Raw genomic sequence first — 60,948 nt, forward strand, 5'->3', positions numbered from 1 at the left:
CCCATAACTTAGACATTACCTGGATGCATTTTAGTGAGTCTAGAACTAAGGCCCAGCACAGAATTCCTCAGGCTGATGACAGCTCTGGCCACTTAGGGTTAACCTTCCTGCATCCTTTGGGTGGGTGGGAAGGTATGAGAGGCTCTGCTTGTGAGTGAATTACTTTTCTTAAAATTTTACACTGTGAAGAATATATGCCAAAAATGTTAACAGTAGTTAGTTATCACTGAGTGGATTACGGGTGGTTTGAATTTTCTTTGTGGTTTTTGGTTTTTTTTTCAAATTTTATACCATGAAAATATTTTTCATATATAAACATTGAAATCTCCTTTCTCTTAAAAATTATATTACTAAAAAAATCCTTACATGACAAAATAAAGGATAAAAAAAATCTTTATTTGGCAAAATAAAAAGTAGTTCATCATTAGGTAACTTTCTAAAAGTTTTTTGATTGTAGTGATCCATGGGAACTACTCAAACTAGTTCCTCCATTTATCCCTGCTTATATAAAATTTAAGTTGTTTGTATGACTGATTATTACTTGTTCTGTATTGTATTAGAATATGTGTACAAATAATATCAATATTTCTCTTTAAGGTGCTTAAAGTAGTTTCTAGTCAGTATGTTAGAGTACTCCATGGATTGCATAGCATTTAAAAATAGTTTCAAATTATAGTGGTGTTGAAAAACAGCCCTTAAATTGAGCCTGCTTTATTTCTCATGTAAGACTCACTTTGCGTTCCCAAGAGCAATGAGATAATAAAGTTGAGCCTGTGTAGTCTGCCTCATTCATGCCAACAAAAATAAGGCCCAAAATGTTAACAAATGTAACTTGGAAGTAGCTAGCTATGTGCTATTGAGTGGGCTTACAGGTAATTGCTGTTGTCAGCTTTATGATGAATGGAAAGTAGGAAGGAAAACTCATACGAATCATTACCAAATCAGTCTGCCATGGCACAAAGGAAACCCTTCTCACATTACTAAATCATGGTCTTAAAACCATCTTGATGTACTTGGGAAGGTCTGCCACCATCCTAATAAAATGGTTTCTGCTGCCTTTGAGGTATGTGGGAATCGATGGTTCTCTGGCATGTCAGGGCCTTAGTGCCTCAGGAAACAGTTACCTAGTTTGTGGGTCTCTAGGCCTCTCTCTTCCTTCTCTGCTAGCCACCCAAATCCTCTGTTAAACAGTGGCAAGAAGATGCACAAGCAGGTAAAATGCAGATCTGTCCAATCTGTTTATTCCTGGCTCCGATTTGCTGGGGTTGGAGGTTGAAATAAAGTTTCAAGATTCACTCTGCATTTTATGAAGTCATGATCTGTGCCCTTCCTTGGCAAACTGTATGGGTGTAACAAGTGTCAGTAAATAGTCTTCCTCTCTATGAGATTTTTTTTTTAAACCAAATCATCTAGAACTATTGTTAATATTTTTCAGTAGCAATCATTACCCAAGTTAACTTGGTGTTTGAAAGTATAGCACCAGTGTTCTCACATATTAGTATCTAGTTCCACTGTCATGAGCACCCTATGAGGTAAGCACCCTGTGAGGTAAGCACGTTCATCACAGCCTGAAGATCCGTCATGGCACAGGGCATGGCCCTCAGTACATGCAGACCAACGCGGCCTATTGCAGGGGAGCTTAAGTACGGTACCAGATAGGAAGTGTTCACGGTGTGTGTGGTTTCTGTTGTCAGAATACCAGAACACTGCATGTGTGAAATAAACGGAATGATTGTATTTCAGGTTATATGCGCCATGGCGATGACCAGTATCCGATTGCCCTCCAGTGCTTTAAGAAAGGACGCCTGGATTGGCCTCTGGGGAGTGCTGCGAGGGACACCTTCACACAAGCTCTGTGCTTCTTGGAATCGGTGCCTGTATTTTTCTAGTACCAAATTCAATGCATCAGGTTATAAAACACTTTTCCATAACGTTTTCTCACTGAGACTCCCAGGGCTTTTAATATCTCCAGAATATATTTTCCCCTTTTCCATAAGACTCAAAAGTAATATAAGTTCTAAAAAATCCACTAAAAAGACTCTTCAAAAAGTCGATGATGCAGAGGACTCTGATGAAGAGAGAGAGGACAGGGCGATGGGAGAGCAGGAGGAGGAGCTGGAGGACGACCCCACTGCGGTCAGGGACTACAAAGATCTGGAAAAGGTGGTGCAGTCTTTCCGGTATGACATCATCCTGAAGACCGGCCTCGATGTGGGAAGAAAGTAAGTAGGACGTATGTTTTATTACAGAATCGCTTGTCTGCTTGTGGGTTATTGTAACGCAGCATTACCAGTCACACGGCCCATATCACGGTGAAGAGTAACCGTTGATATGAAAGGGGCTTATGGGAAACCTCTTTCAATTATTTCATTCTATCGACAAGAAAAATGACTCCCAAAGAAGTCAAGTGACTGCCTGCAAGTCCCACGTGCCATATTTCCTTGATTCTAGAACTCAAAGTAAGACTGTAAGATGAACCATTGATTTAGTAACAGTTTTGAGGCGAAAAGGAATCACCATGTTAGATGTGTGTAGCAAATATAAAATGCACCTGGGTTTCACAGATACCACAGCATGAAAAGATCCCTCTTAGAACCAACGGAAGCAGTGTAACGTGGCGGCTCTGCAGCCAGACTCCTGCGGTTTCGATCCTGGTTCTATGTATGACCTTGGGCAAGTTACTTAAATTCTCTGTGTTTCATTTCCTTATCTGTCAAATGGGGATAATAGAAGATAGTTGGTAGGATTAAATGAGTATTTCTCTATACATTTAAAGCATTTATAGCAGTGCCTGGCACATAGTGGGTACTCAATATGTTAGGGATGATAATGAGAATACCAGTATGTGTGTTCATACATAGTACCTAGGGATATTAAGTGTAACTTTCAAGGTTTCTTTAATATTTTCCTTCTCTCTCTACTAGACTAATTGTATAAGACTAGTGACTTGTTCATTCATTTTTGGGGCACTCATGTGCATACTGCGTGCAATGTAAGAATTATGATATGAATGATAAATTCAGAAAGATTTCCTTGTGTAACTTGTATGACCTAATTTAATGACCCAATTTAGTGGCATAGTTTAATTTTTTAATCTGTGACGCTTAAGGACTCATAAAGGTGCCTCTGAGCCCACAGGCACCCTGATGGGGATTTGTGAGTCTTCTCCCTCGCCCAGAGTGGTGGCTGCTGCTGCTGTTACTAAGCAGAACCCCAGGTGTCAATCACCAGGAGTCAGAGCGGTGAAGGGAAAGGGCACTGATTTTTGTCTGCATCCTCCCCTGGTCCCGTTGCCCCAGTGACTAAATTCAGAGTTTGGCAGCTGCTGGATTGGAGTTCCCCCAACCTCAGCGCAGACTAGTAGAGGATTATTTAAAGGCCTCCCCATATGTGTGGTGCCTGGTTTTCCTGTCAGAGCACAGAACAGGTATGTGAGGGGGAGGGAGTGCTCACTTGTCTATGTGAAGCGCAGGAGCTACCACCTTGCAGGGGCTGCTGCACAGGGAGTGAGGTGGAGAAGCCCAGGCCCTGTCCCTGCTGACCTGACCCCTCAGGGAAGCCCCGCTAGAGCACTCATCACCTGCCCGATAGTAGTGGCACATCTGGGCAGCAGGTCAGCACCTCTTCAGAAGTGCTGAAGCCCTTTGGTCTCCGTTTTAGATCCATGTGGGAGCAGTTGACTTCCACTTTCCCAGCACCCAGAATGGAGATTTTGTGGGAGGCCAGTCACTGTCAGAGTAAGCATTCATGGCAGGCGTTTGTCTCAAACTTGTATAATTGTTTTGAATATATTTCTATTTTAAAGCACCTTGACTTTTTTTTTTTTTTTTTAAAGCAAAGTGGAAGATGCATTCTACAAAGGTGAACTCAGGCTGAACGGGGAAAAATTATGGAAGAAAAGCAGAACGGTGAGATGTTAAGACCGCCAGATATTGTCTGTTGCTCTGCCAGTACTCAATGCCACCCCCAATTTCCACTCGGGCTCCTTCCTCGGGGCGTCCTTGTGTCTGTCTTACCCTCTCTGAGATCTCCCTAGGGCCTGGTCATGCTAGTGAGACTCACCAGCTGACTTCAGTCACACAGGCCACTTGCTCTTCTGCAGCCATAATGACTTTGAGATGAAGCTTCCTCTTTTTCTTTAAAATGTTAAGACAAGCCACCAGAAGAACTAGAAGGTATATCTACTAATGAAACTTCCAAGTCATTCATGTTAGCCCCATGAAATCATAATAATCAGGCTGAAAAGAAACATTTGATCCCTGTAGAGATTTCTTTGGCCTGCTGTTACCTGAGCAGATGTGGAATCTCTCCAGCTCAGAAGTATACCCCTCCCCCCAGCACCTGCTGGATACACTGCTGTGTGTACAAGGCAGCTATCAAGAAGGTTTCATGTTTTCTGACAGCTTCATAGCAATACTACTGTTAAGTCACTTACATGTGTTAAAAAAAATGTATTTCCAGTATCCAGTGTAGTTACAATAAATCATATATATATATATATATATATATATTCTGTTAAATATATGTATTTTTGTAAAAATAAATTACATAAATACATCTAGAATTAAAATAATATTTTTAGTATTTTTAAGTGGAGCATTATGGATAGTTTCTTCATGCTTTTTATTTTCTGAACTTTTTACAAGTATGTATCACTTTCTTAACTGGAAAAAACAATAATGATAGTAAAAGTTAACAAAACAATAAAAAATTGTATGACACAGACCCTTTGAAAGGTGTGGAAGACACAGACATACGAGGCATTGGCAGATATAATCTCTTAGTCAGTGTCCAGGAAACAAATGTTCCAGGGAAATTAGACACACTTTTGGAGGTTGTATTTATCTTAGCTTCTCTCATTTCAAAACACCCCTGGGATTGGAGCACCTGAGCTGTATCCCGTTGCCCTGCGACCTGGGAGGATGTGAGCCATCGGCCATGGGCCCGGGTGCGCCCTGAGGCTTTCTTCAAAGCCCTCTCTCCCAGGAGCAGACAGGTTCTTGTGGCTCAGTGGACAGGAGGGGAACTCCCCAGAGCTGTGTCAGCCACGAAGTCCCCTGATGGCACCTGACCTGGCAGGTTCAGTCAGCGAGTGTCAGTCATTGCTCAGTGAGCAGCAGGACATCTGGCACTCACTCCATACGCGGCTGGAGAGCCCTCCCTTGTCCCTTCATTGCGTCTCCTGGTTATAGCGCAGCCCCCTCCTGCCAGCCACAGTCTTCCCCAGGCAAGACCTGCTCGTGCTGCGTGATGCCTCTGTGCGGGGCCTCATTTACAAACACCACCGTCTGTTTTTCCCTCTGCTTTGAGGTATTGTTAACTACAGCCTAATTGCTGCTGCTTCATTCTGCCTTGGGTTGTCTCGGCTGCCTTCCAGATTTCTCCTGAGGGTCAGCAAAGGAAGGGGCCAGTATTACCACTTGGCTGCCTTGTTACTAGGAGGCCTGGTAGCCATAGTAACTGCAGCTACGGGGAGATTTGAAATGTAGATATTTGGAACAGCCCCTAATCCCCGCCAGTTTTGCTTTGTGTCTGCGGTGCCCTCTCCCACATTAGGAAGGACAGGGCCTTGCAGGGATAAAGAACACCTCCCCTTCCACGGCCTGCCTCTGCAGGGCAGGCCTGTGCCTGGCTATCCGCCCTGAAGGGTCAGGAGCTTGTCTGATGCTGCAGCTCTAACACTGGCTCCCTGCAGCTGAGCAAAGCTTTTCTGGGAGCTGCAAACCGGTGGGGTAACCGGTTTATAGGTGCTGTAGGTGCTGGGTAACTGTTTACTCAGCAAGTGTGTGGAGCCCAGGTTCGGGGACTGAAGCTGCCTAATCTCACCTCTCCCTGGGACTGGCTGGGTCAAGGAGAAACCTTCTTCCCTGTTCTCTGCCCTAGCAGTAAGCCACCAAAGGGATGCTCTCTTCAAGTACACGCACTATATGTCTGTGGAAGGATACACAAGAAAGGTTGCCTTTTCTCTGTATATCCTTTTGTACCTTTTAAATTGTGTATCATGTGCATATATTATTAAAAGTGAATTTTAATGCAACAAAACTATGGCAAAAAACATAAAGCAGAGTTCCCAAACCTTATATTTTTGGACATTGATTTTAAAATGTCCACACAGTTGGAGCCGCGTGGTCATTTTTTTTTTTTAATTGAACCCAGCAGAATTACTGGAGGACAGAGCCGCCAGATGAACCTGGGTCAGTCCATCCTTCACCCCCAGGGGGAGAAGCAGTCATCATGCCTGGCTGTGTCATGAGCCTTTCTGCTTCGCAGCCCAAAGGGGAGAAAGTTACTGGCTTAAAACCAGCCCCTGTGTGAGTTTTATATCCAGCTACTCTGGGCTGCCTGGACTGACCAGTGTGGCACTGTGGCAAGCAGGTGTGCAGGCCCATGTTGGGGACTGAGAATTGGGCCTGCAGAGGCCTTGCGTGGGTGGGAGGACAGATACGGGCCTGCCGTGGTGAGGTACAGATATTCCGACAGCGTGGCGTTATTACTGCCTCAGAGCACTCACTGGAAAATAAGGTAAAAGCATTTGGCACCATGCGCCTTAAACAGAAGCTCTCCAGTAGGCTTTTAAGTGCTTACGTGTGCCCACGTGGGGTCCGTGGCCCACACATGCGGTTCCCCCTTCCCCCTGGAGGAATGGTGAGCAGGATGAGATGGCCACTGGTCATCCTTGGCTTGTGTTCTAGTAGAAGCATGTGACATCTGGGCGGGTGTCGCCCCTTCCTGACTTGCTGGGTGGATCGCCTGGGACCCTGAATTGCCAAGACCGGGTATCAGTCATGGGCTGTCAGCCTCCTAGCAGCAGTGACATGACTGCCCCAGGGCATACCCTGTACTAGCTCTGCCCAAAGCTCCCATCTGGGGAAGAAGGGGCTTCACCTCAGCCCTGGGAACTCCCTGAGTCAGAATCCCACTCGGCCCTCTTTTCTGTGATATTTCCATCTTTGTGAGTTGAGTTCTGTCTCTCTCTCTCTCTCTCTCTTTTAATTTAAATATAGTTGGTATATAATATATTAGTTATATTAGTTTCAGGTGTACAATATAGTGATGCTATACCTTACAGTATGATCACCCCACTAATTCTAACAATTATCCATCACGGTGCAAATTTATCACAATATGTATTGAGTATATTCCCCTTCCCCTTTTTCACTCATCCTCCCACCCTGCCCCTTTGGCACCCATCCATTTGGTCTCTGTTTCCTGCTTTTTCTTCTTGATGATGTGGCAGCTCGGGCCAGCCAGGGCTAGAAAAGCAGTTTCTTTACTTCCATTTCTCTAAGAGGTACAGCTGACCACTGTTCCACGGTGACTAATTTCCAACCAACTGCCTTGTGCCCAATTATGGGTTGAAATCGATGAAAGTGTTACACTGGAAGTTGTCGTCTCAGTGAATGTAATTACTGTGCACCTGTTCTCTACGATTGTGCCCCACTTTCTTTGTCCTTAGCCACTGTTACCAAAATAAATGCCTCCGCACAGGTGTTTCCTTAAATCATCCACTAGGGGTATTTGAGCCCCACCACACAGGGACTGTGCACAAGCTGCAGGTTGTCGAGGTGTGAAGGAAGGACACTGGTTGGTACTGAGCTGCATGTGTTTGAGGCACGTCCGAGTGAGGCCCTAGGGACACGTGACTTACAGAGAAGTCGGGACCTTTTCTCACCTGCCCCCTGCGTGACGATCACCTGGTAAAAACTGAAAGCGGGGATGTTTGCATTGAGTTTCCCAAGATGTAATGAGGGCTCCATTTTCTTTCAATTTTCAGGTGAAAGTAGGAGATACATTGGATCTTCTGATTGGAGAAGATAAAGAAGCAGAAACAGAGACAGTGATGCGGATTCTGCTGAAAAAGGTGTTTGAAGAGAAGACTGAAAGTGAAAAATACAGAGTGGTGCTACGACGGTGGAAAAAGTTAAAATTGCCTAAAAAGAGTATACTTAAATAAATGGATTGCTTTTTAGTGATAGATCTGCATTCTAGGGGTGGGGGAAGGAGCTACCTTAAAAAGCAGATATTTTCATTAAAATAAAGTTCTACTGTTTGGAATCTGCTGAGCCATTTTGTGGAAATCAGGGTCCATATGTTGGAGACACTACCAGTGGCCTGGATTTCCCTCCTGGGATTGACTGAGACATGTGCTGAATGAACTAAGCCTAGAACGGGTTTTAACGATTAGCCTACTGTCTCCCACGTTAATTACAGAAGGCAGTGTAAAATGGACTTCTTGTTACCATGTTTCCGCGAAAATAAGACCTACCCTGAAAGCAAGCCCCAGTTAAAATCGTCAGACAGGCGGATGCATTTAGTACGGTATGACGATGTTCCAGAGAAGATGACATGACTGTATTTGAATAAATGTAGATTGTTGTACATGAAAAAATAAGACATCCCCTGAAAATATGCCCTAATGCGTCTTTTGGAGCAAACATTAATATAAGACCCAGTCTTATTTTCAGGGAAACACGGTAGTGTTTTTATCTGTTTTATCCCTGTCATCCATCTTCCTTGGGTTCAGGCTTCTTAAGGCAAAACTAAGCAAAGTCAAGGTCACACTTCATAGCCTTAAGGGAGAAGCATTCGGAGACCATTTCCCCACTGGCCTTTCTGAACTACCAAATTGTTGGCCTTAGTTCTCTTCAGTTTGTCTTCAAAAGTCTGTGTAAACTTCCAACTAATTCCAAACTAGTTAAGGCCCATTTAAAATTGATTGTTTAGGGCAGGTGTTGATAAACTAAGGCAGCTAGAGATCTTTTGTATGACACTCAAGAATGGTTTTTACATTTTTAAAATGTTTAGAAAAAAGAAAGGAATATATTACAGAGACCTATGTGGCCCACAAAGCCTAAAGTATTTACTCTCTGGCTCTTTACAAAAAAATGTGATGACCCCCTTGACAAAAAAAATGTTGGCCCTTTACAAAAAAATGTTATTAGTTTAGGGTAATAAGCTGAGGTTTTAATTTTCAGGTGAAAAAATATATACAGATTTTATCAATGAAGAGAATAAATCAGAGACCAACTCTTTTAATTCTCAAAGTGTTAAAAAAAAGGTCAAAGCCTAAAAAAATATAGTAGTAGTAGAAGAGACACACAAATATATATCGTCTAAGAAAAGGGCATCTGCATATATAAACTAATTTGTAGATTCCTAGGAGCTATTTCCTAGCACTGGAAGGGTCAGCTCAAATAGGAGGAGACATTAGGTTGTGTCATGTCAAAAAGACTGGCTGTGTCTGGGGCCTTTTATTTGCCATTCAGGAATTCTTGAGAATTCAGGTTAACTGACAGTGAAGGGAAACTTCTGTAGCCTAAAGCAGTAGGATGTTTGGACCCATGAGTCTGGAAATCTTACCAGATCAGATTTCAAAAAACGCAGGAAAATCAATTTTTATTTGACAGCTTTAAGCTGTCAGGAAGAAATATACTGTGCACTGTAACGGAATTTTTCTATTTTTCCACTTACTAATCGGGTGGTTCTCAAACGGGGTCATCGGTAAATAATGTATTTAATTTCAGCATAAGTTAGTTATGACTTTTAATTTAGGAGATTATATTGATTTCCATATTTTTCCTCATTTCCCTCACTTCCTGTCCCTTTGTCAGTCTCGGTCTGTCTCCCTCTCTTCAGAAAGTAACAGAAGTTTTGGATGGTAGGAAACAGCTTGATCTCGTGTTATGCCAGGGGTCCTGGTTTTTAGGCTCAGTCTTGCCATTAGCAAGTTGCATTACCTTGGTGATAGTTTGACCTTAACCTCTGAGCTTCAGCATCCTCATTGGTCAGATGGGAATCGGGATACTAACTGCCCTATCTTGTCATGTCTTTGAAAGTTAAAATGTGCTGTATGAGGCAAGATGAACTGACGGTAGCTAGAGAGCCGGAAGGGCTATTTGGAAGGCGATTTGAAACTATTAGTAATTAATACCTAACTCAGCTGCTTGACAGGGTTTGACCCATTAGAGATGTCTCACACTAAGAAAAGACATCAATGATGCAAAATTTTGTTTTGGTCATAGCACATGGCAAAAACTAATATTTCTCATTGTTTGTCTATAGTGCAAGGAATTTGGAACATATTTATGAAACTAGCAGAAACAAAAGCAATTCATAAAGATTTATGGAACTCTTGCAGCTCACTCATTACTTGACCCAAATGATAGCTGCTTTATAAGGCTGTCCTAGCAAGGTCTGCTAAGTGAAAGTGTCACCAACATGATGAAAAGATGAAAGCCTTGGATGTTTCTAAAGCAGTGGTTCTCAAACGGGGTCATTTTGCTGCCCAGGAATGGCAAAGGGTAATGTCCTGAGCTATGTTAGGTTGTCACAGCTAAGGGGGTGGTCTGGGCACTGAGTGGGTAGCGACCGGTGATGTTGCTAAATAACCTACAGTGTACAGACAGTCCCACAACAAATTCTTATCTGACCTAAAATGTCAATAGTAACGAGGTTGAGACACCCTGCTCTAATGGAATGGCAGGGAAGAATTTTTTTTAATAGTACTTGTGTGCTCAGGAAAATCTGAAAATGCTTCTAGTGTGTGTTTGCTGTTTTTAAAGGATGAACAATTTAAAGTTATGACTATGTTGGTAGAGGCCTATCTAGCCCTTTTACCAGTAATGGTTGATCCTTTCAAAAAACAGCTCTCTTAGGAAATATGATGCTAATTGTATATCTCTGCCAAATAACATTTACTTCCTTTCCTGTAAAATTATATAGATGGCTAGGCCATAGTTTATCTCTGTAGCATTTTGAGAAAAATAGATATTTGGCGGATATTCTTAAGTCATGATTTGGCCAACAATGATTGGGGAGACTGAAACATTAACTACCGTTTTTAAAGAAATTAAAAAAGAAAACACATCATTTGGCATGGTGGTACATGTTCCACGAACCTTCTTAAAGGGTGTACAATGTGCATTAGACAAATAAAATGGCACTCCACTAAAGTTGTGCCTTGTCTTGGTCCTATAGATATTTGGCCTTTCAAAGTTATTGTCAATATTATCAGTCAACTTTATCAATCTGCTCGATGGAGTAGTGAAGGAAATTATCAACTCCATCGAGCAGACTCAGAACAGAATGTCTGCATCTCCCAAGCTGCTTTCAGTGAGTCACATCGGCAGCTTGAAATCAGCTGTGGTAGAGTATTTTCACCTTGGAAATCAGCAAACACCGTGAACCAGGGTTTATTTTTTCCCTTGGAGAGCCAGTTGTTAAACATTTACCAACGAACCATTGGGTGGAATGGGGACACACACCCACAAGGTTTTCCATTAGGAAATGCCCTAGCACCAGTATCCACCCTTCAAGTTCTTTTTTCAAGTTATTTTTTTCTCCTCTCGTTTTCATGTATTTCCACAGGTCCTCCTCCCTTACTGTAGCCAACTATTCTAACGTGTTTAATGTGTATATCTTTTTGTTTGTGTGCATTCTTGTAAAATGTGTTTTGCTGTTCTGCGCACATATATTTAAATCTCACAATTGGCATTATTATGTGATATATTTCATTTGTATCTTTTTCACTCAGAATGGTTTGTAAGATTCATCCACGGAACTATAGGTACAGCTAATCCATTGATTCTTTGCTGCATGAATTCAATGCATCTACCACATTTTGCCTACCCACTCTCCCAGACTCCACCAACTTCTCTCACCACAAGTAATACAGTGGTGCTTACTCTCCACAATGGCGGCACCAGGCTGCCCTCCCGCTAGCAACACACAAAATGCCTGTACAGCCATAGCCTCAGCCAGCCCCTACGCACAATAGAGCTTTCTGACTTTTGCCAGTCTAATATAAGTGTAAAGAGTTATAGTTACTTGTAACATGCACTCTTCATAAGTTCTCCTTTCCTACACACACAAGCTCCCACAACCTGCTGCTTCTGCGTTTTCGTAGCTGCTACTACCCAATCTATTGCTTGGAATTTCTTGGAGGCCTCTGAAATCAGATGCAGCCTTCTGAGACAGCGATTTTCCTCTCCTCACAACGACGTGCTTATTGGCCATTTTAAAAGGTTTTTGATCATTGTTACTGGTCAACCAGGTATATCAAAAGCAGGATGGTGAAGATTTCCAGTCCAGATGGCAGAGTAGGTAAACGCTGTGCTCACCTCCTCTCAGGACCACATCAATCACAACTAAACCACAGAACAACCATTATTGAGAATCACCTGAAGTCTAGCTGAACCGAAACCATACAGAAGAAGCCACCTCGAGACTGGTAGGAGGGGCAGAGACATGAATGAGCTGGTCCCACACCCGCATTTGACCACTAAAAGTAGGGAGGGACATCTCAGCTGCAGAGATCCCCCACTGTCGTACAGGGTGTCATGCAGGGTCTCAGCTCCCGCTCCCCGCACAAGAATGCAAGATATGGTGAGGCCAAAAAGGAACACCCACGGAGCCATTGATAGGGGAGTCACACCACCATATCCTTGCTGGCGGCTGGGCTGGAGACACAGGAAGCAGGAGTCACACGATCCGCAATCTGCTGTCCACCTCTCTGCCAACTGACCTCACTTGCTAACTGCAATCCGCCAGGCTAGCTTAGCCACGGCAGTTGTATCAGTGGCCAATGGCTAACTGGTTATAGTTGATGGCCAACCAGTCACAGCTGATGGCCGTCTACTAACCAAGCCAGCACCTTTCCACGTGAGGTCGAGAGCCTGGAAACTGCTCTCTGGGACTCTGTCCCCACACCCATCCTGAGTAACAAGGGGTCCCAGCACCTCCTCAGCCCCTCCCCAGCCTGGGAGAAAAGTCTCCTTAACTTCGAGTTGTGAAAACCAGCGGAGATTGTGGCTGAGTGAGATGGAGGGTGGCTCAAGTCCCAGGTGCTCCTCTTAAGAGGCCAACGCACAGACTTACTCATTGTCGGACTCACTCGCTCTGAGCTCCAGCGCTGGGGCAGCAGCTCGAAAGGCGCCAGGGACATACAGAGAGGAGCTGAATTGTCTGGCATCAGAGTGAGGGCTGGAGGAGCAGTTTTCTCCCAGGAGGAGGAGCTGGCGGAAGCCATTTTGTTTCTTTGTTGAGCCCGCCCCCTTCCCTACGTGCAGACGCAGGCAGACGCCATACCTGAGTCTTCATCAAACTGACTATCTGCCCCACCCTAGTGATTCCAAGACCACACCCTACCCAACTTTCAGGCACACCTAAGCCCCTTCCAGTGGGTTTTCTGTATAAACAGCCTGCCTTGGCTCATACTGTGGACTTTCCTAAAATCTCTCAAAGGTTCACAAAACCCAAACAAGCAGCATCTGGCTTTGGCATGTCCTGTACCTCTGGCTGAGCAGCCCTAAGCCCGGCACTAGTGACAGCCGGCCTTGATTCGAGGTTTGGCTTCTCAAGGCTCTTTCAATCATAATGTGGGTGACGGCCACCTCTGGATTGCTTTGTGGCTCATGCCAGGTGTCTGCAGGCAGAGCACAGGCTGCAGCTGAACTTGGCCTGCAGCAGGTCCCCTCCCAAAAGGCCCTGGGGTTGGCAGGTCCAGTAGCCAACTTCAGACTGGGCTGGAACATCACCTGGCCACCTCCAATGTCAACACACCCAAAGGGCAGACTAGGCAGGCACTAGAACCCCGCTAAAGTGAACCTTGCCCTATAGGGTCAGTACCTGCATGACAGCACCTCCACTGTAGTCACAGCCAGTCCTCACAACCCATCAGCCCGAGGGTCAGTCCCTACCATTGATGTGCAAACAACAATCAAGTCACAAATACAACAAGGGGGTACTCAGAACCCACACAAGGTACCACCTGGAGCACCCAGCTAAGGTGACCAGGGAGACTGCACCACTGGGTCCCACAGGACACCTATTACATAAGGCCATTCACTAAGACCAGGAGGTACACCAGCCCTACATAGGAACAGACACAGCAAAGCAGCCACATTGAAGAGACAAAGAAACATTGCCCAAATAAAAACAGAACAAAGGTCCAGAAAAAGAACTAAACAAAATGGAGACATGCTATCTACCAGACACAGAGTTCCAAACACTGGTATAAGGATGTTCAATGATCTCAGGGAGAACTTCAACAAAGAGATAGTTAACATAAAAATGGAAATAGACAACATAAAAAAGAACCAGACAGAAATAAAGAATACAATAACAAAAATGAAGAATACTTTAGAAGGAATCAGTAGTTGACTAGATGAAGCAGATGATTGAATCAGTGATTTAGAAGATAAGGTAGCAGAAAACACAAAATCAGAACAGCAAAAAGAAAAAAGAATCCCAAACAATGAGGCTAGTTTAAGGGGCCTCTGGGACAACATCAATTATACCAACATTTGCATCATAAGAATACCGGAAGGAGAAGAGAGGGCAAGAAATTGAAAACCTATTTGAAAAAATAATGACAGAAAACCTTCCCTAACCTGGAAAAGGAAACAGACATATAAGCCCAAGAAGTGCAGAGTCCCAAACAAATTGAACCCAAAGAGGCCCACACCAAGACACATCATAATTAAAATGGCAAAGGTTAAAGACAGAGAGAATCTTAAAAGCAGCAAGAGAAAAGCAATTAGTTACCTACAAGGAAGCTCCCATAAGACCATCAATTGATTTCTCAACAGAAACTTTGCAGGCCAGAAGGGAATGGCAAGAAATATTCAGTGATGGAAAGCAAGGACCTACAACCAAGATTACTCTACCCAGCAGAGCTATCATTTAGAATTGAAGGACAGATAAAGAGCTTTCCATACAAGAAAAAGCTAAAGGAGTTGCTCAACACCAGACCAGTATTACAAAGAAGGTTAGAGGGACTTAAGACAAAAAAAGGGGGAAAAATCAAAAATATAAATAATAAAATGGTTAGGGAGACCACTTCATGGACTGTGTAGATGCCTGACCACTGCGCTGTACACCTGAAGCTGAATAATATTGTATGTCAACTATAATTATATATATATATATATATATATATATATATATATATATACATACACACACACACACACACACACATATAGTCACGGGATGTGGAGTACAGCATAGGTAATAGAGTTAATGACGTTGTAACAGCTATTACATATACGATGTCAGAGGCATAGTAGATTGGGAGAGCAGGGTTATCACTTTGTGAGGGGTGTAAATATCTAACTATTACATTGTTTTGTACACCTGAAACTAATGAAAAATAATAATAAAATGGCAAGACTACGTATCAAGAATTACTTTAAATGTAAATAAATTAAATGCTCCAATCAAAAGATAGGGTGGCTGACAGGATAAAAAAACAAGACCCTTACATCTGCTGCCTACAAGAGACACACTTCAGATCAAAAGACACACACAGACTGAAAGTAAAGGGATGGGGAAAAGATATTTCATGAAAATAAAAACAAACAAAAAAAGGTGTGGTAGCAATACTTACACCAAACAAAACAGACTTTAAAACAAAGGCTGTAACAAATGACAAAGAAGGACCCAATAATCTCACTTCTGGGTATTTATCTAAAGAAACCCAAAATGCTACTTTGAGGGGACATGTGCATCCATATGTTCGTTGCAGCACTGTTTACAATGGCCAAGATGTGGAGGCAGCTTGGGTGTGCCTCGATGGAAGAATGGATAAAGAGGTGGTGGTACATATATACAATGGAATATTGCTCGGCCATGGATGGGAAAGGGTTCTCACCATCTGTGGCTGCGTAGATGGACCTAGAGGGTATTGGGCTGAGTGATGTTAGACAGAGAAAGACAGATGCAATGTGATTTCACTTATATGTGGAATCTAAAGAACAAAATAAAACAGAAACAAACTCATAGGTACAGAGAACATTTTGATGGTTGTGAGACGGGAGGGGAGTTGGGAGTAGGTGAAAAAGGGGAAGGGATTAAGAAGTACAAATTGTTACAATGTAGTCATGGGGATGTAGGGTATAGCATAAGGAATATAGTCAATCATGTAATAACTATGTATGGTGTCAGATGGGCACTAGATTTATTGGGGTGATAGATGGGAGGGTTTGGGGGCCAAGGTGAAAAAGGTGAAGGCATTGAGAAGTACAAATTGGTAGTTACAAAATAGTTATTTGGATGTAAAGCATAGGGAATATAGTCAATAATATGGTAATAACTATGTATAGTGCCAGGTGGGTACTATGCTACTCAGGGGGATCACTTCTTAAATTATGTAAATGTCTACCCACTGTGCTGTACACCTGAAATTAATATAAAATAATATTGAATGTCAACTGTAATTGAAAAATTTTTAAAGGGGGGGAAGGTGAAGGAGAATAAGAGGTTCAAATTTCCAGGTATAAAACAAGTAAGTCATAGGAATGTAATGTACAGTATTCAGAATATAATCAATAATACTGTGCTAGCGTGGTACAGTGTCGGATGGTTGCTGGACTTCTCATGGTGATCACTTCTTTAGGTCTATAAATGTTGAATAACTATTATGTACTCCTGAAACTAGTATAATATTTTATGTTAGCTATATTTTAATTAAAACCTTTTTTTAAAAAAAAACAGGATGGTGAAAGTCTACAATTTTGCAAGGTCTTGAGGACATGGATCACTCATGATGTACTTCTTGATTCCTTTGTTGAGATGTCACCTGCACTCAGTGGGCCTTCCATTCCAGGACTTTATTCTTTTTTTTTTTTTTTTAAAGATTTTATTGGGGAAGGGTACAGGTCTTTATTGGGGAACAGTGTGCACTTCCAGGCCTTTTTATCCAAGTCAAGTTGTCCTTTCAATCTTAGTTGTGGAGGGTGCCGTTCAGCTTCAAGTTGTTGTCCTTTCAGTCTTAGTTGTGGAGGGCGCAGCTTTGCTCCTGGTCCAGTTGCCGTTTTCTAGTTGCAGGGGGCACAGCCCACCATCCCTTGCGGGAGTCGAACCAGCAACCTTGTGGTTGAGAGGACGAACTCCAACCAACTGAGCCATCCAGGAGCTCAGCGGCAGCTCAGCTCAAGGTGCCATGTTCAATCATAGTTGCAGGGGGCGCTGCCCACCATCCCTTGCGGGAGTCGAGGAATTAAACTGGCAACCTTGTGGTTGAGAGCCCACTGTCCCATGTGGGAATCGAACCGACAGCCTTTGGAGTTAGAAGCATGGAGCTCTAACCGCCTGAGCCACCGGGCCGGCCCAAGGACTTTATTCTTAATGGTGGAAAGGCTTCCCCAAGTCAGACAAATGAAGCCCCAAAGACTGCAATCAGGGTAGAACAGCCAAGTATCTAAAATAGGCAATTTCTGTTTAGAGGTCTGGAATGGTGATACCCATTTCTGGAGCCTGACTCGGAGGGATTAGACACTATTAGATACTTCCCCACAATACGTGTAGAGAATTGTCTTTATGATTGTAGGGGAAATCCCTTAACTCTCGATTCTGAGACAGATAAAGTTGAGGCTAAAATGATAGCAGCCAACTCTGGATCTAAGCAACACAGCCAGTATTAATAACCTGAAGAGAAGGCACCCACCCACCACCATGGGCCTAACACAAGCTGAAGTATATGCCTCCTCACGCTTGGAAATGTGCTTGTGCTAGGATTTTGGCTTGTCAAACCCAAGAAGGAGATGAGATTATAACCTTGGGTCAGATATAGCAGGAACCGAACCCCAGAAAGACCAGGGTGATTGAGTTCTGCAGCCAGCACTCACAGCATACTTAGCAACTGTGTTTGAGTCTGAAACAGGAGAGAGGAACTGTAGTCCTTCCTGCATGTGTGCCTCAGGCCCCAGGGCCACGCTGTCACATTTGGGACGGCTTCAGTGGTCTGCACGGAGGGGAGGAGCCACCGGTCTGCTTGTACCCACATGCATCTTGAAAATGTGTTTCAGGCAAGAGTTGTCAGGTTCTGTGCCGTTTACCATCAGAACCTTCTCCCCAAGCTAAAGCAGGCTTCTTCACGACCAACTAATGAGGTTGGGACTAGTTATAATAGAATCAAGGAATGGTGCCCAGGAGATAGCAGGTGTTACAAACACTATTGCTGAATGAATTTCATTTAGAGGTGATGATGCTTTCTGCAGTCCTTGTTTTATTTCCTGTGGCACTGAAAGATTTCCTGTGTCAAACACTCTCACTTGGACAGTCCCTGAAGTTTGGACTGTGGACAGTCTGCAAAACCCCAAGTTACATGGCGGGGGACCACTAGATAGAGACGAAAAAGTTTGCTAAGCACAGCTACACAAGTGGTGGCACGGAAATCAACAGCACGCGTGGAGTCAGCTTCGTCATCATTAGAGGCCCCCAGGTCTGCTAGTTGCTATGATCTGACCAAGTCCCTTAAGTCTGGAAGCACCCCCTTCTGTAAAATGGGGGATAAAAATACCTACCCCACAGGGTTTCTGTGAGGATTAAATGAAACAATGCTTGTCAGGTCCCTAGCACATTCCTGACTCATTACAGGAGCTCAGAAAATGGGAGCTCTTATGAAAAACAGAACTCCATGTAATTTAGGGACCCACTGTCACTTCTGAATACACAGCTGTCACACTGCTGGAGCTTCTGGAAGGAGGGACTGTGGCATTACATGCTTTCAACCTCTGCCAGGGACACCGTTCACCATCTGGACCACAAACTCTAGAAGAACAAATGCATTCTTACTCCTTCAAGTCAACAGACATGCTTCCCCATGCAGAAATGTTCTGGAAAAGCCATCACATTTGGTTGGTGCCCCGAAGCTGTGATGCTGAAGCATGTGTAAACTTGCCTCTTCCCACTGACCTACAAGCTAAGATTTAGTTTACCACTAGTTAAGAAGGAGTCAGTTTTATTTGAACACAACAGGAAACCACTTCTGTCAACTCAGATCTAGTTCTAAAAATCAGGAAAGTGCTAAGCCTTCAGTTTCTGTATGTACACAGATATTCATGGCAAATTTTGTAAAGTTAGTGATGTCCAGTGGTTCTGAGCGCACCCTCCCCCAAACATCAGCACCAGTGTCACTTGGGAATGCAAATTCTTAGGCCCCACCCCAGTCCTGCTGAAGCAGAACCTCTGGGGAATGGGGCCCAGCCATCTGGTTTTAACTTGCCCTCTGGTGGTTCTGCCCCTAGTGGATGCTGATAGAGCCCGACCCAGATGCCCGTTACCAGGGCGCCCATCCCCTAGCTGTTGGGGGCCAGCTACCCACACACAGCGGTCCATCTGGGGCACTTACCTTGGCCAAAGGGAGCCCCCCTGTCAGGCCCCTCACTCTCTTCCCCTGGGCAACACCCCACACAATGATCAACCGGCCCTTTTGCCTCAACTGGAACTAAGTCTGCCGAGTGATTCATATTCTAGTTCAGTGGGTGGGAATGAAGCTACACTGCAGTGGAGGCCATGCGGTTGCTGTAGCCTCCCCTGACCCCATCCTGCTTTCCTCTCGCTCCTCCTGACATCGTGCCCTCCATCAATTGCACAAGAACCTCAGTCTCAGGCTCTGCTCTTGCGGAATGTGATCCACGCAGTTCCTTTCACAATCTCAAAACGTTTACTATTAGCAGAACACGTTTGTCCACAATTGCCACAATTATTTCACCCAAGGCAATTCTAAAACCAGCACACCAGACAAACTGAGGATGTGAGTGAAAGGACATCACATTGGGATCTGAATCTTTGTGCACTGTGGTTCGGGAGGTTTAGCTGAGACGGTATGGTGCAGCAGAGACAACCTGGGTTCAAATCTTGACACTGCAATTTGCGAGCTGTGTGAACTTGGGCAATAAAACTACTTCTCTCTCTTTCCTTACACAAAACAGATAGTAAGTTTTATAAAAATTAAATGAGATGGCATTAACTCCATTCAGGGCCTTAGCTTTTTTTTTTTTTAATTGGGGAATATTGGGGAACAGTGTGTTTCTTCAGGGCCCATCAACTCCAAGTCATTGTCCTTCAATCTAATTGTGGAGGGCACAGCTCAGCTCCAAGTCCAGTTGCTGTTTTCGATCTTTAGTTATAGGGGGCAGAGCCCACCATCCCATGAGAGGATCGAACCCGCAACCTTGTTGTTGCGAGCTCGTGCTCTAACCAACCGAGCCATCCATCCGCCCCAGGAACTTAGCTTTTTTTAACATATAGAACTTAGTTCACAGGCCTTTTGAGAGGATTGCAAGAGATGACCCAGGTATAGCTCTTAGCAGTATGCCTGGCACATGGTATATACTCAACGAATGTTAGGTGCCATTATAAGGAACAGGAACTATTAGGGTGGTGCAAAAGTGATTGTGGTTTAGAAGGTTAAAAATAATTGCAACCGCAATTACTTTTGCACCAACCTAATAAATGTTCACTCCTTTCCCATGACTGGCCAGGGCATGTTAGATTTATCTGGAAGCTCCCTTAAGAGTCCACTGCATCTCACCATTCCAGGGATTATGGAAAGGAATTTGGTGTGTTCTTGAATTTGGTGAGTTCTTATCTCTGAGAACTAGATTTTATAAGTTACCTCACATATATTGAATTTCTCTGTGAATTTTCTTTTTGGTAGAAAACAAAGATACTTACAGCCAGAAGGGGCTTAAAGCATTTAGCTTTCCTTCAAGTCTTGATTAAATTTGCTTGTGGACCTAGTATTTGGGGCTCCAGCCCCAAACCAGCCCTAACCTGCAGGAGGCTCAAAGCACAGAGGTGTCAGGACTCACAACTGAGCAGGCACTTGCTGCAGGAAAAGTGCTCAATGACAAGCCACAACTTTCTTTATATAGTGACACTTGGACCAAACAAAAACATTTCTCTGACAGCCTGAGACATTATTTTTACTATGCAATAGTATTTAAAGTCAATGGTGTATAATTAGCCAAAGAGGTGAGAAAACATCTGCAGCCTTTTGTTATCAGTTCATGTTAGCTTTGCTCCAAAAGAGAGTGTGAAATGAAGCTCTGCTAGCTTGGCAGCAGGCACGGAGGGTCTGGCACAGATGACGAGGAAACGTAAGAAAAGGTCACACGCACCTCCCACTGTGTGGCCAGGAAGCGGTTGGTGTAGAAATGAGCTAGGATTTGTTTGTCAACTTCTCAGTCATTCAGCTGTGACAAACTGAAATCCTGTGAGCTGTAGCCCTGATACCCAGAGTGAGGAGGCCTGAGGCGCTGAGGTGCCCCTGGAGTGTTCCTGCCCTCCCCTGGGAACGCAGGAGGGGGCCACACGGAAAGACAAATACACCAAGACAGGTTCTGAGCGACCTCTCTGCCTTAAGAAAAGAAGATGTTACGAGACAGATTTTTTCTATTTTTATAACATTTTATATAACTCATAAAACAGTGCTTGTATAAAAATTCACACAAACTTGCTATAGAGCATACAATTTCCGAAAATGTCCTGGGTTTTTGTTACATTCAGTTTTCTAAGGATGCACTCAAATCAATGGTAAAATGCAGACATTATGTGATAGTTCATTATCTTTGGTAAAACTATTCTCATTATTTTGTCCTCTCACAGTATGAACTCTGATATCCACTTTGTGCAGGGGCTGCTATCACTGGGATGTCAGAAAAACATTAAGGCTGGATCTACGTGAGGCAAGGATTTCCCAATGGCAGTCACAGCCGCTTGGCCCCTAACCCAGTTTCATATGGTCTATCAGGCAGGGTAAGAGCTCAATGAGCTCCAATCAGGGGTCTTGAGACACCCCCCCCCCCCCCAATCAGGCAAGAAGCAAATATTTGTGAGGAAAGGTGGAAACTGAGGCCATCTCTACAGGAACCCCCGTGGCCATGCTGTGGTGTGGTCAGGCCAGTAACTCTTACCCTTTAAAGAGCTAATCCATTCACCACTAGTAGATCCCATTGGTTGGTTGATGATTGCTGCTGACATGGTACCCCCCCCCCCAACTTAAAAGGTCCAGGGTCAAGACTGAATGGGGAGGGGCACACTAACTAACGCCCATGACACCAGACATGACTTTATTCCCTGTCAAATGTCTGTCACGTAGACACAGCCAAAGTGAACTGAAGCAGGATTAGAACACAGTACATTCATGACTATCTTATACATTCTTTTAAAACTTACTAACACAGAAAATGAGGGACACTACCACCTATTGTGACCTGCTATTTTACTTAACATCAGAATGTGTCTGTGCTAGTCTTTAGTCCTCCAGATACAAGGACAAAAATAAAATAAAATAAAATAAAATAAGTGAAAACCAAAGAATTTAGATGGGGAGGGGGAAGAGATTTGCCAACAGATTTTATGGAAATTTGATGGATATTACTGAATTTTGAAAAAAAATAAGTATTTTGTACTTCTATTGCTTCATGTACAAAACTGCCCCTGGAACCCCCCTGTATGGCTGGAGAACTGAGGACACCGTACAGACAGACAGACAGACACGGGACCTGCAGGCGTTTCCTGAGGAGCCAGTCCGGAGGCACAGGAAACAGCTCCCAGAGTATGTCCACCTCTCTCCACTGAAAGAGACTCTAAGATGTGGGAGGAAGAAGCCCTACACAAGAAAAGTATTAAGGAAACCACCAAAATAAGGTTTCCAAAAAATTGAACATGCTCTGGGTTATAGAGACATATTTCACTCCTAGAACCCAGAAACTGATGATTTCTTTAATGTGGGTAGATAGGATTTTAAAAAATTATTAATAAATGATTGTGCTTCTAAAGTTGCAGGGTCACATTCCACCATCTAGAAAGCAGGGCAATTTTCACATGGCTTGGAATCCTCTTGGAGTCATCCTAGAGACCAGAACAAATTCCACGGCACCCTCCAGCCAGCAGGGCCAGCAGGCAAGTACCACTGCCATCTTTGGGTAGGGCATGTGTGTGCATGTGTGTGCACATGTGTGCACGTGTGTGTGCATTTGTGTGTTAGACAGACTAAGGCATAGAGAAAGACCCAGGTAGGGGGCAGAAAAGTGAGCTCCTGGCTGCTCCAGTTCCTTCTTTCCAGGCACAAAGAGGTTGAACTGAGTCACATAGGTCCCCTTCATCTCACTTCAGTTTTTTAATAAGAAATGTGTGTGTGCGTGTGGATGGGTGAGTCATTACGTCCCTGTGCATTTCTAGATTTCAATAATTTAGGTCTGCAGTTTCAACAGAAATAATCTGTAAATGACATTTAAAAGCAAATTTACTAAAGTTAGACCACCAAGTTTACATTGCTCAAAATCCTGTCTCATATATATATATATATGTACATATATATATATACATATACGTATATATGTATATATACATATAAAGCCTGCTAGATAGGTGCAGGCAAAATTATGTCATACAGCCACCAGAACTGAAGTCCTTATCAGCTGTATAAAGATAATTCACAGATTGTTTCTATTATTTCTGCATTTTTAAGGTAGCAAAATACTAAGCCACGCGGGTTTTATGACTATCCTGTGTGATTCATTCATTTTCCAGGTTTCTGGTATAATGCATCGTTTGAATTCCTTTCCTTTGCCTCTTAGGCATTTGGCCCCCAAAGTCGGTAGGTGAAGTTTTTAAGGACTTCAACTGTTAGGAAATGTCATGGTTGGAACTCCTGGAGAATATGCCACTGGCCTGAAGCAGTTTGACTTTCCCAGCCAGTGGGGAGAGAAGAGATATGTCATCCCGAGGCCAAGGGACCAGCCAGATGTAGGACAGCAGGACCTTCTAGGGGTTGGAACACAGTGCATTCATGACAAACTGAATGTACTTCTTGGGTGTCTGAGGGGAAAGCTCTGACTGGACCCTGGGAAGGGACATGGGCGCCCCATTTGACATGACCTGTGTCCTTCCAATACCAGATATCCTCAAGTGGGCCTGAGGGTGTGAGCCGGCCCTGAGGAACACGGACTGGAGCGGCTACCCATGAGGGGTGGTGAAGTCCCCACACAGCTCTCAGACCTGGATTTTGTACAAATACACACACAGAAAGTAAACAGTTCTTGGTGAGCACACAGGGACCCATCCTTCAATCAAACATGGAACCAGTTATCCACACACGCTGTTTACCAGGGAAACGTGTCTGTCTGCCCCTCCAACCAGCATCCTTGTATGGAGAGGGAAGGGGCAGTGGAAGGACACAGCGCAAATGACATTGCAAACGTGTTTCCACGTCTATCTACATTCATATCATCATCATCATCAGCATCATCAGCATATCACCATCATCATCCAGTGTTCTTGTCTACAGAGAGAGAGCACAACATTCTGCCGAGAGCACGAAGCAACGACGCACAGGCCAGGCTGAGTAAGCCCCTTGCCTCGGCACTACAGTAGAAGGGAGAATGCGACCGTGGTCACAATGCCACACTATTCCATCCCCTCCACTGCCATCCAAGGGACATCTTGACTCTTTCAAAATCAGATGTAAAAGACAAGGTCAGTAAAATCAGTCTATGCTACCTGAAGCTATTATTAGCTATCATGCATGAACATGGCACTTCTAAACATTTCATAAATCTGAAACCACCTTAAAAAGGAATCCCAGCAACTGAAGTCATTTTACAGTACTTCACCTCAAATACGTAAAAGAATTTTTTTCTAAGTAAAACGGCCCCCAAAGAGCCCAATGATCTTTCTTAAAAAGGGTTTCTTTTTAATTAGAAAAAATTGATAAAAATGTTAGATGTAAAATGTGGGAAGAGGACCAAGAGAGCTACTGCATTTGCATTTCAAATTGAGGGGAAGGAGAGGACACAGACCAGGAGAGAGAACCCCCTCTCCTGAGGCTTCTCTGCCCTCACATCTCAGCCCTCCCCAAACCATCTGCACCAGGGGGAACTCAGGACAAAAGTCGGAAGTAGGAGAGACCAAAGGCAAGGCTTCCTGCTTGTGGTTGGGTGGGTGTGTATGTGTGCAAAAGTAGTAAGCCACTCCCCACTAAGGTGCATGTCTGTGGGTACCGTACACACGCTCCGAAAGGCTCAGGCCCCAGGCTGCCCATCACTTCTCCACTTTCTTGGCTTTCTTCAGGATGTCACATTTTTTCCTGTTGGGGCGGCGGCACCGTTCATCGATGCTGGGGATACATTCATAGTGCCACACCTCCTCCATCTTCTCTACGGGGTAGACTGCCTCCACATAGTGGCGGATGAGCCTGAGCCGCGTGGGGTCCAGCTGCTTCTTGTTGCAGGCCCCGGAGTGGTTGTACTGCAGCCGGAGATTCTCCGCCGTGAAGAGTTCGGGGAAGAGCCTGACGAGGAGGCGGGCGGCGAAGTTGCCCACCGAGAGGCTCTGCTGCACGATCTCGCGCACCTCCTTGTCTGACAGCAGGTACGGCGAAGGCACCGGGAAATCGGGCGAGGGAACCACCAGCTCATCCAGAGGGATCTTGCAGAAGTCCTTGCTGCTTCTTTCGGGGGGCAGCGGGGGCCCCTCAAATTCCTCTCGGAACCGCTCGGGGTTGATTGCATAGTTTGCCAGGTCTCTGCACTCGGGGCCTGGCACGTGGACCTTGCGCTGCTGCTGGTAGGAGCGCCTCTGCTCCGTGTCCCGGCGCCGGCAGCGCTCGTCCAATTTGCCCACAAACTCCAGCGTCCAGACACGGTCATTCTTGGCCCGGGGATAGAGCAGCTGCACGTAGTGGCGAATGAGCTTGATGCGGGATGGGTCCAGCTGCTTCTTGCCCAGGGAGCCACTGCAGTTGTACTGCTTCCGCAGGTTCTCATGGGTGAAGAGCTCGGGGAAGAGATGCACCAGCAGGCGCGAGGCGAAGTTGCCTATAGACAGGCTGCTCTCGTAGATGCTGCGAAGCTGCTCCTTGCTGAGCAGGCAGTCGGCGCCCGGTACCTCGAAGTCAGGCTGCGGGATATCCAGCTTGTCAAAGTCGATGGGCACCAGCCAGATCTTCTTGGACCGCCGGCCCGGCCGCTCACCCTCGAAGCTGTCCTCCACCTTGACCACGGAGATGTCGTCGGGCAGGCTGGAGGAGTCATAGCAGTCATCCCGCGGGGGTTCACCTTCGCTGCCCCCATCCGGCCCCAGGCCCTCGAGCTCATCGTTGATGCGCTGGGCGCACTGCTGCAGCCAGGCCTCCTCCTCCTGCATGTCGGGGAAGTAGATCTCTGTGTAGTTGCGGATGATCTGCAGCCGCTGCGGGTCCAGCTCCTGCTTGCCACTGTCCCCGTAGCAGCTGTACTGCTCACCCAGCTTCCGGTGGTCAAAGAGCTCCGGGAAGAGCCGGTGCAGAAGGAAGACGGCAAACTCTCCAGGTGACGAGGCTTCGTCCAGGAACTCGGTGAGGTCCTGTGTGTCGACCACATGGTCCGAGGCGATGGTGCTGCTCCGGTCAAGGGACAGGGCCTCCTCCTGGTCTTTGTTGTCCAAGAAGTGGCCAGGGTCTACCTGCTCCGTCTCAAAGAAGCTGGCCACTTGGCCCCCCGGCTGGCTGTCCTCCATTTCCCGCTGGGCCCAGAAGCGGCTGAAGAAGTCATTCAGCTGTGGCAGGCACTCGGCCTGCCACACCGCTGTGTCCTTCACCGAGGGGTAGTAGACCTCCACGTAGTTGCGGATGAGCTGCAGATGCAGCGACTCCAGCTTCCGCTTGGCCGCAAAGCCGCAGGCACTGCAGCCACGGGAAAAGTCCACGTCGCTGAAGAGCTCGGGGAAGAGCTGCACCAGCAGGCGGCAGGCCAGGTCCCCACCCGACAGGCTCTGGTCTACGATCTGCTTGAGCTCGGCGGCTGTGAGCTGGTACTCAGGGGGCGGCTGGAACTTGGCCACCATCTCGGTGGGGCTCACCTGCTTCTTGATGCGGCTCACTTCCAGGGACAGCAGGTCCACCTTGCTGTGCAGCTGGGACATGTTTGAGGAGAGTGTGTTGAGCATGTAGAACATCTTCTGGATCAGAAAGTAGATGTTAGGGTCGCCGTCGGTGGCTGTGGCCGCACTGCCACACTCCCGCTTCTGTGGCTCGTTCAGGAGCCGAAGCGGTGAGGGGCTGTTGCTGGGGTTCGCCTTCTCCAAGAGCTCGTAGGTGCTGAGCAAATCCCCTGCAGGAGGGTTCTTCTTCTCCATGATCTTGTGCGAGATGCCATACAGAGGCTTCTTGTAGGACGGGGTGGCCACGTCATTGCAGGGCTCCTCCTCGCTAGGCCACACACTGACCAAGTTCTTGCCCCTGCTGGCCTGCTCCCCGTTGCCCTGGCAGGGCGAGCTGTTCTCCCGGTTCCTCATGCCTGCAAGGAGCGCCTGGAAAACAAAACGTCTGTTAGGGGGCTGTTCTGATTTACAACACTCAACACGGGTCTGTGTCACACACACAGAGGGACCAAGGTCAAAAGCGAGAGCATGTGGGGAACTGCTTCCTATGCCCCAGAGTCACTCTGCCCATCCAGGAACACACCATGAATACAAACCCACATCCCAGTGCCAAACCTGTTTGCTCTACTTCCGGAGAGGCTCGGGCTAGACCCGAAGACTTTAAATTCCAGCAGGACACCAGCGCTGCATTTCCTGCCCAGAGGGCCCAACAGGAGTCCAAGCACAGATGCTGGCAAGATTGGGTGAGAGCTCTGCTAGGGATGGGAGAGAGACCACAGGAACACGAGGAGCTCCTGTGGCAGCCCTGCCATGGGCAGCTCACCCCACTGACCCGGCCTCAACTGCTCAACTGTTCAACTGACAGGGATAATGACTCCTGCCTACAGCAGTTCCAGAAGGCAGCAGCGTGTCCTCAGGTCTGCAGGTTCTAGAATAGGTGTCTCCATCGGGACAACCGAGATGCACAGTGTTGGGCACAGCACAGGGTCTCGACAGTGGCAGTGTGCTGCCAACTCTACCACTGCCTAGAATCACGTCTTATCTCTGATTGGGAAAGGACTAGCCCAGACCTTTCCTGGAATTGTGAAATTCCGGGAAGTGATGAGCCTCCCAGGTTTCTAAATCGTGGTCTCCTTGTCGGTCCAGCAGCCCTTCTCAACCAGAATTCCAGGAAAGAATTAAGCTACACTGTCTTGAGGCACCCACTGTACGTAATGAATTAACGTGTCTCCTATGCATCTAGGTAGGGTATTAACAGAGGTCTGTGAAAGAACTTAGCCCCACCAAAAATAATTTCAGGGATGGGTTCCTCAATTCGCCCAAGGAAGGTATACTCCGCAAGTCCATTATTGCTGGACTCCCAGGGAAGCTCAAGATACCCTTTAGACCCAGCAATCCCTCTCCTGGGTATCTACCCAAAAAATCTGAAAATATCCATAAAGACATATGTTCTCCAATGTTCACTGAAGCTTTATTTACGGTGGCCAAGACATGGAAACAACCACAGTGTCCTTCGATAGATGAATGGATAAAGAAGTTGTGGTGTATATATATATATACACACAATGGAATACTATTCGGCCACAAGAAAAGATGATATAGTACCATTTGCGACAACATGGACGGATCTTGAGATTATAATGCTAAGCGAAATAAGTCAGAAAAAGTAAGAGAACCATATGATTTCACTGATTTGTGGTACATGAAACTGAAAAAATAAAAGAACAAGACAAACAAATGAAGAAACAAAAATTCAAAGGCATAGACACTAGTTTAGGGGTTACCAGAGGGTAAGGGGGGAGGGGAATGGTAGATGAGGGTAAAGGGGATCAAATATATGGTGACAGAAAGAGAACTGACTCTGGGTGGTAAAAATACAATGTGATATATAGATGATGTAGTACAGAATTGTACACCTGAATCTATGTAATTTACTAACAATTGTCACCCCAATAAACTAATTAAAAAAACACAAAACAACAACAAAAACAAAACAAAACAAACAAAAGATACCCTTTAAGGACCTCAATGCTTGACTCCAAGCTCCATGGACAGCAATCGCCCTGACCTTTGGGAACCCAGAGTTCTCACTACTTTCATTGCTTCATCAGTAGTTTTCTCTATAGCCAGGCCCTGCACATTTTAAGGGGCTTATTTACATATATACGGACAGGTGATTTTCCACATTCAAAGGCAATTAATTTAGTGGAGGAAGGATAATCTTTTCGACATATGATGTTGGTTCATCCCACCATGTTCCATATACAAAAATGAACTCAAAATGGATTGTGGACCTATATATAAAACCTAACTTAAAATCCTAACACTTCTAGAAAAAAACATAAGAGAAATCCTTTGAAACCTTGGTTTAGGCAAATATTTCTTAGATACAATACTACCAGTATGATCCATAAGAGAACAAACAGATAAACTGGACTTCATCAAAATTAAAAACTTCTGCTCTTTGAAGGACACTATTAAACAAAGGAAAAACAAGCCCAGACTGGAAGAAAATACTGGCAAATTATTTATTTGATAAAGGACTTGGATCCAGAAAGCTTCAACAACTCTTAAACACAACAACATACAACCCAATTAATTATTTCAACTGCCACTTCAAAGATATATATATGGCACATAAGCACATGAAAAGATGCTTCTAATAACATGCAAATTAAAACCACAGTGAGATTTGGTTATATCAACTCTACTAGAATGGGTATAATAAAAAATACAGACAATAGTGAGTGTTGGAGATGATGTGAAGGAACTGGAATTCTTTTTTTTTTCCTCCTTCTTCCACCTCCCCCACCCGACTCCGGTTCAAGCCGTTGTTTCTCAGTCTAGCTGTGTAGGGCACAGCTCCCTGGTCCATGCTGCTATTATGAGCCTTGCGCTCCCCCCTGGCTGAGGCAGTCGGTCACCAGTTGTCGGTCGGCCACTCACGCTGGCTGCCGGCCACTGATAGGGGCACACGGCACACCGCAGCAGCACTCGGCAGCCCACGGCAGTTTACGCCAACCTCCAGCTGCTCAACCAGGGAGACCATTGTTCACAATCTTAGCTGTAGAGGGCATAGCTCACTGGCCCATGTGGGAATCGAACCGGTGATCTCAGCATTAGGAGCACGGCGCTCCAACCACCTGAGCCATCAGGCCGCCCCGGAACTGGAATTCTTATACATTGCTGGTGGGGATATAAAATGGTACAACCACTTTGGAAAATTGTTGGTACTTTCTAAAAAAGTTAAAACATACACGGACCATATTATCCAGATATTCCATTCCTAGGTATTTATTTACCAAGCAAAATGAAAGCACGGGATCATATAAAGACTTCTAAGCAAATGTTCATGACAGACCTATCTGTAAATAGCCCCAAACTGGAAACACCCCGAATTTTTATTAACCAGTATATAAACTATTATTTTTGTACAACAAAATACTACTCAGAAATAGAGCTGACACATGGTATTCATGATGAATCTCAAAGTAACTGTGCTAAAAGAAGCCAGACAAACAAGAGGCCACACTGTATGATCCCATTCACATAAAGTTCTAGAAAATGCAAATTTACCTAGTGGTTACCTGGGGGTACAGGGAGGATGCAAAGAGGCACAAGGAAACTTTAAAGGTAGTGGTTGATGGGTATGTTTATGTTGGTCATGGTGATGGCTTCACTGATATGCACATGTCAAAACTTATCAGGGGCGGCCGGTTAGCTCAGTTGGTTAAGAGCCTGGTGCTCTTAACAAGGTTGCTGGTTCGATCCCCACATGGGCCACTGTGAGCTGCGCCCTCCACAACTAGATTGAAACAACTACTTGACTTGGAGCTGATGGGTCCTGGAAAAACACACTTAAAATAAAAAGTTAAAAAAATAATAACAATAATTTTTTAAAAAAGAAAGAGGAGCTGTTCAGACAGGCCACTCGCTTCATGAATAACGAGTGTAGAGATGAAAGGAGTGGGTAAGAGCTCAGCTCAACCATCAGGTTGTCCTCTGTGTGACCTTGGTCACATTATGTGACCTTTTAGATCTCAGCTTTCTGAGTGTAACTCAGAGATAAATAACGGTACCTGTCTTAGGGCGGTTTTGAGAACTTAATGAAATAATGCATATAAAGCACTGAGCCATGTCTGATCATAGTTAAGTACTTAATATTTATCACAATATGATTATTATTAATTTGTAAGTGGGCATTTTCCCGCCAAATCGTGTCGTAACGTGGGGCTTTTCTGACATTTTCTTGCCAAAATTAGACTTTCCATAAAATATTCCTATCTTTCGATCTATTTGATATTTTTCTATGAAACTTTCAGTGTTTTAGTTTAAAAAGAGGTCTCTCTTTATTTACTTTGCAAAATTTTTGCCAGTTCCAACTAGAGGTGATATGACGAGTTTACTCGTTTCCCACAAACAATGTGTTAAATAATGATGTTCCCAAGCCAGAGCAGAAGCAATACTTTGGGCCTTTTATAAAACTAGTTGTAATTACTCTCAACCAGTCAACAAGAGGACGTTCCTACAGCACCGGCAGCCGGGTAAGGGACTCCTAGTAGGCTCGTCTTAGAGGTGTTTGCCCTAAAGGCTGGAGGCAGGGGAGGACGACAGGATGACTGAGCTGAAGGTAGGGTTTTAGGCTCTTTACAAGTTCTTTTGTTCTGCTATCTGACAGAAAGCAGAGGATTAGGGAGGGAGGGAAGAAGGAAGGAAGAAAGGAAGGGAGGAAGGAAATCCCTCCACCCCAACACACACACACACACACACACCAGAAACTTGGAGAAAAGAATAAAGATAGTTGAAAATTTATCCCTAATGCAGTGTGTTTAGGACGGCGGGTCATCATTAGTAAATGGAGAAACTGATTCGATGTATCATGAGTAGCATAAGAAGAAAGAGGGAGGGAAGGAGGAAGTACGAAAGAAAAAAAAAGAGACAGGAAGGAAGAAAAAAAAGAAAATAGAATAGAAAATACCAGAGTGCACTGCACATAGTTTTGTGTCATTTCTCTGTGTGCATCTACATACTTATAAATCCATATATGTGAGCTGTATTTCTCTATAACATAGGTTTGACTCTGGATCACTGTTGAAAAGCACTGCCAAAATAAATTCAAAGTGCCTCACTTGCTAATCCCTATAGACTGTAAATTAGGTTTTTAATAACTTATTCACCATTAAATTCTATTACACCAAAACAATTAGGAGGTCCTATGGGATCATGAAATTTCCACGAGGTTTTATCAATATAGAGAAATTTTAATTTGTAATGCCAATCATTAAAGAAATCATAACTGCATTAGTAGTGATTTTAGAAAAGGGGCCTTTGCTTTACAAGTGATCCCACTAATATTTTAAAAAGGATTCTGTGCAAAGAGCTCACCAGAAACTCACAGGCCAGGCAGCAAGAGTACGTGTTGTAGAGGGAGATCTGTCCTAATTCATCCCCAGCTGGAAAGTAGAGTGCGAGGACAAGTTTCTGGGTGAATAGTCTGAATACCAACAACAAACAGAAGTCCTCTGACTCCCCCACCTTCCCACAGCAGGCAGGAGGCCTGAGTATATGGGAACTGGAAATCCCCTCTATGACTCTCCATATTCAGCCTCATTAATAAAAATATGTCAGTTTCTACCAAGCATGTTAGAAACACTGCCATCAATAGAAACATTTTTGGCTAAGCGGCTTCAATAAAAAAATTAAGTTAAAGTCCCAGCAGAGGGCAACATTCCTCACTCCCAGAGACCTTGGATACACAATTCAACACAAAACACAACACCAGAACCAAAGAGAAAAGTTCTTAGATATCCCCACACTGGTGCCCTGTCAACTCAGTGCTTCAATTAATTCCACAAATGCTGCCAAGCCGACGATGAGCTGGCTTCATTTGCTGCTGCTGATAAAATCTCTGCTCAGCTGTCTAGGAGTATCAAGAAATCTTTAAATCTGTGCTACTTGGCACTGGGTGTCTGGCTGACACCATTCCCGAGTCTCCGAGGCTCATCTTCCAACCATATGGGAACTCTGCTGCGCCAGCATCTATCCTGGGTTTGATCAGGGCATTTCATTCACCACCAGCACCCTTAGACTCAAGAGGGAATGCCCCAATCTCTCAGCTGGAGAATTTGAACAAAAAGAGGTTGGTGTTGGGTTATAAGTGAGGGGTAAGCAGACTATTTAGGAGAAATTCCATGTGTCCGTGCCCAGCGACATCCCAGAGATTGGGTCCCAGGGAGATCCTCCAAGGACTACACATCTTCCTCAGGACTCCAAATCAACAGCAGTCACTGAATTCAGTTCAATGAATGAGGAGTAGCTAAACGGTGCCCAGGGAGTCAGCAAACTGGAACACCAAGGAAGCAGCACGTCTTTGAGAATAGGGAGTTGAGAATTAATATAGCATCAACGGCAGACCATGCGAAACACCACCTCCTCCAAATAATCGAGGCAGGGGTGATGCTTACCTTTTTCATTTTCAAAAAAATGTTTTCATCATCATCATCATCACCGTCAAATGACCATAGGTAGTCAGCAGCAAGGGCTGGAGGAGCTCGCTACCACCCAGAGCCAGCCAACAAATATTACTGAGTGGTCATCATCCGGGAGACACTGTGCAAAGCCATGGGCACACGGGAAGAAGCCCAACAGTCTATGCCCTCGTGGCTTTTACCTTCTGGGTCATCCTTACACTGCCAACCGTGTGTGGAGAGGATGAAGAATGTGCTATCATGCCTGAGAAAATAAGAATCTGGGGAGATACAGCAAGGATAACGGCAGGGAGAAGAAAAAGATAAGAAGAGCTGGCAAAACATCAGGGCAGGACTTCGCAAAGGCTCCTCACAGCATCTTACAAGTACCTCCCAGCCCTTAGGGCCACCAGGGTGTTTCAGTGTATAGCTCTGAATGGAGCCGGCTTCCTGAGCCTCAGGAAAATGGGAATGGCCATCGCACCTATCTGCTATGGTTGTTGTGGAAACTATTATGCATCTCCATCTGGTATCCAGTAACTGACACTTAGGAGGTGTTTAGTACATTTGCACTGAATGAACAAGATGGCATTTCTGTTCTCTAATTGAAAAACAAACCACAGTGACACTTTAGGATTAAAAATAAACAAAGAAACAAAAAGCCCCAGGAGAGCAAAGCTAACTTTTGCCGGGCATACAGCTCCTGAAGCTCCTGAATATCGCCCCCACTTCCAAGAACAAAAAGATTATTACCAATGAAAATGTTGGCTGCTCACCTTCCACATCTGCTGTGTTTGGCTATGAAGGCTTTTCCAGTGGAGGTGCCAATTAAGTCTTTATACAGCCTTTTGTTAGATTTTTTGAGGGTTTTATTTTTCTTCTTAGTATTGTACTAGATGTCACTCATAAATAAGTCGTCAGCACTGATCCGAGTCTGAACCGTGAGCACCAGGGCTCCCACTCAAACCCTCCCCGCTTCCCTCGGGGTTAGGAGAAAATGGTGAAGGGTGGTCTAAGTTCTGACTTCAGCGGTGCTCAAACTAGAGGGCGTCAGATGGCTTCGCTTGGTAATTCCATGTCATCTTCATTCTGATATATATGGGAGGAGGCAGCTGAATACTGACCACAGGGGTGGGAGTTGCAGACGAGGGCTGGGGCAGTAAGTCAACCTTCTGAAGGCAGACATGAGGCAGCCCTGTGCTGGGCTCCTTTCACTGGCATCTCAGTGACCCACACAGTCAGGTGAGCAGTACCACCCCGCCTCACCAGGGAGGAATCTGAGAGGTCACATAAGTGGCCAAAAGCCCCACGGTGAACTGCCCCTTTATTTGACTCCAGAGTCTAAGCTCATTCTGGTATTTACTAGCCCTATGAGCTGGATCAGAGCAGGTGGGGCTCACCTCCCTGGACGAGGAGCAGGGAGCTGAGTGTGCCAATCCATCCAGATACCTTGCACCAAGAACAAGGTGCCCCATGGCATCCTGGCACTCTTTTTTAACACGTTGCGTACGGATCACGAGAATCTTCGTTTTTTCCTGAGCCATGCGTTAAGGACGGATAACGAGAATTCTCGTTTTTACTGTTGACTCTTTTTACTTTGCACATTTTATTGAATTATTTGTGTTTCGTTAATAACAAAGGAAGCTGCTTTCTGCAGTATCACACCAGGAGGGATTACTAACATCATAGGTGAGTAAATCCTAAAAAATTCCATAGAAAAATAATAAATGACATAGAAGCATTTATGCTTTAAAGAGAAGAGTGCATTTTAAAGTAGTTTCTTTTAAAAACCTGCCGGAACAGAGGGGTATGAGGGATTTAAACCCCGCCACACGCAACGTGTTAACTTACACGCCTGAGGTTTGCTTGTCTGGTGAAGATATTGATTCTCTCATCGTCAGTTTCTTACATGGATTAAATGAAACATGGAATGGTGCTATTTGTTGAGTAGGCACTCAATAACTGTTAATGCACTTCCTTTCCACCTTTTTTGATTATTGCTTGCTTCAGCCTCCCGGTTCCTCTGGTCTCACCCTGCGATGAAAGTGCTTTAAAAAGCCGCATATACTCCCCGTCTCCGCCTCCACTCCTGCCACCACATAGGTAACAAGGATCACAGAAAATTCAGGGGGAGAAGAATAAAGGGCTATTCATTCTGAATTAGGACTAGTACCATTTTGAAAAATCAACATATTCTATAATTTCATGGATTGTTCTGAAATCCCCAGGGTTCAGAGGCTACTGATTTACCGACACATCAACTTATACAAACTGTAAAAGGAAATACTGCCTTGAAATCACATGACACCTTTCTACAAGGAGCTCAAGAATTTCAAAATAATTAAACTTACACACATTCTTTTTACAGAACAGGAAGGGGAGCAGGGATATCAAGCTCACTTTCTATATACTATGAAAATGAACAAAGCTAATAAAACACCCAAAATAAAAACCAGGATTAAACATGTCTTTTCCTTTCCAAAATCTAATGGGTTGGAACTGTAGCCAATACACTGAAAAGTAAACATATGTGACCAATTAGAATATGTAAATTGCACCAGTCATCTCAGAAATATTTAAATACATTTTGGTTCCCTTTTCTCTGAACATGTCAGAATTCCTGGATGACGCCAGAAGCTCCGGCCCCACCAGATCAAGAGGAGCATTCAAAACCGTCACATCATTCATGTGACGTGTGGGCAATCCCCTCCACGAACCTCGGGTGGAGTGCCAGCCAGCCCAGTGCCAGATCTTTTCGGACTTGCTTCACATACTGAAGGATTCAACTAAAACACAAATCATGAGAACCTTCTTCCCTTTCTGTCCCCAAGAATATGAAGGTGCTCCCTTCTCTGTGATGCTGGGACAACAAAAATGTAGTGAATGAAGGGATAAAGAGTGACACCATTTGCGCATTGAGGCAGCAGGGCCACCTCGGGCTGTCCCCAAAGGCTACCACCCAGGCTCCACATGGTCAGAATCCCTTCTTGATGCAAGAGCGTGTTGTTTCTTACTGGGGTGGACTATTAAAAACAGCCACACTAGTTCCCCCATCCTGTGTGAAAGCCTCTTTGCAATGTGACTTTGTTGCTCTTACCATCAGGGATGGAGTCTTATCTTTCCATCCTCTGGGTCTAGGTTTGGCCATATGACTTGCTTTGACCATTGGGCCTTAGCAAATGTGATGCAAGCAGAGGCCTGAGAAGTGTTTGCACTCCAGAGCTCGCCCTCTTGCTCCCAGGAACTCTTCCATGTCACATGAACAAGCCTGCACTAGCCCCCTAGAGGATGGGAAAGTGCATAAAGGGAAGCTGCAGTCATCCCACCAGCCCAGGGGAGACCTCTGAAACGGGAATGAGGTCATCCCAGACTCAGCCCCAACCATGTCAGGCCAAATCAGAACCTCTACTAGCTGGCCTTCCAAACTGTGAATAAATAAAACAGTGGTTGTTTGAAGTGGCTAAGTTTTTTTCTTTTTTCTTTTTTTTTAAGTGGAGCGGGGAAGTTTGTCAATAGCAAAAGTACATCAATACACTCAACTTCATGTTCCACTCTTTGAACTCTGGCTTTACTCGCATACTGGAAGGAGTTTGTAGGATTGATCATAAGCAGATGACACACAGAAGAAAATATTTTCAAGAGTTTCTTTAGGAACTTAACATACTGCCTCTCAAACTTCTCAACACTTCCAGACTAACCTCTAGGAGTCTAACCCATAAAACCACTCACAGACAGGCACTAGGTTTATGTATATGGATGGTCCCTGTGGCATTATTTGTAATAATACTAAAGTGGAAACATCTAAATATCAACCATTAGGGCAAAGGATAATAAATTATGGTTTAAAGTAAAACATAAGAAAAAGCGAATGGTTAAATGCTTTTCAAAGAAGCTATTCTAACCAACTGGTAGCTTTCATTTACCACAGCAGGTATCTCAACAGTTGGGAATCTGAGCTTTAACCTGCAGACACTATTTACTGCACTGGAAACCTTACCCACAAATGAAACTTTCTCCCTTGTCACAAGGTATGCAACAAGTGGATGGTTTAGGCAGCCAGAGTCATGGGTGAGATATTTCTAATCAATCCTTTATAAAAAATGTTCATATAGGTACAAAAAAATTCAACTTTTTCCCTGGGCATTATAGAATTTTAAAAATGTATGGCTCAAAAAGTGGAGCAACCCAAAGGTCCATAAACTGATGAGTGGATAAAAAAAAAATGGTATATTCACACAATGGAGTATTATTTGGCCGTAAAAAGGAATAGACGGACCGATACATGCTACGGCATAGATGAACCGTGAAAACATTATGCAAAATGAAAGAAGCAGACACAAAAGGCCAAATATTGTATGATTCTATTTATAAGAAATGTTTGGGATAGGCAAACCATAGAGACAGAAAGTAGATTAGTGGCTTCCAGGAGCTAGAGGAGGGGTGAATGGGGAGTGACTGCTAGCGGGTATAGGATTTCTTTGTGGGGTGATGAAAACGTTCTAAAATTTATTGTGGTGATGGTTGAACAATTCTGTGAATATATGAAAAACCACTGAACTGTACAATTTAAATTGGTGAATTGTATATAGTATGCGAATTATATGTCAATAAAGCTGTTTGAGGGGGAAAAAAACCCCAAATAAATAAGTGTATCACTCAATGTTTCACGATGTGGAATGCACATTAGTCCTCATTAGCATGGAATGTAAACATGTATATTTAAATTCTGGTGAAAATCTTAACTTATCATTTTGCTAATTAAAGGACAGTTTTCACTTATTGAAGACTCACTAAGTCTCTAAAACCCCAAAATTCCCAACTTATTTAGATCTGCCCTGGCATCTAACAGAGGTGAGTTAAAGTGAACTAATAACAACCCAAAGAGGCTCAGGCTGATATGTTCTGGTTAATGATAATGACCCTTGAAAAACGGAGGCTCTTGAACAGACAGGGAGAAGTTGAAATGCCTCTCTGGGTCCCCCAGAGAGAGGAGGGGGGTGGGGGGCTGGGTTGGAGAGCTTGAGAAAATGTTCCAAGAGTTTTAAGAGGTTAAGGTGTAATCTGCTAGTCCCCGGGGAGGCTCACTGACTTGGCACCCCAGGCCGCCATCTCTTCGTCTCCCAAAGCCACCCCCCTCTCCTCAGTCTTCACTGTTTGTGCGCATGTCTGATTTCCCATCTGGACTATAGGCTACTAGAGGGGGCCACTATGTCAGTTCCATTTTCTATCTCTCTCAGAATTCAGCAAAGTTTAATATAACCAGCAGGTAACTAAGAAATAAATCAAATTCATAAAACAGGTAACTTAGGGGTAACAGTTATGATACAGAAAAATTCCCCACTTGACAAAAGATGCACTGAAGAGTTTCTTCAGGGAACAAGCTCCCCTTATTGATATAAAAGATGGATTTGATTTAGGAAAAGACCTGCTAACCCTCCCCTTTCCCAGGAATCTACGTGAAGCATGTACCATGTAGAATATAGGTTTGCCATGAACAAGCTCTTTCCCTGTAGAGCACAGCCAAACAAAGAACTCAAAAGCTGGTGCTTATCAAGACCCCTTCCCCCATAATGAATCCAGACACAGACAAGATTCCAGTTAAGGGCACTTCTTAGACACTCAAGCCAGAGATGGGACAGCTGAAATGAGAGCTTTCTCATCCCCAGGGGTTCGAGTTGCCCAGATCCCACGAGCAGAGAGATTCAGCGTCTCATCAGACAGAGGGTTAGGAACCAAGCAGACACGGAAGGGGCTGGGACCTCACCTCAGGAATCAGCCGCCGCCTCTTCACGCTGGGGGCAGAGTCCGGCTGGCCCTCGCTGCTACTCGGCTGCTTTCGCTTGCTGGAGTCCTGCAGGGTGATGAAGACGCTCTCCAGAGGGTGTTTCTCTGAAGACCTGGAATTCACTGAGCAGTCCAGTGCCGCATCTTCAGTCTCGGTCTCCACCTTCACAGTGTTATTTTTCACAACTGTGGCAGAGAAGAGACAGGGCTCAGCTGGAGGAACACTGCGCGGCTGGGGCTGGGAGATCGGCGTGGGTCCCTGAGCGACGGGTTGTTTGTGGACCGCCCTTTGACACTACCACTCAGATAATAAAGCCGAGTCACAATAAAACTCTGCCTTCCAAGCAAGCAATATTTATCTTACCACACTAATGCTGTACAATAAAACCATGTTCCAAGAACATTTTGTTTAAAACTGTGGTGGTGGGGGGTGAGTGGGGAGGAGGAGATGGAGGGAGAGAAACAAATACTATCTTTTTAATGATGCTTTTAAAAAAAGACCTCTGGAAAGATACATAAGATACTTATAACAGATGTGTGGGTGCAGGGGGATGAGAACCAGGGCTGGGAGACTTTTCATCCATTGTTTTTCATTTTGTATATTTTCATATTTTTGAACCATGTGAATGTATGACCCAATAAAAATATTAAATTAAAAATAATTTTAATTGGTTCACAGTGATTATCACAATATAATGGGCTCTAACTTAAAATATTTAATAAGTATAGATTTTAATTGAGAATTATCTTTGAGTAGATGTAGTCAAAAAGTGCATTAATAGTCTTGTTGGAATATTATGTGGCTATTCCAAAGTATAGAGTGCCTAAATTTTATGTTGAAAGTGTTTTTCATGACTGGTATTAAGTTTTCTGAAATTACACATGGCTTTTCAAATTTCCAATGTAGCCAAGATACACTGTATTGTTAGGATCTTGTCGTCCAATGTATGAGAGGCTATCAACCTCAGAAAGTTCTATGTTAATTTTATCTTCAACAAAACCTCAAGCAGCCAAGAAGAAATGAAGCCCAAATTAAACTTGAAAATGCACCTTAAAGTAATATACATATACACATATATACACACACATATACACATACATATAATACTTTTGAAATATGATTCTGCTTGATTTTGATGGAATGGCCATTAAATACACATTTTAACCTAAAAAAATAATAATTTTTAATAAGTTTTGGTTTTTTTACCTTCTTCTACATCTTCACTGAATTCAGTTGAGTTCATCTTCTATTCCACTAAATGAAAAGACAAAGACAAAGTCTTGATTTATTGCTTCATTCATTTCTTACTTTTCCCTACCCATGAGAAATTCCCTTCCCCTTCCTACCCTGGCTCCCTGTAACACAAGGTTAAGCTGACACTGCTCTGCGGCATCATGGAAAATCGCATCCTCTTCTTGCTTGCAGTTGCTCAAAGCAGCCAGGCCTTCTGTGCACCTGCTGGGAGCACTTCTCCAAGACTTTATGTGGGTAGAACATGTCTTACAGCTTCAACTGAGAGACACTTACAGAGCTAGAGGAACGTTATTTGAGAAGATAATCTTTTGTAAAGACCCCAAAGTTTGAATGATCTGTTAGCCTCTGCTTTATAAATGCCAGCCACAGAAATGAAAAGGCTGACCAAGGTCGGAAGCTATGGATCCTGTGGACCTGAGCTGAGGTCTTCTGACTCCAGGTGGTTTGAAGGGACCTGTGCTCCCCACGACGGTAGCCACGAGTCATATAGCGACTGAGGTCTGGCAATGTGGCTAGTTTAAATGAAGACATGCTCTGAGTGTAAAATATACACTCTGGATTTCAAAGACTTAGCATAGCAAAAAGGAATGTAAAATATCTCACTAATAATTCTTACACTGATTACATGTTGAAATGTTAGTATTTTGGATTTATTGGGCTAAATAAATTACTTTATTAAAATTAATTTCACCTCTTCTACTGTGGTTATTAGAAAATTTAAAATAACATCTGTGGCTTGCATTATATTTTTATTGGATGGTGCTGGTCTAACCCTTCCTTCACAAACAACTTTCTCTTTTAGAGAAAGACGCACTGTGGGTTTTTAAAGCTCTTGAGCTCCACAGTCTGGTCCAAACCCTTCTTTTTATTGATGAAGGAAGGAGGCAGGCAGGGTGGAAGCTGCCCTGTATGGGTTACAGGGTCCAGTACAGAGCTGGCCCCTGACTCCTATTTTCCCAACTGGAATGAAATGGACACCGTGATTAAAAGCACTATTAAGTCTTTGAGATGCCTCAAGTGATAGAACAGCATGTCCGTAACTAGTATGAAGCATAAATGAGGTAGTATCATTAGAAAATACACGTGACAGCCTTTACTAATGACATTGAGGATTTGTGGTTCCCACACTGATGAAAAGAACTGCAAATACTGAGTCCCATTTTGGTTAAGGATCACAGGAGAACAGGACTAAGCAGAATCTCAAGAAATTTCTATGAGGAAGAGGGATGCCATCTCCAAAGCGCAGTAAACCACTGACGGAGCACCTGTGAAATGGTGTGTGGCCCCGTTTGAGACGGGCGAGTGGAGTGTAGAGGGGTGGGGCGGGCAGAGGGAGAGTCCGGGTGACCCACGCACAGGACGACTTCCCCACTCACTAGTAACAGCACCACTCACACAGTGCTTATGACGTGATGCACTATTCTCAGTGGGTCACAATAACTATATAACAGGCACAATTCTCTTCATCCCTGTATTTCTAATTTTCAGAGAAATGGATAAGAAAACATAAGATTTATTTGAAGCTGAAATTACACTAAAAATAATTCCTATTTACCGGATTATCCCCTACCTGGAGAAGATAATGCACAAAGTGATAACGAGGGAAAATATAAAATAAGTCAACTTCAATAGTCCAAGAACTATTTCATCAGAGGTGAATTCTAGCAAATACAATTTCCATTGTATTCCAGGCAAATAAACCTCATGTTATCTGACCGCGGTGTCTCTGGGGGCACAGCATAGGCAGGCAGGTGGGACTTTCCCATGTGCATGGCCTGGGAAACCTGTAACTGTGTTTTGGAAAGGAGGATTGACCAACATCGGGCAGAATTTCAGGCCTTCTGATTCCCAGCCCAGTCCGGGGGCCTCTCAAGGAGATGCACTTCCAGCTTCACCTGAAGGCCCGAATGTGGCAACTGCCCTTGGAAACCCGCCACACGGTCACATAACTCATTCCTTCAAAGCCAGGGCAGAGGTGAGCAGCAGCAGAACAGATGGGGAGAGTGAGAAAAGGGCTGGTGGAGAGGGTACAGTGTACAAAACAAATTACACTCTGGAGAGAAAGGGTGGGCAAGGGAGGAGATGGTGGATGTTTTATTTGGAGTGAAAAAGGGTCACGGTGAAAGAAAAACCACAAAGACTCTGGCTGAGTAGAAAGCATTTAAAGGACGAGTGAATCCTAGAAAACAAGAGTTGATGAAAAAACACAGCAGACAGAAGCAAAAGTGCTGAGCATGGATGGTATGGTCATCTAACATTACACCCGCCCACCCGCATTTCTCTCAGGAGCAGGGCAGAGCCCATTGAGGCTGAAAGCGTGGGGCCTGGAGTCAAGGGTTGGGTGTGGTCTCTGCCGGGATGTGACTCAGTGAGCAGGAAGGGTATTTTCTGAACCACCACTGTGTGACACTATAGCAGGCAATTCAGCGAGCACCTGAATTCTGAGCTCCAGTGATTCTCAGAAAATGATGGAGGAGCACACAGCGGAGCCACCTGCAGTGTGAGGAAAGGCAGAGGGGGAGCTGGGAAGGCGCATGGTGGGAGAGAGGTGGGAGGAAGGGGCGGCCGGCTTCCTGGGCATTCAAGATGCCCAGACTGCATGTGCTTTGGAAAACATCTCCGTGTTCATTTATAGACCAGTGACAGATGCTAGATCAACACAGAAATAAACCAGAACACAGTATGGTCGGCCCCTTCCTTCCCAGCCAGCAAAGGAAGCCATGCTCTTTGGGAAGCTGAGGAATTTCCCATTTGCAAGGCCTGGAAAACCCACAACTACATCTGGCTTGTGTAGTTGGGTAAGAGATGAGGGTTCTCATTAACATTTGCACCCCACGAACTGCATGTCAGGTGCCAGCTGGCCACGTCGTGTGTGCCTCCGTCTCACCTTGAGCTATTGTAACCTCAATTTCACCTGTAAGGAAACTGTGGGTACATACCTTAAATATACACAATTTTTATTTGTCAACTATACCTCAGTAAAGGTGGAAAATATTTTTATATCATTTTGATTACGGAAATAAAATTTTTTAATACTGAAAGGGGAAATGGAGGGTAGGTAATTTGCCCTGTGTCACATAGCTGTTGAGTGACAAAACTAGGGTTCAAACCGAGTCTGAGTGTCCCAGCCACCAGGAGAGGAAACACTAAGTGAATCCTTATTCTTCTGTGAAGGTTCTTCTGATGAACACAGGGGCCAATTTCCAGCCTTGGATTTCTTGGTCCAATAGCAGCAGGAGCATCCAAATCTCCTTTCGTCCCCATGTCGCTAGCTACCTGGAAAACCAGTCTGCTCTGTGCTTATGAATAGACACTACTGCACAGCACAGAAGTTTCTACCAGTGGGATGTGTGGGTCACTTCAGGCGTCCTGAGCTGACTTCGTGACAGCACATCCACGTCAGGGCTGGGTGGCAAGGGGTGGGTATTGCGTTTGCTACCTCCATTTCCTGGTCATCTGACAGATGAAGGTCACAGGGTTGCTCATCCTGGGTGGATTGTGAGTGTTCAGATGCCGAGCATGCCACAGAAATTCCTTCTGCTACTTAACTATAGGTTATGTAGGAGCTACCAACCACCACAGCTCCCGCCCACCCAGGCTGCTAGCATTGCAATCACCTCTGCAAAGCCCTCTTCTTCTTCTCACCACATGTCTCAAATTGTGAGACAATCTAACTATGCTTCCACATGTCCCTGAAAATCAGCTTTCTCCCCAAGGAGTGAATAATCCATGTCCCTCAAAAACGCATGACCAAGCCCAAGGGAAGATGACTTAAACGAATGACGGAGACGTGTGTCATGTCAATGGGACCTCTGTAGCTTGCTGCTGCCTCTAGTTAAAATACCACAGGTTCTAAGACATCAATGACCACCTATGGGTGGGTAACTCTCAAACAGGACTAATCTCCAGTGGTTAATCCAAATCCAATAAATGAAATGCCTTCCCCCCCCCCCCAAACAGTTTAGGAAGTCTAAGGCAAAGTGACTGTCCCTGGTACAGAAAGGTTTTCAATGGTGCAGAGCTTTTAGGAGTGTATATAATTGTATCAAAATGCCTCCTAGTCTCTCTCTATCCTTCTACATGGAGTGAAATGGACAAGATTCAATTTTCCATGCAGAGGTGTAATTCTGTTTGTGGCTGAGGGAAGATTGGAATGTCATTAGAAAAGCCTTCCGTTTACAAAAAGCACAAAAGGGAGGGTAATCCCAATATTCACAAGTGAGATGCTTTAGCCACTCAAACATCAAACTACAAAGGGTAAGATGCTTAAACTGGCTGCATTAAATGCGATAACTGGCGGAGCTACCTCTGTGTCTCAGGCTGACATAAGGCTGAGTCTGAATCCCGAATTATCAGCATGTACCTGGCTTGGGGAAGGCAGGGATGCTGAGGAGGGAAGAAAGTCTGTGAAGAAGGGGGGTGGGGAGGACGATCAGGAAGTGAGAAGCGTTCACTGGTGCTTAGAAAGAACCAACTCTAAGAGATGCCACAAAGAAATGGGAAAGCTGGAAAGACTTACAACTATAGGTCAATTCACATTTTTAGAGCTCATTTTAAGAAAGGAAGATGCTTAAAAATCTTTTTTTCTTTTGGACTATGAAACACAATTCAAAAGGTATAAAACGTGCCAAATATCCTTTTGTACCTTTTAAATTTAAAAAGTCCACTGTTCTCCAGTCTTAGAGGCAACCATATTATTTTTCCTCTGTCCTAGAAATACTGTGTGTCTGTGGTTCTCAAAGTGTGTCCGTACACAGTGGAGCCCTGCAGCCAGCTTACACTAGCTCTAGCCCTAACTTCACTACTAGTGGAGTCAGTTGGTTGCTGAAAATTGACCACAGTGGGAGTAGTTACACCATGGAAAGTGACACTTTTAACAGCCAGGGTGTTTTTTTGTCTTTTTGGAGAAGAGGTTAAGCAGTACATCCAAGACCCTTTCAGGGGGTTCATGAGATTAAAACTAGTTTCTTAATAACACTGAGATGTCACTGCCCCTTTTCTCTCAGGTATGGAGAGTTTTTCAGAGACTACATGATATGTTACTTTGCAAAAGACTGAATACACAGGCAGATATGAAAATTCAGCTGTCTTCTATTAAGTCAGATATTAAGGAGATTTGCAAAAATGTAAACAGTACCACTCTTTTCACTAAGATTTTTTTTAAATAGTTTTTTTCATAAAAATGGACATTAACTTTTAATGGATTTATTATGGTTATTTTAAATGAATAAATATTCAAACATTTTTGTTTTAATTTCGAACACAGTAAATACTGACAGATATAACCCATATAAATAAAAGCTATTTGGGGGACTCAATAATTTTTAAGGATCCTGAGAATAAAAGGTTTAAGATTCCCGTTCCTTGCTTTTTTCATTTAATGTATCATGGAAATTTTACTTCTTTTTTTAGTTTGAGTTCCCCCAGAGGCAGATTTTGAGACAAGGATTTGGAGTAGTTTCTTTGGGAAGAGACAAAGAGGGGCTGAAAACCAGTAAGGGGCATGTTGATGGGCTTGCTATGAGGGAAGTTCCCCTGGATACAGGCAGTGCTGAGGGCACTAACGGAGGAGTCCCACAGGGTCCAGGGGAGCAGAGGATGGACCTACCCCATGTGGCAAAGCTCCAGGGAGGCAGAAATCCTGCTGTGCCGTTCCCTTCAACTCCTCACCACAGGGAAACTCAATAGAAACAATAGCTGACACTGTACAGAAAGTGCTGTGCTAAAAGCTTTACAGTAAACTTACTTAACCCAACAATCCTACGAGCTAGAAACTCGTTAGTCACATTTCATAAGTGAGGAAACTAAGGCACAGTTTTAGAGCCAAAGGAACCTCAGAGACCATCTTGTTTTATAGGGGTGGGACCCAAGGCTCAGAAAGGTTAGGAACGTGCTTAAGACGATACTGTCAGGAGTGGCCCCTAGTCTCCCCACCTGTGCTTTGGAGACCACATGCCTCGCTGTGTGACAGGAGGTGCTGGTGTCCTCTGCAGGGGGGATGACCACCTAACTGCACAGCTTATTTACAGGATCACAACCAACACATGGGAGGACCTGGAGGATGAAGATGGAACTCTGGGAACTTCTGTTGGAGGGGAGGATGAGTGAACATCAAAAGATAAAAGTAACAGGAAGGAAAGAGCAGTCAGAACCCCAAGGTTAGAAGATACTGCATTAGGGTTTCTATAACAACTGTAACTCACATCTAGTAAACACAGGCTGTGAGCCACAGCTGTGCAGACCACCCATGCTTATAACTGTGTGATCTGGATACAAATAATTTTAAACTTTAACATATACCTACAAGACTTTTTTTTCCTCTGCAGGGGAGGGGGGAATAATGTTAATCCAAGCAAATTCTAGGGAGGAAAAAGTCTACTTCGGAAATAACTTTGCCAGTGTTTAATGGGCATATATTCATCTTCTTTGTACTTTCAGTTGATAAAGACCAATAACCAACTCCTTTTGTCACTTTACAGAGCCTCACACATTTGAATGTTGTGACATGTAGTCACCACAAAAAGCAAAGGCCAGAACGGCAAAGTACCTGGGCCAGGAGTCTTTTATTTCACAGATGATCTTAGGTTGAGTCCAGGCAGGAACTCTCTGGTCAGACTACTCCTGGGGCAGAGTAAGCCTTCCGTAACCACCAGCCATATTTAGTTACTGACACATTCCACAAAAAGCTGCAGAGAAAACGGAAGGGACAACAAACTCAACGTGACCTGGATTGAGATCATCTTTGGTCAACACTGTTGTTCCCATTACACAAAGTTGGGAAGTCAACTTCTACACATTTTCTCAACACATGACTTCAAAACCTCTATTGACAGAAAGAGCCAAGCATTAAATTGTGTGTAAAGATTCAAAATCAGTTGTTCACTACAGGGCTACCGAGCCCCTAACAACGTAGGGGTGCACTGGGTGCACTGGGTCTATCTCAACTAGGTAATTTTAAAAAATGCCATAAAGCAGCTAGAAGGAAATACGCCACAATGGTAATTACTTCCAATTAGGAGGGTTATGGGTGATTTTTTTCCCTTTATATTTCCCTCTACTTTCCAAATATTCTACAGCAAGCATGTAGTTCTTTGAAAATGAAAAAGAAATTTTTAAAAGTGAAAAAAGAAGTATAGCAATCTTTACTAGTCAGGTCATATTCTAAGTTATGTCCACAAACAGACATATGCCCAGAATGTAAAATCAAATCATAAACTTGAAAACATTTAAAACACCCATGTTCTAAGAAACAACATAACAACTGACAAACTAGTGAAGACTTTTCAATTCATAACTGTCCCTGAATTATTGCTTCTGAAGGTATACAAAGCTCCTCAGTATGTGGAGGGGGAGATCAGAAAAAAGTCTCAGTCACAAACCCAGGTGTGAATAAGAAGATGAAAAGATCAGCTTTGAACACTAAGGAAATGTCATTTCCTGGTACGTGTATTACAGGCTCTATCAATGCATTTGCCCAATACTTGAAGTACTTCTCAAAATAAATGAAATTTCATTGGAGGAAGAAAAAAACCACTACTTAGACCAAGTCTTGTGGATCAGGGATCCAAGCTGAACGCTGAAGCCGGGTCCATTAGAGGGTGTGTGGCTGCTGGGGAAACTAACGGACCAGAGAGGAAGCAGCTCAGCAACTCAGCAGGGCCCAGGCGCCTCACCTGCTGGGTTTCTGCATTCTGGATGGCAGATGACTGTTACATGTGGTCCTTTCTCCAGGGTTATCGTGTTTGAGCACGGTGGGAGATGTTGTGACCCCTAACTGGAACCCTCCTTCCAGGACACCTCAAAATTGGTCCAAACTGGGCAACGGGAGGCTCACCCCAAGGGCCCTGGCTCCAGGTGGAGCAGCAGTCGGCAGTGGGGGAGAGGGAAGGTGAGGGCTGGGGAGCTGAGAAGCGGTTGGCCACAGAACACGGGAGGAGTGCAGTGAGGTCACTGGTTAAAAGTGGGTAGTAAGGAGTCACACAAGAATCTGACTCAGGGGCTATTTTCCCTCTTAGGAACCGGATGCAAGACCACAGCAACGTGAGCAGGGCACACCTGGTATGACGATTCCTTGGAAAAGCCCTTTGTCCTCACAGGATCATTAGTCTCTTCCCTAAATGTCCCACAGGTTTCCACATGAAAATGGTCTCTAGCACTGTCCATAGGAGGCTGGGGGAGAGACCTGGGGTTCCTTTCTAGCAAGTTCTTTTCAGAGATTTGGCCACTCTGCAGAGCAACCAGACCTCTCTGGTGGGAGCAGCACTTGGCTAATCGGAGGCACCAGAGGCTTGTGGCTGGCCCGGAGTCACACAGGACAAACAGCAAGCCAGAAATGGGAAGTACTTGGGCTTCCTGAAACCTCGAGGTTCAAATCCCAGCCAGCTGACTCAGGATTCTGTCCCCACTAAATCAGAAATGTCCACTGAACTTAGGACTCACCACTGGGCTGAGGTGCAGGTCCAGGGAGAGCTGGCCTCTGCAGCCCTGACCGCAGGCCACTCAGGGGCAAATCCTACCCAACCCCCAAGTCATATTTCCAGATGTAAAGTGAAGCAAGCTCTCACCCCTGGAAGGTCTCCTTGAGGATGAGAGCCCCAGGGGAGGAATGTGACTGGAACCCTGAGATGATGGGATGGTGGCTGTGGAGTGCTGCTACACACAAAAGGGAAAGCAAAGAGAGTATGATCAGACCATCTGAAAGGTGTTATTTGTAGTAAAACATATTCAAGGATTTTAAGTTCAGCTAAGACCCAACTAAACCTTACTTCACCCTTTTTTCACTGTCACACCACATGATCTGACTTCCTGACACCTCTCTCCTGCAGGTCATATTGATTTTTAAAAATGAAACATAGACGGGGAGGGCTGCAGCTGACATTCATGAAGCATTGGCTCCGCGATCTAAGTGTTTCTCACGCTGGTCCACGCAATCCTCACAAGAGCCCTCTCATTTTGCAGACAGAAAACCAGGGGGCCGGCAGTCTGCCTCACTTGGAGAGGGGGTTGATGCAGAGAGCAAGGAGAGGGAGAGGCGTAGGGTGGAGCGCAGGCTGATGGTCTTACTGCAGCCTCCCAAGCAGAGCTGGGACCCAATGGGGCACGACCACCACTCCCGCTGATCACCCATTCGGAGGCTGGGCTCGGATGCGGGAGCAAGTCAAGTAGCCAGATGGGCTCTCGGACCCCCAAGATAGGGACATGTGTAGCTGGTCTCACAGAAAATGGAAATCCCTACTAAACTTCCGGGTGAGAGAGAACTAGGTTAAAGCCCTGGCTCCACCTGTTTAGCTTCTAACACTGGGCAAGTTGCTTACCCACCCAAACCTTGGTTCTTTCTTCTGTAAAATGGAGCTGAACCCCCTAGAGTTTTTGTGAAAACTACAAAGGAGAAAGTTCCTGGCACATAGCACTCAGTCAATGTTACCTATTATAAAGATTTTTTTTACAAAAAGATGTCTGAAGTGCATCTTAACAGTGACTATTTTTTAAAACTGCAAAATTATATGACTTAAAGCTTTAAAAAAAAGTTCGGTAACGTTTCTTTCAAATGAAAGAAACTAGAAGGGGAGGGAGGTGAAATCAAATCAAATCCCTGAGGACAGGAAGAATGTTCCCATGCCACCAGCTCTTGCGGGCCTTCTCTGGGTTCACAGGAACCACTGGGAGCCTTGGGGCTCAGAACCCAGCCCTCTTGGCAGGGGCACCCTGCCCGTGGGACTTGCAGGACATGTTTGCAATTTGTTTTTATTTTTAGACACATCTGCACATGCCATTTGAAAAATACCGGTCCTCACAGAAGCAAGGCAATTTCCCCGAGTTTTTCTAAAGCTGTAATTGTCACCGCCTTCCTTAGTCAGAGCACAAACTCATCTTTCAGCAGGCAGCCAAGTACAACTGCACAGCCCTGCCTGCCTGCAGCCTGGTGTTCTTAGCCTTCACACGCTGCATTTTTCTCAATGTGCCGAAATGTGATGTCTTCCGCAGCTGAAGGGCTCTACTTAGTAAGCCCTCCCTGGCCTCATGAAGGGCTACTACCTCCTTAGACGTCAGTTGTAGGAGGCACAGGACTCTGCTCATAACTTGAAACGTAGCATCCAGAAGCTGGGGCTTAAGAAGGAAAGGAGGGCCAGCACAGCCTAGCAGCCACCCATGTGACTGACGGGACAATGGTGACTAATTTTCCGAGGAGGCACAAGCTGAGTTTCCTCTATACTTCCCACTTTTTCAAGTGGGTTGTCTTGGGACCACACGAGCTAGTTAGAGTTGGGGCAGTCTGGTATACATAAACTACCCGACCCCAAGACTCCATCCTTTTATTTACTAGCTCCATGCTCAAACCAACAGCCTCTTGCATACAAGAAAAGACCATTAAGTGATGTTCAACTGAGCAACCAATACCTTTATAGATACTGATGCAACTGTGTTTCACTGGCCAATGATAACTGAAAATCAGACAAGAGGAAAGGTGGTCCTTGGTAGAACAAAACACTAAGAGGGCTGAATTTAAATACTTATGTTTCAAGTTGGATGAAAAACGGAGGAAGGGCATGTTACCAGGATTGCTGCTGAGAAAAACTCAGCTCTAAAGCAACAGTTTGTAAAAGTCTGGTCATTCAGGGATGAACATGCCAGGCAGTAACCACCACTCCGAGGGGACCAGCACCTCTCGTTTGACACACCGAAGGCTTGGTGCCAGCCAGCATGGAGAGCTCTTAGCTTGGCATGTGGGGGTCATGTGTGGCAGCTACCGTGTTTCCCCCAAAATAAGACCTGCTCTTAATATTAATTTTTGCTCCAAAAGACGCATTAGGGCTTATGTTCGGGGGATGTCATCCTGAAAAATCATGCTAGGGCTTATTTTCCGGTGAGGTCTTATTTTGGGGGAAACACGGTAGTTCCAGAAACCACAAGAGCTCTGGGCTGAATGTTGAAAGAGATACTGGAGCATCAGAAGGGGGAGAAGAGCAATTGTCCAATCTGGAGGGGAAAAGACACAGCAAGAGCAAGGTGATGTTCACAAAACACATGAAAATATCCATGTTTTTGGCATGTGTGCTTTTGGGGACTTTAAATTTTATTTTTTAAATTATACAGTAAAATTCACTCTGGAGGAGAGAGGTGTACAGTTCTATGAAAGGACACACGTATACATCCCTGTAACCACAAGCGAGAGGCGGCTATAAAAAGTTCTGTCACCCCAAAGATTAATTCTATACATAATTCCCCAACCTTATTTAGCCAATAATGGGCACAATTAAAAATAAGGGTAGCAACCATAATCACCACTTGTCATCAAAATTAAGTGCCAGAAAAAAAATGCTACACCCCAACCTCCCATACTCTAACACCAAATTGTTTTTGCTGGTTAGCTGGCAACCATCATGTGTTTCTACATTATAAAATTTACACCCCCCCACCCCAAACTTTTCATCTCTGGTAACAACCACATTCAGTGGCGGGAGTTTTTGAGTGTCAGATTTTAAAGGCTCTGGTTTTATCTGTGAATTTCAGTTCAAGGGCCATGCAGACAGGTTAACCCACCAGCAGGTTCAGGCTGCACTGCCCCCACCTTTCTTCTGGAATCCAAGAGGCTCTTCATTCATTTAGCAAATATTTATTGAGCACCTACTAAGTTAGTGACTGGGGATGTAAAGCGGTTAAGACACAAAATCTTGTGCAAAACTCAGTACTGAGAGTGAAGGAGGCAGACAGGGTCCTATATGGTGATACAAAACCATAAACTAGGGACAGTAGGCTAAAAAAACAAACTCGGGGGAGGGGTCAGGGATGTGGACACCAAAAGAACCTCCTCCATCTCAAGCTTATATACAGAGCTAGCAAGAGCTCACTTCCTTGCCTCAGTTTCCTGCAGCTGTAGTGTTCTGGCACCTTACGTGTTGTGTAGTGACACGTTAAGCATTCAAGTTACTTTAACAAGGTGAAATTGACCATTTACGACTTTTAAGTGCTTAGCCCTATTTTGCGCACTCTTGTCTGGTTAGCCTTGGTGTGTAAAATTCTTCCAGACAAGCCACCTGAGCAATCAAACTCTTACCTCTGAAAAAACACCTTGTAAAACAATGTGTCTCGGTACACAAGTCCTTACAGGAAGGACTGCACAACTCACCGATAAGGCGAGGGCAAAGTCTGCGTGGGAAATCACGTTTGCAATAGAGAGGAAAAGGCAGTCAGGAGCAACGGCGAGCGCCCCAGGCTCCAGTCCGCGGCCGGACGGGAAGGCCTTGCGCCAGCCGGGGTGCACACCCAAGGCCGGGCCCGCCTCCAGCTCCCGGGCAGCGGGAACCGCGAACCGCGCCGTGGACGGTCGGGACGGAGCGCTGCGCCCCCTGGCGGCGGGGCCCATCTCCGTCCGCTCCCGGCCGCCGCCGTCGCCGCCGCCGCGGGCCGGCCTCGCTCCATTTACAGACTCCCGAAGCAGCGTCCTCCCGAGCGGCGGCTCCTCCGGCCTCCCGCGCCCCGCTCGGCATCTCGCTCCAGTCCCCGCCCCCTGCTCCGCTCTGACACCCCCTTTTACACGCCGAGCCGTCCCCCGCTGCAGCCTGGCCCAGCGCGAGCGCCGAGCCCCCGCGGGCTCCGCAGAGCCTTTCCGGCGGCCCCGGCCGCTCCATCGCGGCGCCCGGCGGGGGTGCTGGGCCGGCGTGCGGCGCGAGTGGGGCGCGCAGCGGCGCCAGCACGGACCGTTCCACTCCGCGTTCCCCCCGCCCCCGCGCGGCGCGCGTGCTCCCGGGGACGCCATGGAACCGCGGCGTTCCGAGCGGCACAAAGGGGCGCGCGGCACAATGGGCGCGGTGAGCCCGTGGGCGCCGAGCGCCCGCTCCGGCTCGGCCCTGCGTGGGGGTGGGCGCTCCTCCCGGCGGGCGCGCTTAGGGCAGCCCCCCTTTTCGTCCCCTCCCCTGCTCCCGCCCCCACCCCGGCATGGATGTTGCAGCCACTCTCCCGTCCGTCTGCCCTGGAGCCGCCGCCACCGCGCAGCCGGCTTGATCCGCCCCGCACTTACCTGGGACACGAGTTCTGTACTTTGCTGAGCGGGCCCGCGCCGAGTTTGGGCGCCACGTGGGGTGCGGGGGAGCGCAGGGCTGAGGAGTGGGGGCCGCGCGCGGAGGGCCTGGCCGGGGCGGCCCGGGGAGTTGCTGGGGGCGGCGGGCGGGCGCCGTGTATTTTCCCCTCTCTTTGTGTGTGTCCGTGCGCTGCGCTCTCGCGTGACGTGACGGGACTCCGTGTGTCATTTCCGCACAAGGACACAGGAGCCCCCGCTGCAGTGGAACCACAACCCCTCCGCCCCCACCCCCGGCCTGCCCCTCCCCCTCAGCGGGGCACACGCGGGACCGGCGGTGGCGTTCGGGCGTGAACGGCCGCGGCGGGGAGCTGGGGCGCGCACTCCAGGGACCCGAGCGGCCCGGCGCGCTCCGCCGGCGCCGCGCTGCTCCACGTGGGCCCGCGCCGGTTGCCCGGGAGGGGGCAGCGGTCGCGTACCCACGACGCGCTGGGGCAGCGCTAGCTAACAATGTCCCCGGCACTCTGTGTGGTCTCCCCCCGCGAGTCATTTCTCTAAAACGTGGTTGCTCAGACCCGAGGAGTTTGACCTGAAAAGCCTCTTTTTCTACTTTTTTTTTCTCCGCGGGACGGCGACTGTGCGGGGCGTTACCTCCCCGAGAGCCAGCGCCAGTCCCGAATTCTTGGCATTTCCGCGGTGTCCTGGCCCCCCCAGGCGGGTGTTCCCGCGCCGAACTCGGCACAAAGACATCGGGGCGCAGGGACCCCAGTGGCCCCGGCGGAACCGGCATGGAGTCGCGGGCCGCGGGAGAGCGACCCTGGCGCTGGGAAACGCTGATCCTGGCCACTCCCCCAGCGGAGTGGCCGCCCTCCGTTGTGAGCCTTAGAGCTAAACATCTGCCTTTTACTTGTAACCCTAAGTTTTAAGGTTTGAGGCTGCAGAGCGAGAGATTCAGAAGTGCGCGCGCTCCCAGACCCACATGCCAGACAAACCCACGGGATATCTGCGCCCAGCGCTTAAAATAGAAAAACACGCGTCACCATTTCAATAAAGGCTGATTCTTTAGACTCCCAACTCCCGGTCGGGAGAGTTCGACTTGATAAATATGCAACCTGCACCTCGAGTATTTTCACAAGTCGCAGAGACTTGAAGGGATGTGGTGTGTGAGGGTCAAGGAAGCCCAATTCAACAGTTAAACCACGTTTATACTTTAAGCAAATAACGAGAATAAATTTAAAACAGAAACTTTAATTTGCCGATCGAAGAAAGTATAAGAAGAAAAATGCAAATGATCCCATCTGCTGCTCACAGCTGACTGGCTGCAAGAGACGACCATGTGGCCCAGCCCTGCGTGGTCACTGAATAGGTAGAATAGATTTTAAAATAGGGCTTATGCTGGCTCCTTGCTGCCCAGTCGCGGAGAGGGTTTGAATTAACGTATAGTTTTGGATTACCTTATCCTCCAGAGCACTCCAACTGGGAATTTAGTAATTATTCATGTTCCTCCCCTTCAGGTTTGAAATCCAAAAGCACTGGGTTATTCAAGACCTATGAAGAACTACGTGGAACATTCTCGAACTGTATTTGGTAGCCCATTTTGAGAAGTCAATACTAATTGCTATGCAAAATTAGCAAGCTGCCCGGAGAACGGATCCCTGCACAGAGGGAGTGTTTTTATAAAAGAATCTATACGTGCTCAGTGTCATTCAAAACAGGATGATGAAAAGAATGGGGCTGAGATAGCAAGCAGCCCTTCAAATTCAAAAGACTTGAGTCCCCTATCTACATTTAAAATAGGGTGGAGGGAGGAAGGGAGGAGGACCGCTTGGGGGAGAATGGTTAATTTATACATTCCCAGAAGACAGAATGGAGGCACTTGGATTTCTGCCGGGAACTTGACTTTTACACTCGCACATTAAATAACACGTATGACATAGTGCATCGCTTGACTTATACAGATACAGCAGTCTCACCTTCAATTTAATATGACAGCCATAATTAGAATTTTAAAAGTATAAGTTGCATTTCATTCGTTCAGTTTTCTAAGGTTTCCCAGTAGGAGAGTTAGGAAGAGTTAAGACGTATTTGAGCTCACTTTGCATTTTTAAAGTGGATGCAAAGTGGTTTAAAAAGGTAAAACGACCGTGTTAAATTTTTATAAAAGGAACTAGATGAAATGTGTGTTGTGAAGCATTTATCTTTAGTCAGTCGTTCCAGTAACAACTCAGGTATTTAAGGATAAATTAAATAATAAAAGACAATAGGAATTAAATAATAGAAATTAACATTTCTTTGTTCATACTGTTTGAAACCAAAGATTTTTCTCAAATACAATAATTTTACTAAAAAATAGCATCTAAGGCAAACAAAATGCTTAATTGACATAACTGACTTTTCAAAACATCTCTCAAGAAATTACAAAGTGACCTTGAGAATTATTGTAAATATGTATCTTAATTTACACAACTGGATCAATCTACTTAACAAAGCAAGCTGTTTAGTCCAAATAAATTATTAACAGAAATAGAAATCATTGCTATCTAAGAAAGGAAACTACCTACCTTCAAATGATTTTGTATATTATGAGTTTCTTTTTTTAATGAGTTAAAAAACAAAATGCAACTGAGTAAATTTGAAGAATTGGCTTTATTAAGCAATTCATGAATTGGGCAGCACCCCCATCTAGCAACTAAAAAGGCACTCCAGGCATTGTACAAAACTGGAAGGATTTTATAGGAAGAAGGGTGGGATAAGGAAACTATTAACAAAAGAAAAGAAAGGATTATTTTTTAGGCCAGGACATCTTTGGGGGGGAGGGGAATGGGAAAGGTTTTTATCATGCAAATTGCCTCTTACCTTACTGGTGCTTGACCAGAAAATTCCAGACTGGTTGTTTAAGATTATATTTCTGGGAAAGGTTGAAACTGTAAATAGATCAGATATTAAATCTAGGTTTGGTATCATGGGCTTTTAGCACAAATGATGCCATTTTAGGCCTGTGGTTTTGTCTAACGGGAGGAAGGGAAAATAGTACATGAAGGTATAACCCCCTGCATTGGAATAGTTGTATTTGCAGTTGTATTTTGGAGTCTTAAAAATGAATAGTTCTGAAAGTGCTATTGGATAATAGTAATGCCTTATGGAAAAAATATGAATAAACATGGAGTAAGATGGGGAGAGGAATGAGGAAGGGAAAACACAATTTCTGTCCAACCCAATCGTAAAAAGTCAGTAGGAATGATAGACCAGGCTTCATAAGGATGTGCATAAAGACCTGAAAAAAATACCAACCTGAGTTTTAGAGGCTGCTTGATTGGAAATTTCTTAATTAGAAATGCATTTTTCAAGATTTCAAATTAGAGCTGCTGCAACTGATCTAATGAACTCATTTCCAATTTTACCTGAGTAAAATGCAGCAGCGGGGAAGTTGGCTTCTTGGTCATATAAAGGAATCATATAAAACACTAAAAACTCAAATGCAAAAAGAGTGGGATAGATATAATGTAAATATATATCATTAAAAGTGGCAGACAGACATTAGGTTTCAAATATCTTTTAACTGTTCCTCTAAAGGTTTTACCATTGCTAAAATATATAGTTGCCAAGACAATATTTACTAGGGCTTTTTTTTCTTCTTCATTAGTTAAGTCATAAAACAACGCAACAGATTTCACTGTGATTTGTGAGACATTTTCACTTTATTTCTTGCACGCTGGGTGCATAATTTTGCCAAGTCTTCAACTTCAAACAAAGTTGCTGGTACATCCAGATTCTGTAACTATCAAAACAGAAGAGGGAAAAAGAGGAGGGGCGGAGGTGCATGTATTAACTTTATTAAAACAACTTATAGAAAGACACACCTTGCTAAATAACTTGCAAAACTGACTTTTGGTTGGAAAGTTGGGCTCGGGGAGTTGAATTTGACCTGTTGTGTGCTGTGGGGGGGAAACAACTACCTTCAGTGGAATTCGGAACAGGTAAATGACACAAGGTGAAAAATGAGGTTTAGAATGAAAAGCTGCAGAGAATTTGTGATGGGCAGTTTTTCTTATGTGTAGAAGAACTTTTGAATAATTTATAGCAGCTTGAGATGTGAAGCACCCAACAGCCATTAGGATCTGGTTTTAGTGGAGTATTTGGCTTACACAATAGGATTCTGTAAAAAGAAATATCAGGGAGAGAGAAATCTGCTGCAATCCCATTCTCAGTTTCAAGCCCTTGAGAAAACAAATGCCAATCCAAACTATAGCTTGCTCTAAGCCCAGAGTGCTGGCTGGAGGCGCTGTAGCCACCAGGGCTCCCTCGCCCAGAGGGGCGCCCAAGGGCCTGCAGTCAGGAGTCTCCACACTGATCCCACAATTACAGCGACAGGCAGGAAGCAGGGAGCAGGAGGAGGCTGGTTCCCCAGCCAATCAGACCCCATTAAAAAAGAAGAGAAAGGAGACATACTGCTGTAGTAATTGGCCGATTTTTAAAATAATTATTTCATGCTGTGAATCAAAAGACTAAATTAAATCATATATACACACACATATATAGAAGATATATATATATATGTGTGTGTATATATATGTATCTTCTTTGACTTGCCTAAAATCTTTTCTTTAAAATGAAACACCTCATAGAAATACACTGGCGATCCAGTGATTCCAGTTCTAGGAATCTATCCCGGAGTAATACTCAACCAAGGCCAGTCTACAGAGATGTTCACTGCAGGATCGTTCATGATAGCAAAAAATTAGAACGTGGGAAATAGTTAAATGAATGACATATGCTATGGCATACTATGTAGGCTTTAGAAAAAAGGAAGGTACTCTTTTTTATGGATACAGAAGAATGTCTATGAAATAGTAAAAGAGGAAAATTACAGATCTATATATAGTGTAATCCCATTTTTGTAAAAAAAAAAGAAAAATGTACATAATATATCTGGGTGTGAATATAAAACGGAAACAGGTGGTAGTGGATACCTCAGGGATAGGATGGTAGAGAGGAAAGAGGGACTTTTACTTTTTCAGGTTATAATTTGTATAATGTTTGATTTCATTGTTTTTCCCCAAAATGAGCATCTATTGCTTTTGTAGCCCTTTCCCTCTCCCAAACAGTTGTCACCATGGTCTAAGGAGCAAAAGTCACCCTGGAGTAGCTAGTAAAAGTCATACCAACCTGGTGTGAGAGCCGGGGTTTACTCCTGTCACCAGTCTCCCCTTCATCTACATACTCTTACGGTTTAAACAAACAGAATAAACCCTAGTAATAATGCTCCAAAAGTAAATAGGGCATTTGGCTACAGAATCCACGGCTCCCTTTCCCCAGTTTCTGAAGAATTAAAACTGTTTTTAGAGACATATCTGTGAAGATGTCCAAGATTTCCCTAGAATCATGACACGTTAGGGCCTGAGAAGTAATAGATGCCAACTGCCTGATTCTGCCAATGAGAAAACGGAGGCAAAAAGGAAGGATGGCTTGTCCAAGGCACTGGCCTCTGGAACAATGTTTTTGGGTTCCCCTTTCTATGCAATTTCTACCACAGGCCAAACAGATTAAAAAAAAAAATCAGATTCCACCAGAGTAATATATATATAAAATCTGTGACTCAGAGAGTTGTATTCATTTAAATTAGCAACCTTGCCTCTCATCCTTCAGTCCTCAGCAGCTTAGATCTCTTCCTCAAGAGGCCTCCTATGTCCCACGTCTGTGTGAGAGGCCCCTGCTCTGCATTTCCATGGTACCTTGTTCTCTCCCTATCATAGAGACTGTTATGTACTGAACTGTGGCCCCCCAAAATTCGTGTGTTGAAGTTCTGTCCTCCAGTATACCTCAGAATGTGATGGCATTTGGAGATAGGGCCTTAAAAGAGCTAATTACAATGAAATGCGGTCATCTGGGTGGGCCTCAATCCAATATGACTGGTGTCCTTATAAGAAAGGGAGAGGGCGGCCGGTTGGCTCCGTGGTTAGAGTGCAGTGCTCATAACACCAAGGTCGCCAGTTCGATTCCGGCATGGGCCAGTGAGCTACGCCTCCCCTCCCCCCCACAACTAGATTGAAAACGACTTGACATGGAGTTGATGGGTCCTGGAAGAACACACTGTTCCCCAATAAAAAAATAAAATAAATAATAAAAAAGGAAGAGGGAGAGACACCAGAGATATGCAAGCCCAGAAAAAAGGGCATATAGTGAAAGCAGCAGTCTGCAAGCGAAGGAGAGAGGCCTCAGAGAAAGCAACCCTGCTGGCACTTTCATCTTAAGATTTCCTACCTGCAGAATTGTGAGAAAAGACATGTTTGTTCTTAAAGCCACCCAATCTGTGGTATTTCGTTATGGCATCTTGAGCTGACTAATACAGAGACCCTACACACGTGGAGCTGCAATTGCCTTTTTATTTGTCTGTCTCCCCAACTAGAATGTCTCTTGGAGGGCAAGACCATGGTCGAGCACTCCATCTCCAAGTGCCTGAGACATAGTCGATTCTCAAAATATATTTGGTGAAAGAATAAATTGAATCATTGTTAGATATCATATGTTCCATTCCCCTTCCATTTTATAGATGAAGAAATAAAGGGTCAAAGGTTAGGAGCAGGACCATTCTTCATGGATACGAATGGTGCGTCCTGGAATAGCCCCTGCAGCGCCTGTGCTGTTATTAGGGAATAGCCCAAAGGCAGGCAGCTAATTCATGGCAGACATGTACCATGGCAAAGGTGGCTCCTGTGCTACTGCACAGCTCCCAGGTTTCTTGCAAACACCTCTGTCGCTGAAGGAATCTGCCTTACCTTTTTTTCTAAAGAATGTGCCTAATTTAATTTTGCTGCTCTTTGGGGACTCGGCCACTAGCATTCCTATTTCCATCCCGCCCGCCCTACTGTCGTCCGTCCTGCAGATGGCAGGTGGTGACAAATGCTGCTGCACTTTCTGTAGAGTGCAAGCCTTATCAAGTTGTACAGACTGGGATTTGAACCCAGGCTGCGGCATGTACAAGGTGTGGCATTTTAGGCAGCTGCTTAAGCTCTTAGCTTCCATTTCCTATTCGCAGCATGGGGCAGCCGCACCCTACAGGGTGGTTATAAACGAGGCAGTTCTGTGTAGCACTGGTGGGATGGCTGGCATAAGGTTACTTCAATAAAGGGTAGTTGTTATTTTTTATTGGTTATAAATGAGGTGAGCACACTATTGGAGGAACTAGCCCAGGCACATAACAGTAAGGGTTTTGAAAAACACATTTCTTGTTTGGCAGCAAAAGCACAAAGGTTCATACAACCAGCCTGAATGCTGCCTGGAAGACACCCACAGAACACCACTTTAAAATTCAAACTCCATGCAGAAAGGAACAAAGTTACCACCATATAATTCGAAAACATGTGATGGCCCCCAAACTACAATTCTCATGTTCATGAATCCCTCTGTCCTTCTCCAGGACAGGTTCTGGTAGCCTCTGTCACGTGTGCATAAAGTCCTGAGCGAAATAACCCAGCTCGTGAGAAAGCATAGGTAGTGCGTGCAAATCTCAGTTCATGCATTTTGAGTACAAAACCACTATTTGTATAATTTACTTTCTATTCTGAGCCCCATCCTTGTGGAGTTTTTCCCACCCCCAGTGGGCTCTCAGGGGCCTCTGCCCTCGGGGCATCTGCCCACATGGGTTCTTGCTGAGCTGGCCATCACCCCCCCCCCCCCACCCCTCACCATGCCCTGCAGGCAGTGGCTCAGTCAAACCCAACTAGGAACACAGCCATCTCTTTGCAAGGCTGCCTAGAACAGGGACACGTGAGGCAAAT

The 60,948-nt window shown here is 45.0% G+C and overlaps 2 protein-coding genes across 7 annotated transcripts in view; one reads left to right on the forward strand and one right to left on the reverse strand.

Annotated features, from left to right (window-relative positions):
• The window catches only part of MTRES1 (mitochondrial transcription rescue factor 1), a 13,084-nt gene extending 5,029 nt beyond the window's left edge, over positions 1–8,055 (forward strand). For 3 of the 4 annotated variants that reach the window (XM_019735061.2, XM_019735062.2, XM_019735064.2), the window contains exons 2-4: positions 1,744–2,222; positions 3,836–3,908; positions 7,775–8,055. In XM_019735061.2, the coding sequence (XP_019590620.2) occupies positions 1,756–2,222; positions 3,836–3,908; positions 7,775–7,954 (720 nt within the window). In that variant the 5' untranslated portion in view covers positions 1,744–1,755 and the 3' untranslated portion in view covers positions 7,955–8,055. Of the gene's footprint in view, positions 1–1,743; positions 2,223–3,660; positions 3,738–3,835; positions 3,909–7,774 lie in introns of all 4 variants that reach the window. The other variant, XM_074333357.1, reaches the window with a different exon arrangement.
• A 12,605-nt stretch (positions 8,056–20,660) lies between these two features.
• BEND3 (BEN domain containing 3) lies at positions 20,661–53,587 on the reverse strand. 3 transcript variants are annotated; one of them, XM_019735076.2, is made up of 4 exons: positions 52,283–52,405; positions 40,108–40,155; positions 38,881–39,086; positions 20,661–27,078 (listed from the first exon to the last, which is right to left on the reverse strand). In XM_019735076.2, the coding sequence occupies exons 2-4, from the start codon at positions 40,142–40,144 to the stop codon at positions 24,832–24,834; spliced, it is 2,490 nt and encodes an 829-aa protein (XP_019590635.1). In that variant the 5' UTR covers positions 40,145–40,155; positions 52,283–52,405; the 3' UTR covers positions 20,661–24,831. The 3 variants fall into 3 exon arrangements, with proteins under 3 accessions (XP_019590635.1, XP_074189460.1, XP_074189459.1); XM_074333359.1 differs by lacking the exon at positions 52,283–52,405 and adding an exon at positions 46,703–51,263; XM_074333358.1 differs by lacking the exon at positions 52,283–52,405 and adding an exon at positions 53,174–53,587 and having other exon boundaries at positions 20,662–27,078.
• Positions 53,588–60,948: the final 7,361 nt, after the last annotated feature.

This window comes from Rhinolophus sinicus, linkage group LG05 (genome assembly GCF_036562045.2).
Source record: "Rhinolophus sinicus isolate RSC01 linkage group LG05, ASM3656204v1, whole genome shotgun sequence".
Classification (NCBI taxonomy): domain Eukaryota; kingdom Metazoa; phylum Chordata; class Mammalia; order Chiroptera; family Rhinolophidae; genus Rhinolophus; species Rhinolophus sinicus.

What these genes read in the sequence shown, in the direction of transcription:
- BEND3 (XM_019735076.2), bottom strand. Translation starts at nt 40,144, where the DNA reads ATGAACTCAACTGAATTCAGTGAAGATGTAGAAGAAG. An exon ending in CAGTGAAGATGTAGAAGAAG is followed by an intron (nt 39,087 to 40,107) that starts GTAAAAAAACCA and finishes TCTCTGCCACAG; the next exon opens with TTGTGAAAAATAACACTGTG. An exon ending in GGCGGCGGCTGATTCCTGAG is followed by an intron (nt 27,079 to 38,880) that starts GTGAGGTCCCAG and finishes TTTGTTTTCCAG; the next exon opens with GCGCTCCTTGCAGGCATGAG.